Source organism: Mastigoproctus giganteus, chromosome 7 (genome assembly GCF_048544385.1).
Source record: "Mastigoproctus giganteus isolate SK-2022 chromosome 7, ASM4854438v1, whole genome shotgun sequence".
In the NCBI taxonomy this organism is placed as follows: domain Eukaryota; kingdom Metazoa; phylum Arthropoda; class Arachnida; order Uropygi; family Thelyphonidae; genus Mastigoproctus; species Mastigoproctus giganteus.
The window spans coordinates 1,162,128-1,234,216 of NC_143581.1; the positions used below are offsets into that span (position 1 = coordinate 1,162,128).

Sequence of the window (72,089 nt, forward strand, 5' to 3'; positions counted from 1 at the left end):
CCAACTTCATCTGCGGGTTCTTCGTCCGTCCTTAACTCAACAGATTCCTGGAGTTTCAAAGATGGCTGCGACCGTGTGACTTCGAGCAACATTTTAAAGCGTTCCAATCAGTCCAAGGGGGTCCCTTCGACTAACGCAATTCGGCTACTTGCCCGCTCTAACCGAGTGGTCAACACGAGGGTGCTTAAAGTACACGTGTCTTCAATTTAAGCTCGTGACTGTTAATGCGGCGCTGTTTCTCTCTGCGCACTCCTCTGACCGTGCGGTCGTCCCGCAGTATAACAGCGAAAATTTAAACTTATTTTACTCGACCAACTGTTGCCCATCCCTTGGAAACCCCTCCCACACCCCCGAGGATGGCATTCTTCAACCCCGAAAGCGTTTCACAATCCCCACCCACAACGAAACGCCTTCTGCAGGGAACGTCGAAATTGGCGACTGAAATTTCGGTGAATCGTAGAAACGTGGAAGCGAACGATGAGTCCAACAATCTTTGGGTCCTTTTTGCAGGGGCCCTAAGAATAAGGTTGCGAGGCCCCGCCACCAGGGTGTCTTCCTCGCATTAAGTTGCTGAAGTGAATAATTGCGGCCATTTTAAAGTATTCTGCGAAAATTGTCAAAAGATGTAAAACGTGTCTCAGACGAGAAGAGTTTTTATCGAAGCGTCCTCATTTGCATAAATGCCTCGCAGCCAGAGGCGGATTTAACGGCGGGCGTACTCGGCCCCGACTTCTGAAGGGCCCACGCAAAACCCCAACAAATTAGTTGAACTAATATGTTGAACTATTAGTTCCAAACTTTGTGATTATTATTACGCTATTATTAATTATATTATACATATATTATATTCAAATTTTATTGGAAATAAAACATTAATAGTACATAATATTTTTTATTTATTTAAAAAAATGGTTAACGTGTATTTTTATTTTCCCTGTCTCTCTCTTTTTTTTAAGGGGCCGAATATTTTTTTCTGCGCCCGGGGCCTCAACCGACCTTAATTCGCTCCATACGCGCAAAGAAAAAGGCGCCTCCATAGCCAGATGGGCCGAGCAGCAGTGCGTAGCACACGCTTATTATTATTATTATTATTATTATTATCTGTTTATTTCTCTTTCGAGAGAGCACGTGGCCAGAGGGTGTGTTTATATAATTTCAGTATTTACAACAAGCATATTTACACGAACTTATTTACAAAATTTGGAGATGAAAAAACACAGATCATGTGGTTAAGCTTCTTGATTAGACCGGGGTTCGAGTCCGTGACCACCAAATACGGAGGATACGGAAAGGTCAGGGAATGACCACCGCATATCCCCAGAGCAATATGGCCTTAGTTGCTAATGCTCCTAAAAAGCAAATAACAAACAAACAGCACAAAGCAAAGGTACAATCGAAATCGGGCCTTCAAATGGAATATTGATTCGGTTATCGGCCAACAGATGGCACCACGTTCCGGCGAAAAATAAGCCTCGGATTTGTACCGTGCGCTGCCACGTGGCCACGCCAATTCGCTCTTTTATTCGTCCCGTTATTTGTGTCGCAACAGCAGCAGCGAGACGGAGGTCGCACGTGGCGATTGTAAAAACAAACGGGATCCGTCCCGCGAATTATCCGTTTTAGGAAGCGGAAGAATCCCGCGAGATTGTTTACGACATGGCGAACTCTGAAAAGGATCTTCGAGACTTCGTAGAAAAGTGAACGAGACTTTTCTGGCACGAGCGCATTCAACAACGACGCGCTTTATTGTGAGCGGAGTATTGCGGGGCGCACACTACGAAGGACCCTATCCTGAAAGGGCGAGCTCACTGTGGCCGATTCGTACTCTCACTGGGATCGATTCTTCCTTTCTGTTTGCACGGAAACTGGAAGCCCATAACTGAGGTTTTATTTTGAGGAGCACTTACACGCTCGAGCTTGCCATAGAGGCGTCCACTGTTCCTTAAATTTATTTAAAATAAATAAATAAATTTTCTGTTTATACTCCGGGACGACCAAAAGGTCAGAGGAGTTCACAAGATAGACTGAATACAAGAAACAGCACCATATTTAGCAGTCACGGGCTTGAACCCGGTCACTCAAGTACACGTGCCTTGAGTGACCGGGGTTCAAGCCCGTGACTGCTGAATCCTGTGCTGTTTCTTGTATTCAGTCTATCTTGTGAACTCCTCTGACCGTTTAATCGTCCCGGAGTATAAACAGAAAATTTATTTATTTATTTTAAATACATTTAAGGAACAGTGGACGCCTCTATATTGGATCTCAAATCAGCCCATATATGGAACATAATAATGCGACGATGCCCTGTTCGATGGATGCGTCATCCGCTCTTTCACTCCCTGATGTCCAGTGTGCCCTGGGATCCAGCAGAAGAGGATTGGGGATTGTCTAAGAGAACGTTATCGCTATACTACAAAGCAGTGTTACTACCCATTGTAACTTACACACGATGGAACCACACACCATGGTGTGTGGTTCCACCGTGCAGTTATTATAAAAATGAGAAACAAACTGAACTCCATTCAAAGAAGAATGATCCTGGCCACCCACCCACCCACCGTATATGCAGGACTGTCTCCAAGGCAGCTATTCAGGTAATTGCGGGAACTCTCCCGCTTGATTTGTTTACGATCTTCCGTGGGCTCTGCTTTAGAATCAGAAAGAAAATACCAACCTGTATTCTGGGTATTGAGTTTAATCTCACTGCAGATGATAAGTGGGAAAAAACAAGATGTTACAGCGAACTGGTCAACATCTGGCAAACCAGGTGGAATATTTCGCCACAAGGCACAGTAATATATGATGGGGTGCCACAATTCATTCTTCACAGCGTTAGTGTTTTCATCATTGATGCACTCCTAAGTATCTTTAATGGAATCCTCACAACGCAAAGTTTCCCAACAGCCTAGAATCAATATATTGTCCAACCAATCCCCAAAACACAAGGAGCGACATCAATTCAGGCCAATAATGAAAGCCTCATGTCTACTCAAAGTCATGGAGAAGTGCTTTCTTCCCATCCTAACCAACCAGGTTCTGCCAGGTGAATCACCATACATTCACTATGCCTTGAAACGCAGGTCCACCATTACAAACCTATTGAAAACCACCAACACCATTCTGGGGGCTCTACAAGATAGGGTTCAGATGGCAATTGTTTATCTGGATATCCAGTCTGCATTCGACAGCATAGAATCCCGCCCCCACTGCAACTTTGTGAGGTTGGATCCCAGATCAAGGAGAAAACAATAGAATTCTTGAAGTCGTTACTTACGACCAGGGTCCTTCACCTGACTGTGAATAAAAAATCTTTCACAAGGAAAGTTTGTGTAGGTGTTCCCCAGGACAGAGTTCTTTCAGGGCTCCTCTTTATGGCTGCCATCCACCCTTTTCTGTGCCAGCAAACAGAATTTATCAGTTATGCAGACGACTTGAAACTCCTCTATGAGATCAACGGGACAGCCCGACCTGATTCTGTTTCTGGAAACATTATCAACAGCCTCAAGAATCTGATTACATACTTGGCACAGTTTTCTCTTAAGATATATCCAAACAAATGTGCACAAATGGTGTTTTTACTCAAATCAAACCCAACGCAACTAAACTTGGAAATCCACGGAACCCCCATCACCCCAGTCATCAAACACAGAGATCTCGGCGTTATATTCGACCCTAAACTCAGTTTCAAACACCATGTTGCAGACATTCACAACAAGGTCTGCAGAGCAAGATGGCTTGCCAAACAACACCTCCTTCATGTCACAGAGCCCGAGTACACGCTCCAATACATATACCGGTTTCTGCAGCCAGCCATCACCTACGGGTCAGAAATCTGGGCGTCGGCAACGAAAACCAAGCTAAAAACCATTGCAACCGATGAGTACTGGCTTCTTCGGTGGGTCCTCTTCAAGCATAAACTGCCACCACTCGTACATACTTCAGATATCACCCAACTTCTAGATTACAGAAAAGTCTCAGAACGGATATTTGCCCTCCGCTTGCTGGTGTCAGTTAAAATGATAGCGGGTGAAGTCAATACGCCAAATTTTTGGCAGATGTGCAATTGGAGGATCCCCCCAAAACCCTTAAGAGCCCTCCCCTCTCTGCAGTCTGTGGCGTGGAGGCTCAGAATAGGGGATAGATTCCTGCCCATGAACATCCATCTCCTGCCCAACGTCCAAGAGATGGATGTGGCTACAAGGAGTGGATAAGGGACAAATGGTACAGAAGAGGCATCATCAGGGACCAGCTTTCGTCTTCGACCGAGTGACTGCCATCGTCCTTTCATCGCTTTTCATGTGTCTTCATGTGTCAAATGTGTCTTCATTTCACATGTTAATATTAATTTTATATGTAAAATATGTAATTATACGTTTTATGTCCTAATATGTTTTAAGTAATTCTTCTTGTATAAGTTATTTCTTGTTAAATCCCTGTCGTTGTCGCTGTTGTGGGTGTTATTGCGTCAGTCAATCATGTAACCAATCACTGCCTGCAATAAAGTTATTTAAACCAAAAGATTCCTCCCCGAGGTAAAGTTTGCGATGACCAAAACTGCAAGATCCTGGTTCTCTCTCAGCCTTGAAACGTCCTTCTTGGTGACCGGCCACGGCTCCCTCAATGAAAAGCTGTACCAACTGGAGCTTCTCTTTTGTGGAGCCAAGGAAAAGTGGTACCACCTTCTTTTTGACTGTGACTTGTACGAGGATCTCAGAGATCAACTTCGGAGAGACTTTCTGAACTTCTCCCCAACCAATGTGGATCAACTAATCCACACTGCAGACAATCTTTTCTCCCTGCAGGCCTTTGCATCTGGCATTTTTACCAGGCGAAAGACCATGTATGCCAATGCCAACCAAAACCAGACAAACGATTCTACAGCCTACATTTCGCAACTGTGAAGGGGAAGGCTAAATTTAATTTTTTTCATTTTTTTCTTTCTTTCTATATATATATATTTATTTATTTTATTATTAACATAATTATTATCGTTTTTTTTGCTCAATTTGCCACACTATCATTTTTTATTTTATTTTTATTTCTCATAGATAAATATATCACTTTATTGTTATAAAATATTACAATGTATTACCTTTATTATAATATATTACCTGCACGCACCACTACCTTTTTTATTATTACTATTATTTTTTTAATTATATTTTTTATTTATTTATTATTTATTTTATTAAATTTTATTTTATTTTATTGTTATTATTATTATTTTATTGTTATTATTATTATTTTATTTATTTATTATTGTTATTTTATTTATTTATTATTATTATTTTTTTATTTTAATATTTATTTATTTATTTATTATTTATTATTATTATTATTATTATTATTATTATTTATCTTTATTTTACAACCTGCACCACGGGTAGTTTTTTTTTTTTTTTTCTCTCCTCTCTTGCCTCTGGAATGGGCCCCCAGAGGTTCCTGGCTCACCTGCTGACAACACCAGGTAGGTCAGAGTCTCTTTCGAGACGGTAAGTGTTTTACTGGTAGTGGCCCACCTTCCCGTGGTGTGGACGAGTACCCAGAATCATCTGTCCCGGTGACTGATGCTTCTGGGTAACCAAGTGGCTAGAACAGAACAACAGAACACACACAGAATACACACAAACCTACGTCACACACATATCTGGCCCATTTGTAGTGATACTGACTGTTTTTCACAAAATCACGAGGCGGAGTTAAATTTCAAGGAACTCTTCCTAAAGGTAAAGAAGAAGACCCATGCTGCTTTCTGGGCTATTCGCCAGGAGCTCGTAGGCTGTCACAACACCAGACTGATTGGAAAATACATTAATAGATGTCTCACACCCATACCACTATATGCCTCAGAAATCTGGTCCTCTGCATCTACCTCTCGATGTAATAAATTTCTATCAATGGAATATTGGATTCTGCGGTGGCTGAACCGTCTGGGAGGGAACCCCTTCACCATTTCGAAATCCATTCTCCTCGTCAACCTAGGCATGACCTCCTGGAAGCTCATGGTCCTCAAAAAAAAAAATCTGTCAACGCTTACCAAGCTGCTAACTCGCCATATTGATGCCCCATCAGTAGAAGATATCATCGCACTGAAAAGAGGAAGAAATAGAAGCCATCCCCCACTAAGGATGAAGCTATCAAACTTGAGCTCCCTAAAAGGAATGTTCCCATGTAACACCATTGAACACTTCAACACCTTCTCCATTGATCCGGTAAAGTTTGAAGTCAACAAAACCTACAGAAGCCAAATTATAAACAAAATCACCAGGATTGCTGTGAAAATCGAGCAGTTTTTATTAGAAATTTGATGATATGAACAATTAAATGCAATAATGTGTAATGAATTTAAATAAATCTGTTATGTTTAGTTGCTGATAAAGAAGTCAACTTAACTCTTCAATTATCAGAAAGATCTCTGTTATTTCAGAGTGAATACAATTAAGCAAATGTATATATCTATTTAATAGTTTTTATTATACAATAGTTATATTGTGAAGACCTGAAAATTTGTACAAATGTGTATATTTTAAATTTTCTGTACACCCTCCTAGCCCACTTGCTGTACAGGGGGTGAACCTCGGGTTAATAAACTGATAGTAAGTAAGTAAGTAAGAATGTTCCAGGTGCCGCCCTTTACATGTCCACACATGTTTGTCGGTGATCCTGGATTTTCATCAGTTGAGTTTCCATTGTTTTTGTTGAAGGATGCGATGACGAGGAGGAGGAGGAGGAGGAATTTTGCGTGGCTAAAAGTGCACTTTGCTAGTTATTTTCACACTTTTTTAGAAAGACAGATGGAGAGTATTTCGTAGGGCAGGCTTGATCGAGCCTAATTCAGTTTAGGGCCGTGCTGTGGTTGTTGTTGTTGGGTTTAACGACACATAGGCTGCTAGGGCCATATTGTGTCTTTCTAATGGTGAATATGAAGCAATAACCATATTTTATGACATATTCCTATCGGATTTAGGAAAGTAAATAGTTCTTTTTCATTAGGATCATCTCCCAGGATCTGCAATAAATTTATCGATGACGGCGTATTAGAAACTGATTTAAAGGTGTCGAAGCGGATGTTCTGAAAGTGGGGACAGTCCACTAACAAATGGTGAATGGTCAGTTGTACTTGACACATTGTGGAGCGCTGTCATTAGTTAATAGATACGGGTGAGTGAGGTGAGTATGCCCAATACTAAGCGTGGACGAAACTAGAAACAGTCCTCCACAAGGTCAACAGCGAGGCCAAATTAGAGACATACCTGGAATGTAGGGGCACACAAATGCAACAGCGCGCCCCTACCTACGCAAATGCGCTGAGCAACCCACCAACTGTAATAAATATACCAGCTAAGGAACAACCAGAGAAAAAAACGCTACTCCCAAAGCCTAACCTTGTAATATTAAGACCCAAAAACACCGAGGAAATTGGTACAAGTGACGAAATCAGAAACAAACTAATAAGCTCTATGAAGAATGACTTCCAGCAAACAAGAATAAGAGGAATACGCAAACTGAGGAGCGTAGGACTCGTGATCGAAACCGAGAGATGCAAGAGATAATTGAAAACCCCAAGATTGCTGCCCTGGGCCTAACAGCTGAGCCGCCAAAAAGGAAAGGCCCGGCTATAATAATTTATGACGTGGACAAGGATGTCACACCTATCCAACTAGCGTCTGAGCTGTACCACAGGAACTTACAGAGGAAAATCCCGGGAAAGGACCCACAAGAAACAGTAATACCCAAATACTTCATACAAGCGAGAAACGGAATAAATAAAAATTGGGTAGTTGAGTTTACCCCGGAGGCCTTGAAGGTCCTGAAAGACCAAAACAAGGGTTTTCATTGAATGGGGAAGGTACCGCTATCACGAACGAGTAATCACACCGAAATGCTACCGTTGCTGCAAGTTTGGCCACACGACACACACGTGTGCACAAACCACCCCAACATGTGGCCACTGCTCTGAAAAGGGCCACGATTTTAACGCCTGCCCCCACCAAGATAAGGAACCCACCTGCGTTAACTGGAAGACTATGAAATTAGACCAGAAGCACTCACTTAGGGACCCCAAATGCCCTACATACCAACGAACTAAGACCTTATACCGAAGCAGGATCAACTATGGGAACGAGAATAAGAATTATAACACAAATATGCTGAAAATAATCCACATTAACGCAGAACAGAACGGAGCAGTGGCTGACCAGATACGGACCAAAGCCGAAGACGAAAACTTGGATGTCATTATAGTCCAGGAACAGTATACACATCTAAAGTGGGTCGCAGGGTACCCACACAATTACAAGGTGATCCACACGGATGAAGACACCCCGTGGGCTGCCGTTCTGGTAAGAAACCCCAACGTCAGCGCAACTAAAATCGCACAGCTGTTACTCCATGGGCTGCTTGTACACAACTTGGCACAGCATTAGGATCCCTATATTATTATTATTAAATATAAGATGTTGTAGGTGTACACTCTTTTACTCCGTGTGTACTCTATATAATTGTTTAATTAATTTATATATTTTTTTACCACCATCTGTTAATTTGTTATTTCGGTAAGTATATGTCGTTACCCTTGGGCCTCTGACTGCGTATTCTGGTCCAGGGATTTTGGGTTAGCTACAATAGAGCGAGACAAAGGGACAAATACACATATTAGATAATTGTAACACGTTTAATACAAGGGTTCGAACTGGTGTACATACAAATTTTCCCCTAATTGTCCAATATTGTACAGTCAAACTGCACTGGGATGTGCCGTTACAAAAGTTCTTCACTAAATCTCATTTTACCCCGAAGAATAATTTACAGTTCTTTTAAAACATCACTTGGGGTTTATCCTTCCTTCCACTTTACTGGTTAATCATGTCCTTCGCAGGTAGGAGTACGAAATACCTTATATTTCATTCTCTTCTCTCCACCCCCGGGACTCTATCTTGGCTAGGTATAATAATGATAAAGAGTACTTACAATTAATTGTCCCCTTCTCCAGATTGGGCCAGCTCCTTGGTTTTAGGACAACGTTCCATCATCGTCTTCATTTTCTGGATTCCTTTCTTCTGTACTTGACATGTAGACATGTATAGTATCTTATGTAGGACGGCACCCGAACGAAAGTTCAACTCCGTCTTTGTACACTGTGATGGTTACTGAGCACAGTAACAGGCCACAAATGTGTGTGACGTTATGTTCGTGCAGTGTGTGTGTGTTGTCGTGTTGTTTCTGGCCATTTTGTCATCAGGCAGGCGATCACCTGGAAAGCCTGCCCAGTGTCCGTCTACACCACGGGGAGGTGGGCCACAACTGCGCAGGAACCAAGGCCAACCTCAACGTCACGCACTGAATGTTCAAAGAGGGTTTGGACTCATTCAAAAGAACTCCATTCAAAAGACGAAGAAATAAGGATGAGAATAGCATAAAGTAAAAAATAAATAAATAAAAAGAATAAAATAAATAAATAAATTTAAAAATAAAATAAAACTAAATAAAAATAAAATAAAATCTTTATCCATGTCTTTGCCTATGTCTTTATGCAGTGCTACCCAAAGTGGTCCACAAAGAGAAAAGGTGTATTGTCAAACAGAAGTTGTAATGTCATTCAATCATGATCGGCAGGAACAAGTTCTAGATATAATTCTGAATTCTGTTAAACTGGAGTGGTGTCAGAAGTCTCTGGTCGATGACGGTATCACTGAGCAGAGGTTTAGTTGAAGAGAGTCTTGATAAAGGATGAGTCAGAGAATCTCTTAAAATCTTCGTGTGTTCTTGAAAACCACAACAATTTTGTATATGACGTCATCATACAGAGGAGGCAACACACAAAGTGGTATTATGATTTATGATGCGTTTTCAGTTTGATTTCTTGAATTCACATTGAGGTTGAGAGACTTCCTGCGATTAAAAGCGGCATTGCAGAAGGTTTAGAAATTGTTGATAGAAATGAGTATCTTCTCACCTCCGGGACACAAGTTTGGTACTGTTCCCTTAAGAGTCAATCTCAGGTCCTCGCAAGTGGAGCATTCAAAAAGGACATGAGGAGAGGCTTCCGGTAGCCCACATCGACAGGAGACTGTATTGGAAAGTCTGAATTGGTAAAGTTTTGCGTTAAGCGAACCATGCCCAGTTAGTATGTAGGAGGTAAACAGTGAGGGTGGAAACCATTTTCTGGTGGATGATGAGAGTAGTGCAGTTACGTCGGGAACGGAGTTTTTGGTGATAGCTCCTTTTTCGGTAGAATTCCATCTATTCTGCCAGGTGTCCACTAACAAATTCCAGCATCTGGTTCATTCTGTTTTGGGATCAGCCTGAGGGTTAACAATGATTCCCTGAAATTCCGTAGAAATGCCTTTGCGGATGTAAAAGCAAAAAGCCCTCTGAAAACAACATGCAGGTCAAGTGGTATAATGCCTGAAGAGTCTATAGAGCTGCAGTTGATGCTGCACGGCAAACGTGAAGTAGGCTAAGGAGAAAACAATGTTGAAATGTTTTTCACAATCAACCTATGCTGCCAAAGGCTGGCAACATAGGTTGTAATGCTGCCAGCCTTTGGCCTAAAATGATAATTGGGATTATGGCAGCATTATAAAATAGATGTAGGGTTTTAGTGTTCAATCCCCAGTCTTGTCTGGTAATTTGGAGCAGCATTGCGGTAAAACTCTTAACTTTGACGGACGGATGTTGAATATTCTCAGTAAAGGAAAAGCGGTCGTCGATGATGACTCCTAAAAATTTGGTGCTTCGGACAAGTGGAAGTGATTTCTTGTCAAGTTTTACAACTGGTGTTCTGCGATAGTCAAATTTGTGTTTAAAAATCATGATCTTCGATTTTGTTGGGGATAATTTTAATTTGTTCTTAGAGGACCAGGACGATAGTTCAAAGAGTACTTTATTGGCATAGAGTTCTAATTCAGATCTTGAGTTTCCATTCACTAAAATGATAATGTCATCTGCATACGCAAGTTGTTGCACATTTTGAAATTCAGTGGTCTTAAGCAGCCAATTATCGAGAACTAGGTTCCAAATCAAGGGACCCAAAATTGATCCTTGGGGGCAACCACGGGAGACAGATCTGTTAATTTTCGTGCTTTTAGTGATGACGGTGACGGTGCGATCAGCAAAATAGTTTCTAACAAGTTTATAAAGCTGAAGAGAGCAGTGATTGGAACGGAGTCTACTGAGGGCACTTTCCCACCATAAAGTATCAAAAGCGCCCTCAAAATCGATAAAGATTGCCATAACGTACTTGGAAGTGAAGCAGTCAATGAGGTGGTGGAGTTCTAATAAGGCGTCTTCGCATCCAAGCCCTTGCCTAAATTAGCATTGAAGAGAGGATGTCGAGTTTGTGGCTCCCTGCAGTGTGGTTATTTTATTGGCGATTAATCTCTCTAACATCCCAGGTGAGAGAGAACAAGGCCATGGGCAGGTAGGATCTGGCATTATCTAGTGACTTACCAGGTTTATGGAAAATCTTAAGAATGGCGTGTTTCCATGGTTTGGGAAACGTTCCAATATTTAAGCAGTTGTTGAATAATTTAAGTAGAACTTTGGGCCTTAGGTCATAAAAGTGTTTGATAAATATATTGTCAATCAGGTCATCGCCAGGACATTTGTTTGACTGAATTTTATTCAAGATTGAAGTAAGTTCTTCTGCAGTGAATGGACTTGTTTCTTCTAAAGGAAGGTATTTTTGGTTTAAATCACGAATAGATAGATGGTGTGAAGTGTCAATAGTGAGATCATCGTTAGGCAGCAGTTGGTGCAAGATGGCATTTATGGAGTCTGTTAGTGTAATAGTTTCCATACTGTTGGACGTAATGGAGTTAAAAATGTCACCCAAGATCATTTTATTTTTAGCAATTTTATAGATGACGCCCCAAGGATTATTATCCCAGACGTACCGACAAAATTGTGCCAGGATTGCAATTTGCTTTCATAAATCAATTTTACGTATTTTCTTTTGAGAGATTTGTATTCTTCAAGGAATCTGTTTAATTTCTTCTTGAGGCCAAGTACGCCGTTTGCGCCGAAAATTTCTTCTGGCTTTTTGTACAAGTTTCCGAGTAGAGGATAGTTCGTTATTCCACCAAGGTGTGCAGTTAGTTTTAAGTTTCCTTTTATGCGTAGATTTGTGAATTGCAGTGATGGTAATGTTTTGAATCTGCAGTGCTAGTCTAGTTGTTGGTGGTAAGAGAATTAAATTTTTCTGTTCTTACAAAAAAAAAAAAAACAAAACAAAATCTCACCGATCAGCTCACGCTCTAAACAACCAACTCCCTCTCTAAAACGGCCTACTCCCTCTGCTGTTTCCCTCCGAACAAATCCTTATTTATCCCATTTGGTCCCAATTTCTCCCCCACCCCTTATTTTAATATAATCCCCGATTAATTCCCTTCGTCCTTGACCTTCTCCGTATATTTCTCGTGGCTCAGATCTTTTTGGGGAATTCTGACCTCACTTTCTTTCTGCAGGTCGAAGTTCATCGTCCTGAGAAATTTTCCTCGCCCTTAAGCACTTTCATAAACCATTTTTAAACACGTAATCCTATTTTAACCATTCGTTGGCGTGTTTAATTAAATGTCTCCCTTTAATTAAATGTTTAATTAAATGTTTAATTAAATTCCTACAAATCAATCTAATTTGTAGGAATGGATTCCAATGTTATTACCCAGCTTTCAATGATGACTAAATATTTTTAATCCACCCTCATCATTGAAAGCTTATTATTATTTCTTTTGTTACTAGTAAGTCAAAGGTTACAATGACAAGTGGTGCCTCCGTAGCCAAGTGGGCAGGAGCAGCACTGCGTATCACACGCTTCTTGATTAGACCGGGGTTCGAGCCCGTCAAAATACGGAAGATGCGGAAAGGTCAGGGAGTGACCACCGCATATTCCCGGACCTTAGTTGCTAATGCTCCTTAACAATGTCAAATAGTCGTTATTTTTTTTAAATTTAAGTAAAAGTGTTCTCTTCCTTTTAATTGTTAACCCACCGAAGTAATCGGGGGGTTCTGTGGTGCAGTTAAAATTTTTAAACTTAAGAATTAGACACGCGCATTTCTGTTTTATAAAATCTTTTAACAAACAGCAAAGTGTTCTTTTGTCCTCTGTCTTATCCTGCTAACTACAAATGCCTTTCAACGATGTGATACGAAGCTTTCTGAACAGTGTAGACAGGCTGCTAGAACAGCTCCTAGGGTTTTGCCAATGATATTTATGCGAGTCGAGTTTGTAAGCTACAGTGTTTAAGGGAACCAAGCATCTGCGGGGGTGACCAGATCGAGAGTTTAAAGGTCTTAAAAAGCTTCAGTAAAATCAATCCACAGCGAAATTTTAAGCTTAAAAAATGAAATGTTGTTGTTTATACTCCGGCACAACCACCAGGTCAGTGGAGTTTACAATAAATCAATCACAAATTGTTAATCGTGTTTAGTAGTCATGGACTCGAACCCCGGTTCAATTAAGAAGCGTGTGTTACCGCACTTGCGCCCCTGACCACTCGGCTACATCAGGCCTTAGTTAATACACGACGGGGGAGAGGGAGGGGGATTTAAATCGAGAGGAGATTCGTGTAGATTGGATCTCCGAAAACTTTAGCGCAGTGAGAGTACTGAAAGAAGCTCCGCCTATTTTTGGGGAGGACTTTCTACAGTTATGGAAATTAGATAAATCCTTTTGGCAGTTCTTTTCTATTTCTGGCTCGTGCTGCACTCATGATTTTTCCGATTCCATTCCTGACGTAGATTAATTTAAAAAATATAATGCGGATGGGGTTGACCCCGGAGCCCGCAAAACTTTAATAAAAAAAAAAAAAAAATTAACTGTAAAAAATTATCAAAACGTACTCAGTTTTATTTGCATTTAAATACTTACTTTATTAAATTATTTCATTTCTTTAATTAATTGTTTATTTAGTTTTTAAACGTGTAGACAAAACAGAGAAAATAAATAAATAAAAAAAGGAAAAAAACCTATTTGACAGGTTTAAAACAGAGATCGAGCACTGACTGCGTTACAAGCCAATAGATGGCAGCACCGTGCATCTCGACTATCACATCAGCCTTCGTCCTTCAATTAATCTCAAATCTTCTTTTAAGCAGGAAGCGCGCCACAAAGTCGGACACCAACAACATCCCCTGCAATTATTCTTCCCCGCTACTGAAGGACACATCGACGCCACACACGGAACAGACAGCAGCTTCGTCGATCTTTCACGAAGATTTTGATTGGTTATTATGATGTGGTTACGAAGGAACTGGATGCAAAAAGTAATTTTGATATCATATATTTGGATTTCAGGAAAGCTTTTGACACTGTTGCACATGGAAGACTATTGTACAAATTGGAGCAGAATGGTATTAAGGGTAAGTTGCTACAATGGATAAAAGGATGGTTAAGTGGGAGAAGACAGAGGGTGGTAATCAATGGGTGCTGCTCTTCTTGGACTAATGTTATTAGTGGAGTCCCACAGGGTTCGGTGTTAGGTCCACTGTTGTTTTGTACATTTATCAATGATATTGATGAAGGTATATCAGGCTTAATGTCGAAGTTTGCAGATTATACAAAGGTTGGCAGGATTGTTAATGACAGTAATGGCAGTGTGCTACTGCAATAGGAGCTAGATAATTTGGGCAGATGGGCTAAGAAGTGGCAACTGAAGTTTAACCTTGATAAATGCAAAGTACTGCATATGGGTAGAAGTAACCCCAGAGAAACGTACCAACTGTGTGGTACTACACTTAAGGTGGTAGAAAATGAAAAAGACCTGGGAGTAATTGTGCAGTCAGATATGAAGGTTTCTGAGCAATGCAGACAGGCTGCCAGGGCAGGTCATGGGGTATTGTGAATGATATATAGGAATTTGGTGGTAGGGAAAAGAAGGTGATTGTGTCTCTGTATAAGGCAATGGTCAGGCCACGCCTTGAGTACTGCCCAGGTCTGGAGGCCTCATTTTAGGAAGGATGTAGATTTACTTGAGAGTGTACAGAGAAGGGCAACAAGATTGGTGAGGGGAATGAAGGGATCCTCTTACCAAGAGAGGCTTAAGTTCTGCAAATTGCAGTGGCTGGAGACTAGGCACCTGCGCGGTGATCTGATTGAGGTGCATAAGGCCTTGAATGGGTTGAGCACGCTGAATTCTGAAGGGATCCTTCCACTTGTTCAGATTACGAACCTAAGGGTGCATAAATTAGATTAGATGTGCAGAAATTTGCCTTTAGTCAGTGGGTGGTTAATTATCCTGAAAGAGGCCTCTGAGGTCGGGAAACTCATATCTAGGAAATAAACTCATTCACCGACCATTGCATAAAATTTAGTGTAACTAAAATGTTACAAATAGTATGAAAATAATATAAAATCAAAAACAAATTATTTACAATAAACTAATGATTGTATATTGCGAAAACAGTAATAAAAGACCGTTTACATTAAAAGCGCTTAAAAAACCTGGAGCTTTCGAGAAGTACGAATTGCACCTTCTACTGTTGAAGAAGAGAGCTGACGCTTTCGAAAGCTCCAGGTTTTTTTTAGCGCTTTTAATGTAAACGGTCTTTTATTACTGTTTTCGCAATATACAATCATTAGTTTATTGTAAATAATTTGTTTTTGATTTTATATTATTTTCATACTATTTGTAACATTTTAGTTACACTAAATTTTATGCAATGGTCGGTGAATGAGTTTATTTCCCAGATATGGGTGGTTAATTGCTGCAACAAACTTCCATCTGTCGTTGTGGAAATTGATAGGTTGAATAAATTTAAGAAGGAACTGGACAGGCATTTGCAGGGAATGGTGTGATTTTTTTTTTTTTTTTTGTTGGCTGATGCTCATACATTTGCTTTCTTGCATCACACGCCACTACTACTACTACTAATTGTAGTTTGTAGAAAGATCAATATTCCAACAGTTTGAGTCTGTCAATCTGTGGTCCCAAATACCACCCCCAACCCTAAAATTCTCCCCTGGTTGGGAACCCATAAGATAGAGAATCTGTGGGATTCTCTACCAATTTGGATTCTCTACAACCATTTCATCACGAATTGCACCTTCTACCAACGAGTTCAATAAAAAATTTGGGAAGGCTGTTGTTTTTAAGACACAAGGGCATCAAGGCCAAGATGTGTCTTTCTCGGTGTGTGTGTGTGTGTTTTATGTAACTATTTTCAGATTCGTATTTTCCGAATGAAATCAAACAGTTCTTCTAGATTTGCAGAGTTATCTAAGATCTGTTGAAGGGCAGGTGGATTCTGGTTATTACGTAGACTTTGGAAGCAAAGTAGTCTGGAATTCCTGAAGCGCGGGCATACCAAAAGGATGTGTTTGACACTAAGCTGAACTTGGCATTGAAAACACAGAGGGGGATTCTCATTAGCTAGTAGATGATAATGCGTGAGGTGAGTGTGGCCAATTCGTAGTCTCGCAAGCATTACTTCTTCTTTGCGACTTTTTCTGATGCTTGATTTCCATATTTCTGGATTCGGTTTTATTTCCCGCAGTTTATTATTGGCTTCACTTCTCCAAGTCTCGGCCCATTCGTCTTCACTTGCTCTAATAATAATTGGTCTGAAATCAGTGTATGGATGATACTGTCATTATTTTGTTTGGCCGTTCTGTAGCTGACTTTGCTGCACTGTGTGCTTTTTCATTGCCGTCTATTCCAGAGTGTCCCGGAATCCAGCAAAGACTCATTTCAGAGTGTTTGTGCTTTGATATCGGTTGAAAAGAAAGCGAATTTCTTGAAGAAGGGGATGGTGAGAATGTTCTTTACCCTGTATGTGGACATGTGGACATGTGTGTGTATAGGTAGGGTGGCTCCTAGAACGTCCGTTCAAATCCACCTCGTTTCTTTGTACGTTGAACAGACTCTGCAAAACAGGCCAGCGTGTAATATAGTGCAATGTTCGTGTAGTTTAATGCATGTTATGTTGACCTCTTGGCTACCCAGAAGCAGCTATCACCAGGAAGGCTGCTTCTAGATACTCGTCCACACCACGGGAAGGTGGGCCAGTTCCAGTAGATGGGACGCATAAGGTCTCAGGTTATGAGACAACAACACTTTAAAAAAAAAAACAAAAAAAAAAAAAAAAAACCTCTGGGGGCCCAATCCAGAGCTAGAAAAAAAAAAAAAATATATATATATATATATATGCACACATATATATACATATATATAAATAAATAAATAAATAAAAAGAAAAAAAAAATAATAAAAAAAAATAATAATAATAATAAAATAAATAAAATTAAATTAAAAAAAATAATAATAATAAAAAAAATAATAATAAATAAATAAAATTAAAAAAATAATAATAAATAAATAAAATTAAAAAAATAATAATAAATAAATAAATAAATAAAATAAAAAAAAATAAATAAATAAAATAAAATAGTAATAAAAAAAAAAAATAAATAATAATAATAATAAAAAAAAAAATCCTCCTCATCATCACCATTAGTTTCTTGGGCATTCTGGACACATTTCGGTAATGTTTTCAACACATTATTTTGGTTCAACTGTTTAACAGGCGTTTCCTCAGTTCAAAGGCTCCCTTTGCAAACTCCTGGAATAATTGAAATACACTCCTATTAGATAAGAACACCTCTTCCCGACCTAACTCATTTTCAGCAATGATTTCCCTGATTATTTCCCTGACATTATCGTAAATTGTACACACATATAATATATGGTGCCAACTTTCACTCTCACCACAAAAACAGAGATCTGTATCCGAAAGACCCAACTGAAATAATTTCGCTTTCATCGAGCCGTGACCTGTTACTAAAAATGATGTTTGTAAACTTGGTGTAAACCAACTTCGAACTGTTCTGTCACTTAAAAAGGTAACATCCGGAATAAATTTCTTTGTCACTCGACCAGTAGATACAGTGTCCCATCTTGTTTGCCACAAGTTAACAATCTCATTTAAACATCTTCTCTTCTCCCTCTTAATATCAGAATTTATGTCAACTTCTATGCCAACAAGTCTAGTAGATATTTTCTTCTTAATGCCATAGCACAGCCCTCGATAAGCCACGAACAAATCCAAAGGGACTGCCCCAGCCATCACTTGAAGTGCAGTCGTAGCTACAGTTCTACATACCCTTAATATACTGAGAAGCATCGTTCTTTGTAGTGAGTTTAATTTAGCCTGAAATCTAACAAGAGCCACTCTGTGAGACCAAACTCCCGCTGCATATGTAACCATAGGCAGAAACACCACCTTATAATATAAAAATAAAGTTTTATTGGACACACCCCAATCTCCTCTTGATACTCTTATAATATAGCCGGCAAATTTCCTAATCTTGCTATGTAGATGTGTTATATGCGCATAATAAGACAACTTGTGATCAATAATGAGCCCCAAGTATTTAGTTTCAGAAACCATAGTCAACTGTCTCCCATTTAATTTTATTTGCGGCGGTCGTCCCAAATCAAGTTTGGTTTTAAAAAGCATCATTTTGGTCTTTTGGGGGCTAATGGTAAGCTTAAATCCTTGTGCCCAGGTATTAATATCATTTATTACACGGTTTGCATTTTGCTCCAAATCGTGTCGTGATCGACCTGCCACAATTAATGTGACATCATCAGCAAAAGCTATCACGTGACAATTTACTTGTGGTCGAACCAGCCAGTTCTGTAGCACCAAATTCCAAATGGAAGGACCTAATACAGAGCCCTGAGGGCAACCTCGCGTGATTTGTCTTTGAAGGAGAAAATGTTTAGACCTTACAGTCACATATCTCTCAGAAAAATAACTCCTGAACAGACTGTATAACTGCTTAGAACACTCAGCACGACACAGTTGAGAAAGAGCTGCCTCCCACCATACTGAGTCGAACGCACCTTCAAAATCTATATATATAGCGAGTTCATATTTTGAATCAGAGTTTGAAATGTATGTATGAAAGTCCAGAAGAGCATCCTTGCACGATTTCCCCGGTGTAAAACCATACTGATTAGGTGTAATCATGTCATGGCGTTCTAACAATTCTTGTAAACGTATTGCCATTAACCTCTCTAACACTTTCCCCAGATTAGCCAACAAAGCAATTGGACGGTACGACTTAGGCTCAATTAAAGGTTTCCCAGGCTTCCTAATTAGCCTCAATAAAGCAATCTTCCATTTCAATGGAAACAGTCCTTCCTCTAGGCACTTATTATATAACAAAAGTAACATGTTAGGTATTAACTTAAAAAACCTCACTATAAATGACCCTGTGTCTTTACCCTGTATGGCTGATATAGCGCTGAGTGAATCGGAATGTATTAGAACAGAGAGAGACATATTTCGCTTAATGCCAGCTGTATATAATACGCCGCCGTAGCCTAGTGGTCAGGCGCGCGGGTGCATAAGTACACGTGCCTTGAGTGACCGGGGTTCGAGCCCGTGAGTACGGTGCTGTTTCTTGTATTCTGTCCATCTTGTGAACTCCTCTGACCGTTTGGTCGTCTCGGAGTATAAACAGAAAATTTATTTTTTATGGGATACAGTTCTGCAGATAGCATGCTGCACTCAGCTGGAAGGGATTTTGAAATTACACGCGAAGGGAACACGGCTGCTGCACCTACGTGTGATTGGGACTTAGCCATCCGTATATAGATTATGAGTTTCCCAGTGTGTTCCGAAGTATAGTTGGCACGTAACTGTCGGATGTTAAGTGGTGGAATGGTATTTTTTGACCACTGAGCGAAGTAAAGATCAATGTTTAGATCATGTCTATTCCATGGAGATTAAAGCATGTTTGCCTTAATCTCCACGCCTTTCCGCAATTTTATTGAGACCAATTTTCCACTTTTGTATTACTACTTGAAGACGAATCCCAGCAGGTCTGGGTTCACTAGGCTTCGATTCATAAAGTGTTGCCATAGAGGTTGGTTGAGGTATACCCACAGGGGTGAGTTGGAAAGCTTCTTATTTTGGCAGCGTATTGGCAGAGTAGGCGTTGTCTTCTAAGATAAAGTGAAAGGTCGTGTGCTTCTATATACGAGCTCCGTACTGGCGAGGTTCTGTAGGCGCCTACTGCTGATCGAAGGGCACTGTGTTGAATGGTGTTCAGAGACCGTAAGATGCTGTTTTTAGCTGATGCATATACTATAGCTCCATAATGTAATCGTGACCGGATTAGAGTACGATATAAATTCATCAATGACTGTCTGTCAGCCCCCAAGATGTTGAGGATACTGCACGAAGGATGTTTAATTTCCAGAGGCACGTAGTTCGTAGATGGGTTACATATTTACGAAACTTTAATTTGGTGTCTAAATTCAGACCCAATAATCTTATGGAGTCTGTCATCGGTATTTCTCTGCCTTTCAGTTTTAATACTGGTTCCGAATGAAGCGATCGAAATCTACAGAAGTGTACTGCTGCTGTTTTCCCTTCGATTAATTGATAGCCATTGCTTTCTGTCCAAGTTTCGATTTTGTTTATTGCTATCTGTAGATGTCTTTAAATGGTAGCCATGGTCCAAGATTGACAGCAGATAGCAAGATCGTCTGCATACATATAAACTTCTACCCTAGCTACTAGGATGTCTCTTGTAATGCTACTGGTACAGAACGCAAAGAGTGTGGCACTTAAAATCGATCCCTATGGTACTCCTTCTTGCATGTGAATGTTGGTCAGCTCATTCTGGAATCTTACTTGAAAGGTACTGAGGTGAAGAAAATTCTAAATGAATCTAGGCAGGTTACCTAGATTCATTTAGAATTCATTTCTCACTGCAAGTTTGTATAAGTCTTGGAGGATTCCATATCTCCAGGTTGTGTCGAATGCTTTGGTAATATCGAAAGTTATCATTACCACGTGATGTTTTTTAACAAAAGCATTTCGAATGCTAGCTTTGACCTTGATGTCAACATCAGTTTTAGACCTGTTACGGCGGAAACCAAATTGATGGCATGATATAGCATCTTGATCTTCAACAATCCAAGCAAGTCTCCTGTGAACCATCTTTTCTATTATCTTTCCTAAACAGCTGGTCAAAGATATTAGACGAAAACTATTGGGGGGGAAGCATCTTTCCCGGGTTTCGCTACGGCTACCACAACTGACTTTTTTTTTTTTTTTTATTTAGATACATTTTTATTACATATATATACAAACATAGAAACACTTTCCATTTACAACCATCGCATTCTGCGCAAGAAACAATTTTAATTATACAGCTTCACTTGCAAGCAATAAAACACAATAAAAGATATACTATGTGTGTATGTAATTGTTTTGGGTGGCACCTACACGTTTACTCGAACTCCACCTTGCAAAATCTGTGTTGAGAGAGAGAGAGAGAGAGAGAGAGAGAGAGAGAGAGAGAGTAACTGTGTCTGCACTCTACACCGATCAACACCCTGTCAATCACTGCCCATTTCTAAGCATGAGTAGTTGTGCCTGCTTCTATAATTCCAGTGCTGCTGCACCAATTTGTCGTTTATTATCCAAATTTACACAATTTATCCCTCAGTGAACCATGTCCAGTTATTAAATATGACGTTGTCATTGAAGGATAAAACCATCCCTAACCTTTCTTTACGTAATCTTTAGAAATCATGCCTTTCTTTAGAAATCATGCCTCGGTCTGCCACAAAAAGGTCAATCGGGATACAACCTGAGATCACTTGTAAAGCATTGGTTGATGTCGTTCTGCAGCATCTGTGTGTTGGCAATATCATCTTTCTCTGCAATGATAAAAGTTTGGCTTTCACTCTGACGTGAGTAACTCAAAGAAAGCATATGGCATCCGCATATACTGCAATTGGAAAAAATATAGCTTTATAATATAATGCCAAAGTTTTGTGCTTTATACCCCATTCAGCTCTTGAGAGCTTAATCACATTGGCAGTAAACTTGTTAATCTTTTCAGCTGAATTCTTTACGTGGGGGATAAAAGAAAATTTATCATCAATTAAGGGACCAAGATATTTATTTTCAGAAACATAAGGAATTTGGACATTGTTGATATGGAGTTTAGGAGGTCTGTTATAATTCAGTTTGTTGTTGAAGATAATCATTTTTGTTTTCGTCTCAGAAATTTTTAATTTGTTTATTCTAGACCATTCCAGCAAATCATCCAGGATTTCTTTCCCATGTGTTTCTAGCAAAAGTCTTGACCTGCCTGGTATGCACAGCGCTAAATCGTCGGCAAATGCTATTTTATTGCAAATTTGACTTTCTTTTAGTAACCACTGGTCTAAAACAGAATTCCAGAGGAGAAGCCCAAGGACCGAGCCTTGTGGGCATCCTCTGGGAATGAATTTTGAAAATACCAAGTGTGGTGAAATACTTTTAACCTGATATAGTAAATCATCACATTCTGCCTCTCGAAGTGACCTGAGGGCGCCCTCCCACCAGAGTGTATTGAAAGCGCCCTCAAAGTCGATAAAAACAACCACCATGTATTTCTTGTCTGTAGTTTTGGATAGATTCACCAAATTTCTGATGGCATTTTCAGTGGAGGAGCCTTCCTTAAAGCCGAATTGTGAATTAGAAATCATATTACTTGCAGCCAACACCTTCTGCATCCTAGGCGCTAATAATCTCTCATAATAAACTCTGTCACGTCTATGTAGCGTGCACCGTGAAAAGTGTGGGGTATAATCTGATGAAAAATAGGTTTCCTGCAAACAAATGCATGCAGAATCATGTTGGTGCATTAAGCATTTTAATTCGTCAAGATTGCTTCTTAGTCTTCTACAATTCCATTGAATAATTTTCTGCATTACTTGGGTTTAGGTTAGGCGGATTGGTGTGATCGTTCGTTTTTCCCTCGATCCTGTTTATATTTCTCCCGTTTTGAAAGACTGGGCGAGTAATATCCATCTCATCATCAGCATGAAGCAGAAGAACTGCATCTTCATTATCGGACTTCTCATCGATTTCCACATTTCGTTCACTTGGTTTATTTTGTGTCCGATGAGCATCTTTCTCCTTTGATAATGTGCCTGAGTTGGGAACGTCTTGTTGTGGCTTGGATGGCTTTGTATTAGTAAAATTTGATGGTCTCTTGGTCTTTGTTGCTGTCAGTGTCTCACCATCCGCGAGGATGGATCTCGCCCATTGAACAAGATATAATTTAGGAGGAACAGTAATATAAGTCTGTGCTGAAAATTCTTTAGCGTTTTTGACTGCATTGGAACATGTTTTGGCAGGCGTCACATTTAATATCTGTTTACGTGCTTCCTGGTATGTTACATTTTTCTCTACTTGTACTTCATTATTTTCTTTTCCATGATTCGCAAGTTCTAGAATATGCGGGATGAGTACCCTGGCAATTGGGACACTTTGGCGTTGCTACTGTACATTCAGTTTGGGAGTGGACTGATGAGCCACACAGGGACAAATGGACTTATCTTGACACGCTGTTTGAGAATGACCATACTTCTGGCATTTAAAGCATCTAAGTGTATTTGGATCTTACAGGAAAGGTAGCCAGCTTTCACTGATTCTGGGAGATTCGTACTGCTGAAGGTAAGGATAACATTTCTTGTGGGTCTAAGGACACCGTCTTGTTTGGTCATAATTCTCTTAGCACCGACAACACGTTGTGCTTTAAGTTCTTCAGCAATTTCTTCCTCGGGAACATTAAGGAGGTCCCATTCCGAAATAACTCCCTTTGAGGTGTTTAAAGTTCTGTGCGGGGTTACCGAAATTGGAAGGCCTACGAAGGTGGTTTGCTTCAGGAGTGTCTAGAACGACTGGGATTGGAAGTCTCTATAAGAAGATCTTCTGAGCGAAGGCGTCTGACAATTTTGGGAGTACCTGCTACAGCCTCTGTGCTTTCCTGCACAAGAAATGGAGATAAGCTGCGAAGAGGTTTCGTTGACAATGAATGTAGAATTAGGAAAGCAGGTAGTTCAGGTGACGAATCGTCTTTTTTGATTCTCTTTGCTTGAGATGACTCAAGTTCACTTAATCACGTAGGCTCTACAGTTGGTGTTAAGGGATCCATAATTGCTCCTTTTCGCCCTGAGTATAGGATTCATACTTAGGTTACCAGCCCCGCCACGTGGAGGCAGGACCGGTGCCACCAGTGACCAAGCGGAAAGTGATTAGTGTGTGTGTTAGACAAGTTAATTATATATATATATAATAGAATAGAAAGCTGTCTTTCGTTTCTTGGTAGGAAGTTTACTTTATTTATTTAGGAAGAGCCAAAAATAAATAATTTTATAAAAGAAAAGGTTTTAACAATCTGTAATCAGTTGCTTGGACAAAAGACTCTTTCAAATCGTAAATCGCTGTGATCGCACGCTTGGCAGTCGGGGCCAGGGAAGGCTGCGAGAAGCGTGTGTGTGTGTGTGTGTGTGTGTGTGTGTGTGTGTGTGTGTGGTTTTCCGAACTGAGTGCAACAGATAAAAAGAGAGCAGATTTATTGTAGCCGCCTCCAGTGGTTCTTCTACACAACGCGGTGGGCGATCTACTGGACACTGAAACCACCCACAAAAAAGTACAGGCATTTAAACAATATCAACCCCTGGCTTAGTGCCGTAAAGGGTACGTAAAGTTAGCGTACCTGCGTGTACCTATGAACCAACCTTACAATAAAAAAAGATCATATTTAATCTTCGCTGCACTAACTGCGCGGCCTTTCCTCGTGTCTGTGCACACCCCAGTGGAACGCCGCGTCCTTGAGCAGCTGGGCCAGTTCCCCGTTGAAAGAGCAGTAGAAATCCCTCAGCAGTTTTCGGGTTTTGTCCGACATCGACGGTTTCCATCGGTTTTTGTTGAGGGCCGGCTTGGCCATCATCTCGTCCTCTTCCTCGGCACCCACAGCTCCTGAAACGACATTAACACAACTCAAAATGCGTTCTTTATGACTTTGCTCAGTTCTAAAATAGCAGCCTCAATCACTGAATCGTTGAAGAAGAATAATTCAAGCCACGAAAGAAAGATTTGCTTTCTTTTTGTGGAATCAGAAACACGAACATTGGATCAAGAACCAATTTAGGGTAATTTAGGGTAAGCTCGCTTAGGGCAGTGGTTCCCAAAGTACTCATATCTACGGACCCTTTCAAGATCAAAAAAAAGTTTGCCGACCGCCTATATATATGCATAAGTTTCCCTGCGTGTTTATGAACACTGGGTTTCCTGTAAAGAATATTCAAAGTTTTATGTTCAAAACAACCCAACTTTATTCTTATTTCTACATAAACATACAATAATAACTTTATTTATCATCAGTTTGCTATATGAACAAATAACTGGACCAGTTCAAGAGGGTCCTTTTCGGGGACCTCGTGGAACTGGTCTAGTCTGGGAAACGCTGTCTTAGGGTAATACTTGCATCTCAATACTCCAGAGGAATTACGAGAAATAATTTAAAAAAAGAGATCCGCTTTGTTTTCTTGTCCCGCGTTACTTAACTTTACACGGTCCCGTGCACAAAGATTCCACCACGTGTCCCGTTTTGAAAATGTCATCGCGGATTTGCAACTGATCGTCTTTAAGGCGTTCCCACGAATCCATCCAATGTTCCCAAAAGTGAAGTCTTCGCGAAGTAATGGAAAAGTTGAGTGAGTGGTACTTACGCACTTTGAGGAACCTGAATATTTTCCCCAACGCTGTCCTGGTGTCTTTCACGTATTCTTCGAACTGCAGCACGAACACTTGCTTCGGGGAGAACACTCGCAGCCACTGACTAAGGAAGACGGCGTAGAGTCCGAGATGCAGGCGAACCTGGTGTAAAAGAGGATCGACGGTTAGTCGGGCGATATTTCGAACGCTGCAACGGATAACATTTTGAATCCCGAGTGGAATGAACGGTTGGGAAAATCTGATTCCAGTTTGCTTTTGTGATCAACGCTCACTGCGTTAATCCTTTGGCCGAAAGAACATTTATATTTCTCGTGAACACTTCTGGTGTGGTTCGTAACTTTCACGAGGATTATTTGCACCCTCAAATCGAAAATGGCGGATATGACGGAGTCGACTTCTTGACCGCTTTCAGATGGCAGGAATCCATCAAGCACATCTCGGGAACGTGCGCAAAGAGGGCACTTTTTTGTGGGCACGTGAGGAGTTATCGGTTTACAAAAGGCGACCGAATAGCATTCGGCGAGTACCCAACCAGAAACAACGGGTTCCGAACCATAAGTTACAGCAACTTAATGGTCCACTGGAAAAAGTACTCGGGCTGGAATTTTCTCACGATAATTTGCTCCTGCTGCCACGCTCTAATAATCGATATCGCTCTAATAAAAGCGAGCGACTACCCCAAAGAGATAGCTTTGGAGGGTCTGGACCCCTCAGCACGTACTGATGTCGTAATCAGCATTAACTGGAAGTTTCCCAATCCGTTCTTTTCACTCGATAGAAAAGAGCATTTTGAATTTCAAATGTACCCTCACCGACACGTGTACACTACCTTTGTGGCTGCGGTGACAGAAGCGTTGTAGGCACAACCGGCAGGTGGCAACACCTTCAGGCACTGTCGGAAAACGGAAACTGATTGGACGACTTTGGAGTGGAAGTCCTCCTCGGAGCCGTTTCGAGTCAGGAACAGGTAGTCCGAGTAGAGCCTGAAAGAGGTCACGAAAGAAACATCAGACACTTCGAAGCAGGTCTCGATTCTCCTGTTTAGTGACGAGCGCGCGGATTGGCATCGGCCCTCATTGGCCACACGAAAGAGGCGCCTCGTCTCGTTGCAAATGACTCTCCAGTGGACGAGAAGTTTGGGTCCTTTCGTGAGAAGACCACCGTATTTAGATAAGAAAAGGGACTAAGACGTTTACTCTCAACTGACATCGCGCAGCAGTAGAAGCGTCTGCGAGTGTTATGGCGCGCACACACACATACACACACACACACACACACACAAATTTTTAACTTGTCGGCAACAAACATCGCACCATTACATGGCACGTGGGTTACCCGAACTAATTCGGATTGGTCAGTTCGAATGACCCCTCTCTGCGAATAAAAGTGAGGTGGAGAGAGACCCCCAAATTAGACTTCACTCGCAGTGTTCCAACGAACTCTGCTCATAATTTTTCGGTGTAAACAGAAAGTCTGGGCTGTATCACAGTGGTATCGTCACCGTAATGTCTAAGGCCGCAATGTGTCAGCAATTCTGCCCAGACACGATAGGAGGGATTATATGTTAAGAGCCTTGTGGATTAACTGAAGTCTTGAAGGACTCTGCAAGGCTTTAGGGAGGAAATTTCTATCAGCATGGCCCACACTTTGTAGGTAGAAGGAATTTGTTTTGTAGAGACGGGATACACTTAAACAAAGGTGGTGCAAAAGTTTTTGCCAGTATTATTGAGGATACCTTAAAGGTTCAGGGAAACTGCTAGTTAGGGGGGATGTGGGTAATACTGACACGCGTATATCTGATAATATCAGGGAAGAGAGCCTAAAAAACTTCAAGGGTTGTGTTAGGGTTGTTAAATATACAAGAACAGTAAATCTTAATTGTTTATACAGTAACGTTAGAAGTGTCGTCAATAAAATGAGCGAATTCGAACTGCTGGTTAAAACAAGGAACGCGGACATAATAGGGCTTACAGAGACGTGGTGCCACCCGGAAATTGGCGATGATGAGTTCCACTACGGCTTGTATAATGCATTTAGGAAGGATAGGGTAGATAGAAGGGGTGGTGGGGTAATGCTTCTTATCAGAAGCAGCCTGAGTGCGAGGTAGCTTTCCCGGATTCAGACATTTCACATGCTAGTATAGAGTCTGTATGGTGTGAGATAGTTGGAAACAAAGGTATAATGCGAGTAGGAGTAATCTACAGACCAGGTGATTGTGAAGATTATGACAAAAGCCTCTACATGCAAATGGAATGGGCAAGTAAGCGTCAATGCCTTATTATGGGTGATTTCAATTTGCCTCTAATTGATTGGAGTAAATGGGAAGGAAACTCGACATGGGGAACAAAATTTTTAAATCAACTAGATGACTGTTATTTGTATCAACATGTCAGGGAAAGTACTAGAGAAAAGAATATCCTAGACCTCATCATCACACATGAATCAGATGACATAACAGGGCTGACAGTAGAGGAACCAGTAGCAGGAAGCAGGATGATGATGAGAGAGATAACAGTAATTAAAGGCAAAGGAATGGGTTTTAATTTCAGAAAAGGAAATTACGATGCCTTAAGGTACTACATGGCCTCTATTAACTGGGTAGATATCGCGCAGAGAATGAACACAATTGAACTGTGGTACGCTTTTAAAACATTAATCACAGATGCCTTGAATGCGTATATACCATTAAAAAATACTCCACGAGGAGGGTTCCAAGTTGGATGAATAGTGAAGTTGCCACATTATTTGAGCAGAAAAAGGTGACATGGAAAGGTTACAGAGCAATAAAAAGTACTGAAGCCTATAACAGCTACAAGGTGATGTGTAATAGAGCCACAGAAAAGGTTCGACAGGCAAAGGAAGTTTATGAGAAATCACTAGCAAACAGAGCAAACAGGGGGGATAAAGAATTCTTCACATATATAAATGCCAAGAAGAGCAGGACAAACCAGATCGGTCCTTTATGTAAGGGAAAGGGGATAGTAATAAATACACCAGCTGCCGTTGCAGATGAACTCAACAGTTATTTTGCATCGATATTTACAGATGAAAAGACTTTTGTGACATAGTGTGCATAGTATTAGGGTCAGGCGCCACCTGAAGGAATACAGTACTACTGTAAATGCCAGAAAAGTGTTGTGTGTTGTATATGACATATTGCGTTAGGTTCTGTTGTGTGTCCTGGCATTTGGCCGCAGGGCCCCTAGTGGGACTCCACGTTGCCCGCACACACCACTAGGAGGTAGCCAGTCTACCCATTATTCTCTGGCTTGTCTCCGCCAGGGTCGCCAGAGCTTCCTGGCGGGAGACAAAAAAAAAACAAAAAAAAAAAGGTAGAGTCGGGGAAGTGCAGAGTGTACGCAAGAAAGGAGGGTATAGCTAGAAATATGGAGGATGTAGGCGAAGGTATCCTCCAGGTTATCAATGGAGCAATAAGCGCCATCAGTTGAAAGGGGACCCCGGGAAGAACGATAAATAAGACAGCAAGAGAGCCGTGTGCAAGTTGCCAATGAGGAATGAGGTGGTCCATACGCCAGTTGATCCTATCCAGGTTAAGATCGGTTGGCCAGTTAGGTTAGGATCAGATGTTTGGGTTGTTCCTATTTTGTGTTGGCAATAGGGTGCTCCGTCTTGTGAAGAAGGCTTGTGCAAACTTGGTAAACTCATAGTAGTAGTTTTCTTCTGTGATGAATAAGTGTTCATTTCCTTGAGGGTTATCTTGAATACGAGTAAACAGGATGCTGCGGAGGTCCTCGTAGTGTTGACAGGTATATACTAGATGGTTCAAGTCTTCTATTTCACCACATGCACAGTAGGGTTGTCAATGATTCCCATGGATGTTAATTTATGATTAATTGATCCGTGTCCAGTAATGAGGTAGGTGGTATAAAGACCAGGAGAAAACCAAGTTGGAGATTTCGGAAATACGGCATTCACATACGGTATAAATTTCTTGGTGATTGGGCCCTTGTCGGTAGCAGCCCATCTGTCCTGCCAGGTCTGAAGTAGTAGGGTGGCAATTTTTTTCTTTTCCTGCCTGATTTCATTCAGGTTATTGATGGAGTGTCCAAGGATAGTTGCTGGTATACCCCTGGATAGACAGTAGTGGAGGCCCCTTCGAATAACCTCCAGATCAAGCGGAAGGACGCCCGCAAGAACCTGAAGGGCTGGGTTGCTAACTGTGCAGCATGCCCTTGTAATAGTAAGAAGGATGGTGCGCTGGATGGTTCCCAGTTTACGTTTGTTGTTGTAAAGAGTTGCCCTACGAAACCAGACCCCTGATCCATACGTTATGAAGGGAAGGAAGATTGATTTGTACAGAAACTTAAGGGTGCGTCGGTTTAATCCCCAATCGCGACGACTCACCCGTGCGATGAGAGCAGTGTAGTTTCTCACTTTCGCGTGGAAGATGCGGAGAGAAAGTGAGCTTAGGGTCAAGTACTATTCCTAGTAGTTTTAACGTGGAAATTAGCTTGACGGTTTGGCCTTGAAGTTTGATAGTGGGGTTTCTAGTAGGCTGCAGTGATCCCTTCAGGAGAATGGATTGTGTCTTTTGGGGTTGAGAGTCTTAGTTTGTGTAGGGCTGCCCAGTTCTGAAGGATTCGAAGTGCCTGGTTTACCTTTTGTGGCAGTGGGAAATTGTGGGAGCGAAGTTAAAAAATATGTAATTAATGATATTGAAATTTCGCAAGATTATTTAATGAAAAAACTTTCGAGCCTACAGACCAGTAAGGCTCCTGGAGTTGATGGAATATACCCTATAATCTTAAGAGAGGCGGCAAGCGAGTGCATTGAACCATTGAGGCTAATTATGCGAGCATCACTAGACTCTGGGGAGATTCCCTTGGATTGGAAAAGTGCAAATGTATCTCCCATACCTAAGGGTGGCTCTAAAAGTGAAGTTGGAAATTATCGACCTGTCAGTCTGACTTCAGTAGTAGGGAAAATCATGGAGGCAATGATCAAAGGTGGAATTCAGGATCATTTGGAGCGAATTGAAATTCTGAAAGATACTCAGCATGGTTTTGTAAAGGGAAAATCATGTTTAACAAATCTGGTTCGCTATTTCGAAAGGGTCACTCAAGAGCTGGATTTAGGGAATAATTTCGACATTGTTTATTTAGATTTCAGCAAAGCTTTTGACTCAGTCCCACATGAGCGGTTGCTTTATAAGCTGGAACAGGTTGGAATCACTGGGAAAATCCTTAGATGGATAGAAGGATGGCTTCAGGGCAGGAGGCAGAGGATTGTGATAAATGGCTATTCCTCAGATTGGGTTGATGTAAGAAGTGGGGTTCCCCAAGGATCAGTATTAGGACCACTGTTGTTTTTAATTTTCATAAACGACATTGATGAAGGGATAGAGGGCGTGATGTCTAAATTTGCAGATGATGTTAAAATTGGTAGAGTAGTTAATGATCACTGTCAAGCTGAGCTTCTTCAGAGAGACCTAGATAGACTTCAGGAATGGTCGTAAAAATGGCAGCTGTGCTTTAATCCAACAAAGTGTAAGGTATTACACCTGGGAAACAGTAATCCCAAAATAACTTATTCACTTGGTGGAGTTCAACTAAACCCAGTACTGGAGGAAAGGGACTTGGGTGTTACGATACGGTCAGACATGAAATTCTCTGACCATTGTAAACAGGTTGCAAGGAAGGCCCATGATGTCCTATCAATGATCTATCGAACTTTTGCAAGTAGAGATAGGGACGTGATAATCCCATTGTATAAGGCCTATGTTAGACCACACTTGGAATACTGTGTTCAAGTATGGAGACCGCACCTACAGAAAAACATCGAGCTTCTTGAAAGGGTGTTAAAAGAAGGGTAACTCGCCTGGTGAGATCGGCAAAAGGGCGTCCTTATGAAGAAAGACTTCGAATATGTGGGTTGCAGAGTTTGGAAACTAGACACCTTAGAGGAGATTTGATTGAGGTGTTTAAGGCTCTGAGAGGCATCAGTAAAATGAATGAGGACAAAATTTTCAAGATTATAAATGATGGTAGAAATGGGGGACATAAATTCAAGTTACGGGGGGAAATGTTTAGATTGGACTGCAGGAAGTTTTATTTTAGCCAGCGAGTTATAAATTACTGGAATAAGTTGCCTTCATGGGTGGTGGAGGCCGACAGTTTGGGGAAATTCAAAGGTCATCTGGATAGTTCTTTCGGATAAGGGAAGCGCATAGGATGATAGGATTAATTTCCTTTTTATTTATATTTTATTTTATTTTTTATTTATTAATTATTATTATTTAGTTATTTATTTTATTTATTGATTTATTTTTTGTTTTTATCATTGTTTTGTTCTGATTTTTTTTTTTTTTTTTTTTTTTTTTTGGCTGGTGCAGTATAAGCCATAGGCTTTCTTGCACCATGCGGCCGTTACTAATACTAATATTAATACCGTCCTCCCCACACCGGGTGGAAAAGGCCTGGGTTCGAATCCCGTCGATGACGTGGAGAACTTTAATGGGCTTTTTTCACTCCGTGGCCGAGTTAGTCGGTCTCAGGCGTAGGTAAGAAGGCATTTTCTTCCAGAACCTCGGGTTTTTCTTCCAGCAAATAGAGAAATAGACCACAGAACACACGCAATTAACAGACTTATGACAAACAGCGCGGCAGATGAATTTAATTATTCGGGTGGCTTAAAAATAATGTTTTTTTTTTTTTTTTGTACAAACAGAAGGAAGTCGGACCATCTCCATTTACTTCAATTTAGTTTAAATATTTCAACACGAAATACATGGCCTCACGCGCAACGTAATTGGTCAGCGTTATAATCCACGCTCAGTCCAAGAGTTGAAGAATACTCTCTCGAAGAGCTAAAAAATGCCGAACCCGGGTTGCCAGAGGCTCGAACCTTCCTGTACGTGACAAATCCTGTTGGCAGTGTGTGTCCGTCCTTCAAATGAACTTCCTCGCAGGACGGCTCCACCTACAAAATGCGTCGCAGAAAGCGTTTCGGAGCCGGAGCTGTCCAGAATCGACTTATTTATTTCGACGCAATTAGAGATGCCCATCGAGGCATCTTTAATTGCGCGCGAGTAATTGCCAGTTGAGGCAACTTTCTGTTTGCGAGGAGAAAGTCCGAATTTTGAGGCCGCACTTAATCTCTCGCGAAGTATCGGTTCGGAGTCACTTCAGCTTCGAGCTCGGTGCGAACGTCCACTGGCGCACGTGCTTCGAAAGCGCGTCTCACGTTACAGCGTGCTTCGTCGGAATTCCCTTCTCGCGTTTCAAGTGCAATGGAAGATTTTCCCGCTCGCAGTTGTCCCGTACGAGTTCCGGGTTGACCTCGCTGGAAATCCCACAAAATTTCGGTAAACTTTCCTCGTGAACAGATCGACCCCCACTCCCAATATTATCAAAAATGCGCTTCCCTTCCCCCAGGTAAAGGGATTTTAAAAGACTTCGCCTTTTCTAATAAGAAACTGACCTGTCACGAGCGAAGAATGTCTTTATTGCAATCAGTGATAGTTCCACCGATAAGTTCCTGATGCAATAACAGCGACAATACTAGAGGGATTTAACAAAATTTAAGAATTTGCGGCTTCCAAAGTAGTAAGGATATCCTCAAGATCGAAAACCTGGTGGAACTCTAGCCTATCTACATTGTTTAAACTAAAGCAAACTGTGCACAGAAAATGGAAACTGTCTAATGACACGCAAAATAGAATTAACTACTCGAGGGCCATATTTACTATTTAATTTTCCATATTTAATTTTCCCTATTAAATATTTTCCCTATTAAATATTGCTCGAGAGCAATATTTAATAGGGAAAAATCTAGAGCAATCAACCGCTACATGAAAGACACACTTGACAGGGGAAGGCTACCTCGTTGCACACATAAAAGTGACACAAATCAGGGGCTTGACAAAGAACAAAGAATTCGACAACTTTGGCAACAGAGAAAGCTCTGTTGCCAAAGTTGTCGAATCAGATACTGGCTGGGCAGCCTCAACAAATTCATTATTCAATGACTGCAAGATCAACAATAACTAACCTCCTCACAGTTCAGGCCACGATACTAAACGCTTTCCAAGCCAGAAAGGAAATTGCAATAATTTATGCCGATATAAAAGCAGCCTTCGATAGTGTGGATGTACATGCCTTACTTCATCTGCTCCAACACGCCTTCCAAATAAAAGGAAATTTGCTGAAGTTCCTACAGGCCCTACTTACTTGTCGGTCCATTTATTACCGCACAGATAGTCAGATCCTCCAACGCCAACTCCATGCAGGAGTTCCACAGGGTGGAGTTTTATCTGGACTCCTCTTTACCACCATGATGATCCCGTTCTGCAAGGGTAGGGATGATGTATGCACTTATGCACACGCTATTAAGATTCTAACACCCATCCAACCGTCTATGATCAAAAGTGCATTGTGTGACCAGATTAATTATAAGCTTCTGAACTTATTCGTGTACTTAGACAAATTTGGCTTGGCCCTAAATCCACAGAAGACTAATCATGGTGTACTCTCTCAAAAAATCGCATACGCTCGTACACCCGAAACTTAATGGCAAACCTATCCCAGTTGTTGAGACGCATAGAGATCTGGGAGTAACATTTGATAAGAAACTTACGTTCAAGTCTCATACTAACCCGATTGTAAAGAAAATGAACTACTTACGTTGGACAACAAAACAACACCTGTTGCACGTGAAACAGATTACAACACCGCACGATATTTAAGAACCACAGTGTATTCGGCCATTCTGTATGGCGCCGAACTGTGGGCGTCAGCCACCCCTACTCAAATTAGGAGAATATATGCGAGTGAATTCTGGCTGCTGAAGTGGGCAAACCATAAGCACTATCTCCCTCAACAGGACCACGCAGCTCTCTGCAGCGTTTACCAGACATCATTGCCTGGATACGATTAATAACCACAATCAAAATGATGACTGGCAGGCACGATATCATCACCATGCTTCTGTGAGCTTTGTGAGTGGCACATCCCTCCATCTGCATTAAGAGGCACAAAATCTGCATTAAGAATGAAGACCAGCAGACTGAAGATGGCCGACAGGTTCATACCCGCCAGTGCGTTCGAATCAATTCAGTTCCTAACACGTATCGGGATTGACCTACTAAGGACCCTCATAGAAGATTCGAAAAAAAGGAAACAAACCGCAGCGTGGCTCGCCGAGGCTACTGTTGCCTAGTAGTTGTGTGAATTTCTGTCAACAACTGTGTGTACGCAATTGAATATCTCGCACAAGTTGATTCTTTTTTTTTTTTTTTTTTTTTTTTTCGGTAGTTGTTGGCGCATAGGCTTCTGTGGCCATAATGCACCTCCCAAGGTTTTTGCAGTACTTTGATCCAAGCCCGAGGCGGGAATCGAATCCGCGACCTTCGGGTTGCCAGGCAGGCACTTCAAAGTTGATTGAGTGGATGTGATGTAAAGATGAACTTTTGTATTACAATTGCCAGGACTCTACAGAGAAATGCAGTGATGAGTAATGTTCATCTGTTCGTGTATATTCCACCTTTCTTGTATATTTTAGACTTCTTTTATTCACATTTTATGGTGATCCCCTGGCATTTTCTGCCGTGAAGGGAATTTGTCACTTACCAATGTACACCTATAGTTTATATTTGGTAGAACAAATAAAGATTTATTATTATTAAAAAAAAGAAAACTGGAAAAATGATGGCAGTCACTGAGCTGAAGACGAAAGCTGTTCCCTCATGATGCGTCTTCTGTAGGATTTGTCCCCTTTCCACTTCTTGTAGTCTACATCCATTTCCTGAACGTTGTGGTTGTGGAGTATCTCCATTGGCAGGAATCTGTCGTCTATCCTCAGCCTCTGCATACAGAGTACCCTACAGATTACAAGGGGGACTGAAGGGTTTTAGGAGGAGATTCTCCAATAGCCCATCCGCCATTTTAATTGAGACGACCAAGCGGAGGGTGAATATCCGTTCTGAGACTTTTCTGTAATTTAGAAGTTGGGTGATATCTGAAGTATGTATGAGTGGTGGCAGTTTATGCTTGAAGAGGACCCACCGAAGAAGCCAGTACTCGTCAGATGCAATGGATTTTAGCGTCGTTTTCGTTTCCGACGCCCAGATTTCTGACCCGTAGGTGATGGCTGGCTGCAGAAACCGGTATATGTATTGGAGCGTGTACTCGGTCTCTGTGTCATGAACGAGGTGTTGTTTGACAAGCCATCTTGATCTGCAGACCTTGTTGTGAATGTCTTCAACATGGTGTTTGAAACCGAGTTTACGGTCGAATATAACGCCGAGATCTCTCTGCTCGGTGACTATGGTGATGGGGTTTCCATGGATTTCCAGGTTTAGTTGCGTTGGGTTTCATTTGAGTGAGAACACCATTTGTACAGATTTGTGCAGATTTATCTTTAGAGAAAACTGTGCCAAGTATGTACTCAGATTCTTGAGGCTGTTGATAATGGTTTCAGAAACAGAATCAAGTCGGGCTGTTCCGTTGATCCGATAGAGGAGTTTCAAGTCGTCTGCATAACTGATAAATTCTGTTTGCTGGCACAGGAAGGGGAGGATGGCAGCTGTAAAGAGGAGCTGTGAAAGAACTCCGCCCAAGGAAACACCTACACAGACTTTCCTTGTGAATGATTTTTTATTCGCAATCAGATGAAGGACCGTAGTCGTTAGTAACGATTTCAAGAATTCTATTGTTTTGCCCTTGATCTGGGATCCCTCCTCACAAAATTGCAGGATGGGCCGGATGTCTATGCTGTTGAATACATACTGGATATCCAGATAAACAGTTGCCATCTCAGCCGTATCTTACGGAGCCCCCAGAATGGTGTTGGTGGTTGGCAGCAGGTCGGTAATGGTGGACTTGCGTTTCAAGGCATAGTGAATGAATGGTGAATCACATGGCAGAACCTGGTTGGTCAGGATGGGAAGAAGGCACTTCTCCATGACTTTAAGGAGATATGGGGTGTTCATTATTGGACTGAATTGTGAAACTGAGGTCGCTCCTTGTGTTTTGCGAATTGGTCGGACAATGTATTGGTTACAGGCTGTTGGGAAGCTTTGAGTTTCGAGGATTCCATTAAGGATTTCTACGAGTGCATCTATGATGAAAAGACTAACGCTCTTAAGGATAAATTGTGGGACTCCATCATATCCGGTGCAAGATTTTGGGGTGATATCACTCATGGCGTGGATAAGCTGCCCTTTTTGGAATGATGATAGAAGGGCATCTCGCTGACAACTGTTGTGAATGCTTTTGTAGTCTGATGCTGGATTTGGTTTAAATTTTGTGGTTTAGTCTAGCCATTCGATCGGATTAAGTTGTTGAGGGAATTCATCATGCCTTCACTTAAACGGTGCCGTCCCGATCTTGATTGTTTTGTCGATGTAGGCTTTCATGGCTTCAGATTTGCTTCTATTGAACTGGGCACGGGCTCTTCAGTATGCAATCCTGTCTAGTGGGTCCGATGTTGCTTTCTATTTGACATGTAGCCTTTGCTTATTCTGAAATTCAAAGATGAGCTGTTGGTTCCACCGTGCCTTGCTCCGACAAGAGATCGAAACTGTTTTTGACATTACAGTTCCAGCAATGGACTTCAGCCAGCAGGTAAGCAGGTATATTTTGGGACATCCCATGGTTATAAAAACCTCCTTAGATCGGCGAAGTGAACTTGGTTTCGATGAAAGGAATTTAACCTCGCGATATTGGACATCGATACAGTATTTTGCGTGGGAAAAAAAAAAGAAACGCCAGTTGCAGAGGGGAATTTTGCATTCATCAGACATTTTGAGTCGCATTCGAGGTGTGATGAAAAAGTTCGAGAACTATTTGGGAAATCGCGAGGGTCACCCGGCATTTGATGGATCTGTTTGCAACGCCACCTTCTGTAACAGCGCCATCTTGCGTGACTGGTTTGCAGCAGACGTAAAATCCAGATTCGGAAGAGGTCAACACGCAGCTCTCGACCGCAAACCAGTAATCGACATTGTAAAACATCACGTATATCTCCGTATCCCACCACGTTCATTGACAAAGTATCGAATTTTGCTGGTTGTCCTATGGTTGATATTGAGCGGGGGGGGAGGGACCATCCAGTAATATTGCCCACTACATGTCAATATGATCATGGTTAGCTCTGTTGGAATTGTTCCTTTAATCCATCTCAAGGTCACAAAATATAAATAATAAAAATTGAAAATAAAATTTTTCTTTCTTCTTCCTTTAGATTTGGAGGCAAATTAAGAGACATCGTTCACCACACATCGTGCAAGTTGCGTGACGAGTCTGAAGGCATTGAGAAAGAGGGAATTAAAAGCGAAAGAAATCGGGCAATGCTTGAAACGCAGAGAAAAGACTTCGGAGGCACCTACCTGGTGGTGGGATCCCTGAGAAGGACGATCAGTCTCACGTTGGGGAGAATCCTCTTAATGTCCCTCGGAACTACGAGCCACGGGTCGGCATCTGGCACGGGATGATCCTTCGGGACAAATGAAATGTCCCAGAGAGTGGAAGGACTCGCCTCACCTGAAAAAAAAAAAACAAAACAAAAAAAAACGAATGATGTCAAGCAGTAAGTTACACTTTGAAACCCGTTTGGGCTCGTGTTCGTTGTTTCATAATCCATCACGAAAGGTTCCGGAGAAAACCGAATATTTTATCGTAATCGAGAAAACGAAAACAGAAATTTCCACCCACCTGTGATGACTGGGTGCAGGGGTTGTCCATCGGGATCGTACGTCACAGCTGACAGAATCTCCTCCGCCGCCAAAGTAAAAAGATCTGCGTAGGACGCGAAAGGCACGGAACGGCCACACGACAGGTACGAACCTAAACACAGAAAAGGGCGATCTTTTACTCCCCTAATGGAGATGCTGTTGGGGATGGGGAATAAGGAAACTACCCAAAGGAACTTTACGAAACTAGGGACAATACGAAGCCTCTGAAATGCGACAGTCACCCAAGCTATAGTAGGGAGCGCTTCCATAGGCGGATCAAGGTCATCCACTAGCTACTCCGGACGCATGGAAGCTCCACCCCGTTCTCATCCAGCAAAAGTTGGCGTAAGTATACGTACGCAGTCAGTGTCACGAATTGCGCGGATGAAAGGTGGGCGGAATGGGAGGTGCGAGGTCAGAGCTTACGAATGACCTTCAATCGCCTGTGGAATTTGTGTCGCTAAGAAATCCCGCTGTACAGTTTGCCACTGAACAGCGGAACAACGTCGCAAAAGCAGAATTCCTTTTGAATCATTTCGGGAACTCTCTGAGCAGAATAATCCGAGACTGCAACGCCGACAATCTCGGCACGAATGTGCGCTTATCCCTTTTGGTCACCCCGCTGTTGTGACGCCGACGTCTTTGAGGCAGCCGTAAAGAAAATAAGTCCCGTTCTTAAAAAGTGCACCAACGAAGCCCTCATTCCTCCGTGTACCAAAACATCTTTTAAGCTACCAAAGCTGTTCTCGTTTACATTTATTTACTCGTTTACGTGTTGGTCCTAAGTTGGTAGTAATAATGTCGCGTGAACTGCAGATTACGCGTTTATTTTTATCTCAAAAGGGTTGTACACGAACGAGGAAGTGTTTTTCTTCGTCTGTTCCTTTCTATAATGGAAGCGCTCCGAGCCCTTTCCAACCAAACTTTTCCTCTTCCACCTTAAGGGACATGTTTCGATTCAAAATGTTTGCATCCTCCGCAGGCCATCCCCACTGCCGGATGGCTCTATTTTTCCACGGAATTTAATTCCGCCACCGTTCCGGAACCTGCAACTTTGATAACCCCTAGTCCCACCTCGTATCTAAAGAGGTCGAGAGTGTCCCAAGAAAGTCCTTCAAGCATTTGCACTCCAAGAATAGCTCGATTATCGCGCGGCACACTTTGATCTTGTTTCGACTTAGGTGGCGCTCTAAATTCATGGCTGAAGCATTCCTTCCTTCCTTCGAGTGCACTGCAGTCCCCGAACGAACACGCTGATGCAACGCCAGTAAAATTGCGAAAGACCTCCACTGCGCACAGGAGAATGTACCGGATAACGTGACCAAAGGCAAATTACTCTGAGAATTAATGAGGAGAAAAAAAGACAAGCAGCAGACACCCTCCAATAATTCGGCGAAGTTTCAAAAATATTAAAAATAACAATAAAAAAAAAGCCGAATCCCGTTTCTGTGTTTTTTCCAAAAAATCCCGCGAAGGAGGGTGTCAATTTTCAGTTCGAATGTTTGCGTGAATTTCGCTTCACTTTTGGTAAAACGGTTTCCGAAGTAGTTGACCTTTAACGAACAGCCATTGCAGAAGATGGTGCACGGAACGCCCAAACATTCCGACTGTTTTTGTGCTCGAAAAGAAACGTCTTTTTTCAATTACAAAAGGAACTGAAAGCGGTTGCCTCTTCGAGAAGAGAACAGAGTTCGAAATGGAAAACACAGAGTGGTCAATTTTGAACGAAACCCACGAAAATTCGAATAACTTCGTGTAAAATAGTGCTAGAGACACGAAATTTACAAATGACAGGCTTTATCGGTGTATTTCCCTTTCACTCCTTGCCTCCTTGTATTTCTCTTCCACTCCTCGAAGTCAAAGGAAAGAAACTTAATGACTCTGAGGTTCAACCAAAATCACGGGACACGCTCGATATTTCGGGTGGCGGCAGGATCGTTGGGGTAGGTGCGACTCAATCAAAAAATCGAGACTCGCTGTTAGGGTTGAAACTGACAGGAGGATCAGAAATTCGTTTTCCAATAAGCGACATTCTCGCACGTGACGCTTACGATAAACGTTTCGTGTCGGGGCAGCTTTGAAAGCGAGAAAATAAACATCGACCACACGTGCATTACAATCCTCCGCAGCCAGCAGAAACAACCGCACTTCCCCAAGAATGAAACGCTATTCGAAAGATGTTTGAAAGCGAGGGGGGGGGCTCTGTGAATGTGGCGAGTACAAGGACACGGACACGGAGTGTTTTCAGTTCGAAATTAGCGCAGGTGGCGATCTCACAGCTGAGGTCGCGTGCGAAGATATCACCGAGCGGTTTTCCTCATACGGGTCGCGCGCACCTGTTGGCGCAGCCACCATCTTCCCGCGGACAATCGATGGCATAAACGGGTCAGTGAACTTCCTTCGTGATCACGCGCGATTCCAAATAGATAAGTTTACGTTTTGGTCGAACGATGTACATTCGAGAGGTGACCCAATGACGATGCACGCGATCATACCGCGCAAGAAAAAGAAACGATGTTTATTTGTACAACAAAATGAAAGGCAAATCTAAACTGCTAAGTTGAACTTTCTGCACTGAGAATGAACGAATGAAATTTATAAACGAGTTTAGTGAGGTTGCTACTTCTACCCAATTACACGCAGATAAACACCTTCCGTACTGGAGATGCATTGCCTGTGTCATCTGCTCTGCTTTGCTCCCCCCCCCCACCCCTCTGGGAGCTGAAAATGACCAGGGATTTCAATTTCTTACGGGAAGTTCAGACGAGTCAAAGTTCCGATCCAGTCCATACTGGCTTGTAACTGCAGACGCGGATCCGAGAGATATACAACGGCTCTTCTGAGGGAGGGGCCCGAAACTGAGTCGGGGTTCTAGAAGAGGAAACAACTTCCTCTTTACGATCCCTGCGCTGACTAGATTTGGTGCCAATTCGCGCAGTAAGAGTTATAGTAGACCCAGGTTGGAAAATGTGCCTGGGACTGGCGCCAGAAGATAGCTGCCCGGGTTTTGGCTGCTTCCTGGTGGTGAAGCGGTCTGAATATAACATTCAGGCCTTTATACAGAGTGTATGTTAGACAATAATACTAAGTGGATTTGGGCGAGGGTCTTGGGACCACCATAAAACAGAAACACAGATGAGATGGGATGATGCGCAGACTACACTGCCATGGTTGATTACATTACAGGTGATTGAAGTGTCATTTCCATGAATCCTGCCATTGGGACTGCATCTTGTTGTGTATTACTTCTCTAAGCTTTTTACAGGGTCCCAAAAGGCGATGATTATTGACATGGCTCATTTGGTGATTGCGCAATCTTGTCTACCGTGATGTTAAGTTGCTCTTGGACACGAATACGGAATGATTTGATTTGATTTGATTTTTGATTTTTTGTGGCGCAAAAACACGAATACGGAAGGGACGATTGGCAGGCTCACGGGTGTTGTACAAATTTCCCTATCGTGGCTCAAAGACGGATGTCCACATAGGATGGTCTGGCAGAGATTCTAGTTTTGAGCGTACTCGCTTCAAAACTAGAATCCCGTTATCGCTCAGGAGACATTCTGAGCGATGACGGTAGTCTATTTTTGTTCTAATACTTCGAAGCTCTGCACAGCAGATGTTCGAAATGCTCCAGTAGCGATTCAAATATCCTGATGACGGACAGGGTTCAGCCATCGAAGGACACTGGGCTAAACTGGGAAGTTTAGATCTCACAAGTGCACGGTGAATGCGTAATAAGGTACTCCGTCCCCCCATCCCACCCCCCAAGATGTAGAAGAGATTGCACGGAGAATGTTCAAACTTCTCGTGCACCTTGTACAGAGTTATTGGCGTGTTCCAGAAAGTTTTTCTCTTTTTTATTTTGTATTATTATTTTTTTTATTATTTTTTTTATTTATTTATTTTATTTATTTATTTTTTTTAATTTTATTATTATTTTTTTTGTTGTTTCGCGTTCTACCGGGATATCACTTTTTTTTTCTTTTTTTTTCTTTTTTTTTTGCACCATTGGAAAATTAATTTTTTTCCCTCCTCTGGAGTTCGCCCCCCTAGAGGAATCTGGCCCAACTTTTGGCAGCACTAGGTGGGTCAGAGTCTCATTTTGAAACAGTACGCTTTCCATTGGGACTGGCCCACCTTCCCGTGGTGTGTACGAGTACACAGAATCATTTGTCCAGGTGACTGATGCTTCTGGGTAGCCAAGCGGCCAGAACAGAAAACAGAACACACACACAAACCGACGTCACACACACATCTGGCCCATTTGTAGTGATTCTGTTCTTCACAGAGATACGAGGCGGAGTTGAACTGACGTTCTAGGAGCCGCCCTTTACAAAAAAAAAATCATGTCCACATGTTTTAAGTGTGATTAAACAACGTTTTTTTTTTTTTTTTTTTTTTTTATTATTATCATCAGCTATATGGTGCAAGGAAGCCTGAGGCTTATGCTGCACCAGCGAAAAAAAAAAATTCCCGAGTTACCCTAAGAGAGAGAGAGAGAGAGAGAGAGATAAAAGGGAATCACCAAGAAAGAGAAGAATGATGATATTCAGCTCAGGACCCTGGGTGTGCCAAGCCCATACTCACCAGATGTGAGCCCCTGGGGTTTTATAATGATTGTGGACAATGTAATATTGATGTCACTGAAGTGAACCATGGTATGGCTCAAAAGTGTTGTGGTTGGATGTTCAAATCCTCATACACAACTAGTGACCACAGATCTCTTGTGTTTAAAATGAGACTAGATAATTATCGCAGTAAGTTTCCCAACTATCTGTCAGAACCATCTAGATGCAGCCTTCTTAGGAATGCTTTATCAAAATCAGCTGAAAAGAAAAAAATCAGATCCAAAATTGTTCCTTTTGGTGGTCAACTGAATTGTATACTTTAAAAAAAGAAGTATTTCCTGCCAGAAAAATTTTTCAGAAACATAGATTTAGGAAAACAGGGGATATAGATTTTTTTAGGGAGGTGTATAAAAAAAAGAGGAATTTATATAAAAAATTAATTTTGAATCAAAAAATTAAATCCTGGCAGAATTTCGTAAATGAAACTGGCAATTCAGATCCTCGTGGTCTTGTTTACAAAACACATACCATTCTTTTTTTATAAGTTATTGTCATCGTAGTTATTAGTGAGCAGGTGGAATCTAGTGATTGGAATTGTACAGTTTTCAGATTTTGTTTGCAGAAGATGATGAAAGCACAGTGTATTGTACAAATGCAGATTAGACAAGACAATTGTAATTACTCTTGTCCTGTTCAGTTTGAGCTAAATATGACAGAATTAAAAGATATTCGTGGGAAATTAAATGTGAATAAGACTCCTGGGATTGATCTCATTCAGAACAATGCAAAAATTAAAATGGTCGAAATATTTCCTCAATAGAAATTAAACGTGTTTACTAGATGTTATATTGACAGCACATTTCCAGGATTTTGGAAAACAGCCTCGTTGAAGTAGCTTCATAAACCTGGCCAACAGGTAACTTTCCCAGAGGGTAAACACCAATCTCATTACGTCCGAATTTGGGAAAGCTTTTTGTTCAAATGAAACTTAATGAATGCATGATTGAACAAAATATTACTTTACAGTGTCAATATGGTTTTGTTAAAGGTCTATCTGCTGAAGATGCTGCTGGTGAATTGTTAAATATTATACAGACAGCTCAATCCAAATATGTACTACTTTTGTGTATCGATTTTGAAGGTGCTTTTCACACTGCATGGCCTCAAAGTATTCCCTAAGAAAATTACATTGCCTCGAACATCTCTAATTAGAAGTTATTTAATAAATAGACAGGTAATTGTACGTTCACACCATATTACATATGGTAAGCGAGTTTCGAGAGGATGTCCCCAAGGGCTCTTCTTTGGAATCTTGTCCTAAATTTATGGCTACAGGAAAAGTTTGATTTTTGCAAAAGGACAGCGTATGCAGATGATCTGGTTATCTGTTTGCCAGGTAGGTCCAGATTGATGTTAGAATTACATGCTAAGATTGTAATGGAGAGTTTAGTCTCATGGCTAGACTGCGTAAGTTCAAAGAAAACTGTTACGATGGTTTTTAAAGGCAGATTGGATCCAGGTAGACTCCCCCAAGCGTCTTATTGGAGGGTAAACAAATTCCAACGGTGGAGGTGACTAAGCACTTAGGAATAATTTTTGACAGGTAGTTATTTTTTTTGCCACATTTGACATTTATGAGTGTTAAGGTCAAGGGATTTGCATGTGCAGTGATAAGAATAAGTAGATGTGAGTGGGGCCTTAAAAAGAAGGTTTTAACATTGTATTATAAAGCAGGTTTCTGCCTATAGTGCTGCGAATGTGTGGTATAAAAGAGTAATTAATGTTAGATTTAGGCAAAATCTTTTGTCTGTACAGAGGAAGACGACGTTAGCCTTATTCAAATTGTGTAGAACAGTTTCAACAAATGCTGTACAGGTCTTAGCTGGGGTGATATATTGCCCTGGACTTGTATATTGCCCTGGACTTGTATATTGCCTACAGAGCTTCTTCTTGTTATTTGAGGAAAGGCACAACCCTGACATTCGTGGATATTACTAGTGATACGTCTGTAGGTATACCACGGGCCAAAAAGATTATTACGAACCTTTTAATTGAAAGGTAGAACTGCAACTAGATTGTTTGTCCCTGAAGTGAGATATGTGTGGAATCAAAGTTACGAAGTGTCTTTTTTTTCTTGAGAACGGATGAAACCTCTTTTTTATTATTTTTTTTTTTACTGAGCAAAAAGCTGTTTAGTTTTGGATTAGTAGCCAACCCATCTTGCTTTCGTAGACTGTAGTTGTTTGGAATCGTGGACCCACATTCTTTATGACCGTCCCTTTTATGAAAACTATTGGGGGGGATTAAAAAAGGAGATATCTGACTAGATAAAGGAGATAATGAATCTGAATATCTTGTGGTTGTTAGCAGGTATAATGCATTGCAAAGGTTTGCTAAATCTGTATTTAAAAGGAGAACAGAATTATTAATTATGATAAGTACTGATTGATTGATTGATTGATTGTAAGTGTACCCCATATTTTTTTCTTTTTTGCTGGCACTCAGGCAGTTTATATATATATATATATTTTTTTTTTTTTTTTTAATTTATATATATATTTTTTATTTATTTTAATTTTTTACTGCTCGAGTGCGGGATAATTTATTATTCTTTTATATTTTTTTATGCGGGCAACCTACGAGCAGGATTCTGTTGGCAGCCACCGGTCTTGCACCACTACCGGTGGGTGCGGGATTTTTAGTACGTTTTTGTACAGACAATGTTAGTAATACAGGCCCGGCTCTTGGTGTCAGGGACGGGTGCTAAGGTGCATCTGCCCAGCTGGTGGCTGCCCCCGGTGACAGAGATGCCTGATTTTACACACACACACACACACACACACAATTACATTTCAGTCCATAATATGGGATTTTGTGCCTACAGATTATATAGGTGGAAATAGCCGCAAGGCTTGGTGCCACCCTTGTCATTAGTATGCACATGAGTACAGGTCCAAGACTCAATTCAGGTTCACGATGAAGATTATCCTTACTACAAAAATGTACGCAGATGGTACGCAGATAATACCTCTGCTGGGGCGAGAACCCGAATCCATTAGCAAGCGACCAGGAATTGAGGCGATTCATGGCTTGTTGCAGTTGTCTTTCAATAACCCTCATGTTGCATGACTGAGAAATTATGCTAAAGTCATCAACAAAGCATCCTGGAAGCATCCCGGATGGATGTTTCCAGTCTAATTAAATGATGTGCGCTTGTTTTTTCGAAAGGCGTCCTGCATGTTGCAGAGAAGGTCATTTGATTCGAAATTTTGCTCAAACAGCTAGTCAGGGTGATAGGCGGATAGTTGGTAGGAAGTTTAGGAGCCATTCGAACAAACAAACAGCTCATAAAAATTACAAAAAATCAAAACAATTTTTGATGAATGCACACTGCCGAGGAAAAAAGTAAAAGGACTGTAATTATTCGATCCCAAACTAAGTTTAATTCTAACTTAATAAACTCAAGTGAGGACGGTGACCAAATATTACTCCGAAATTTCGTAAGCACATTTAAAGGTAAGGAGCCTCTTCCTGTAAATCATTCTCCCCATCAGTTGTCCGAGATGTTTGCAGATTACTGTCAAAACCTCACCTCATACCCATTGCGCAATATAATTTCTGTAAGCTCGTCAGACCAATTACTCGACTTCACTATTAATGAACGCGACATCTGAAACGTATTATTTAATTGGAAAAATGACCGTTCTATGGATCCATACCAAAAACCTTTGATCTTCCAGAACATCTTCCCTTAGCTCATCATTGGTTTGTATTTTCGACAGATCATTAAAGGAAGCTAAATGTGGCAGTTATCTTTAGCGAGCATTGGTTTCCCCATCTATAAAAAGCGGTTCGAGTTCGAAGTTTGAAATTACGCTCTTAAACAGAATGGCTGACATATTTGACTCTATCATTCAAAGCAAATTATCGCCGTAATTAACCCCATTCTATCATCTGATTTGAATGGTTTTCGTCAAAGGGGGGAGGGGAATCGGCGGTGACCATCTTGGTTTCTTTCTGGCAATTCGTTACCACAGAGCTAGACCAGGGGAACTGGGTTGATGCCATTTACATCGATCTTTCAGGGGCAATCGATTGTATTGATCATACGTTGCTAACGCACAAATTAGAATTTTATGGTATTAGAATCTTATTGCATGCCGACGATATAAGGATATTTACTTCCTGTCGTAACCAGGATCGATGTCGCGTGCTTCAAAATTCTTCTCGCCTTTTTAGTACGTGGATGGTCAGAAACAATGTTGTTGACCCTACACAAGCCATCAGTTGCCTTGATTATACCGTAAATCATATCCCATTAAATCGAGCAAGGCAAATTAAAGATTTGGGTGCAACCTTCCTTCAATTGCTCTTTCGCGACATCACGTTTCTAGCATACAGAAAGAGAGGATTCATCAAGCGGCTCCATCTTCTGTAAACAACTCCTCCTTGACTAACACTTGCCTTATTTTCTAACGAAATTCTTCGTACACCAGAATCCATTAACTTAATCCGGATTCCTTCACTAGATTTTCTGATTTTTTTCTTCTCAACCGAAACGGCTTAAGCTGGGTCTTCAAGCCATTGTTTGTTGATTGTTTGCACTGCTCATAACGAGCCAGGGTGAGAATATCTCTTGCAGCCATCTGATATCTCCAGCTTAGTATTTCCTGATCTATCCTCCAAGCAAACCAGAATTGCATGGAGTATATAGATCTGGAAATAGTAAGAGGCTTTGCCAACCATCCTTTTTATCCATTTTAGTGTAATCCAATATTCCAATCGGAGGTATTTGTTTACTCAAGAGATTGGAGCAGAGGACCAAATTTAAAAAGCAGCATTGGGGTTAAGCACTTTTGGATGTACTGTCAATGCAGCGCTGGATTACGCACTTCAACGAGTGCCTGTCGTACATCACACATTGCTGTGTATGTCTTCTTTCACTTTCTTTCCTGCTGAATGGTGAGCCTTTCTTCCTAAGTGAGGTCTAGATCTGTTTGTGGCCTCGCCCTCTGCATCTGTCCGCCGCTTAAAAAGATTTGAATATCGTTTTTAACTCTCTTATTTGGTTATCGCGATCTGAGCTGATTCTCAAGGGTTCAAATGAACAGGGCGGGCGCCAGGCTGGGCGTCGCCCGCCTGCAAAGCTGAAATGGGCGCCCCTGCATTGCAAGGCGAATGCCCCCAAGCATACTAAACTTCATACTAATAGTTCGAAACGGCGCCACCTTGTAGTGGCGCTCGCCTGCAATGCAGGCTCGCCTCCGCCGGCCGTGCAAGTGAAGCCCGATTGCTTAAAGGTACTCCTCTGTTCTCACCATCTGACATGAGGATTATTTGATCTGATATAGAATTTCAGGTCGTACGCATAAGAATTGCTCAGGAACAGCTGCAAAAAAGGACTGTTGATAGCAAATTCCTTTGTGATGTCGAAGGTTACGCGGAAGTTATGGCGAGAAACTAACAGATCTCTAAAGTAAGATTGACTTCAAACTTTGCACTATGGTATTCGAAAGACTGAACAAGTGTTTCTGTATGGTGAAAAGAAGAATAGCAACTTGCAATAATACCACCCTGAGAGTTTACCCGTGTGTATTATGTCTTTAAATTGCACGTATTCTGTCGTCGGTTTGCCTGTTTTGCTGGACGACAAAAAAAAAAAAAGTTTCGGGTGGAGGTGGATCCCGAGAAACTCGGTTTTTACTGTCCACCTATGGACCAACTTACTCACCCTCTGGATGTCTGCACAGTTGGTATAATCACCGCCCTCCCCACAGAGGATGGAAGCGACGTCAGTTCGAATGCAGTAAACGACGCGAAGAATTTTGATGTGTTTCTCAGAACGTGGATTAGTTATTGGTCTAAAGCGATGGTAGTACGGGTTCCCATCCGGAAAACGAGGGTTTTTCGAACTGAAAACAGCAAATCCCCCACAGAACATCCGATTTACACACATATTTTGAGTTCTTTCGCGGGATCAAATCAAATTAGCTTATTATATTAGGGTCACCCATTATTTCTAAATATATGTACTTTGTCTGTAAATTGCGTGTGTGTTCTCTGGTCGATTTGTCTTTGCTGGACGAAAAAACTCCAGTTTCTGGGGGGGGGGGGGAACCATGCTATCTTTTTTTTTTTTTTTTTTTTTTTTTTTTATGAAAACCCCAAACACGAAAGGTATCAAAACCTATAGTACTTAGTACCGTGCAAGGGTTGAAGGAGAAGTATGGGGGAGGGGGATGCCGGAAACTTTGCTCTAGAGACTAAACATGGGTTTCACCACTTCAAGCCTCCAATAAGCAAAGTGGTGGTATTTCACCGGTTGATGAAAAAGTCATCTACCACACGCCTGAGATCGACTAACTCAGCCACGGAGTGAAAAAAGCCCATTAAAGTTCCTCGCGTCATGGAGCGGATTCAAACCCGGGCCTTTTCCACGCGTTGTGGGGAGGACGGTGACGATACCACTGTGCTACACGCGCAGATTCATTCACGGGATGGGATTCCAACCGTCGATGGACGAGCAATTTTCCCCGAGTGAAGTGGACAACGCTGTTCGTAATCCCTGCACTAAACAGTTTATTACAGCAGATGTAAAACAGATTCTCCTTCCCCATCGTTTACACACACTCTCCAGCTCCTAGCTACTGGGGGAGACATTCAGAGTGGGGGTATGTTCGTGTGTTGACGCGGATCCCAGGGTTCCCCCCCATTAGCCGCTGTTGTACACCTTGTGTGGACAAAACCGGGCATTTGTGTGCGCAGCTTCCAATAACAGAAACCACTTACCGTAGCGTCGTCTTGACCACCAGTGAGGACCCTTGAGCAGGGCCGGAGCGATGTCGGGGTGACTGGTCATCCGCTGGTAGAGATCCGTGGTGGCGCACTTCGGTTGTCCGATCACCATGAAGTACGGCAAGCAGCGAAGGCGGAAGGGGTGGCTTCGGTTCCTCACTCGCTGCCGGTACGCGCGGTTCATTTTCTCGTAAGTGCGACGGACGGGTTTTCCCGGGCGCACAGACGCTATGTAGGGGTTGGCTGCGAACGAAACGAGGGTCCTTTCATTAAGACTCTCGAACCAGCAGGGGTTGCGGAAATTGCTCAAGAACATCGACGAAAACTGAAAGAAAAAGAAGAAGAAATTAAAGCACGTGATTGGGATCTTCACGCTCGACAAACGTATCCTTTAAATAGAAGGACACGCGCATTTCAAAAATACCTCGGTGGGAAGGGAGTGGATCGCGATTTTCGACAACTTACCTCGCTGTACGGGGCAGGAGGGAGATTCTCCACAGGGGGCCACACTCGGATTCTTCCTTCTTCCGTCTCCACGAGAGCGCCTTGAGACCCCGGGTCCGTTTGTTTTCGCTCGCACGCCGGTCCTTGGCTAGCGGTGACATTGAACGACGACTGCTGTGGAAAAATCCCGAATCTGGAGAAGAAGACGAGGGCCCCGCAACATCCGAACACCGCCAGCAGTACCAGAAGCCGACGAACTCTCCGAGCGGAAGCAGGAGCGGCACCGAGTGTTGCCCCCGTGACCCGGGATGTTAGCATTAAAGTCCGAACAGACCCGCGGAGCATCCTCCGCCCATCCCTGAGTCCGCAAATCCTGGCCGTTGTTTTCCGGCTCTTTCTCGCGCAACAGGTAAACGCCGCCGATATTCATTTGGGTGACGTCATCGAGTGACGTCGGAGTTCACCAGCTGGCCTCGGAACGCGGCCTGCATTTCTGGAGGAGGTCGAAATCGGGCCACTTGACTCGTCAGCGCGCGACACTCGAACATGTAACAGGTAGCAGCGCCGCGCGCTTCTTCAACGGCCGACAGATTTATGGTTCGACAGACTTCTTCTTTCTTTCTTTCCCCGAAATCCCCCGGATACGAAATGGGTCGTTTTAATAATTCGCTTCGTCGCGGCACTCAAGGACGCCTCTTTTGCCATTTTGCTTTGTTTGCTTCCTCTTCAGTTGCACAGATCACCACCCGTGGATTGAGGCGAGCAAGAGAGAGAGAGAGAGAGAGAGAGAGAGAGAGAGAGAGAGAGGGGGGGGGGAACACGTGACAGCCGCGTGCTTTGAGGTAAAAGGTGTTTCTGTTTCGAACAATTTGGTTTTGCGTCAGCAATTGAGGAAAGAAAGAGAAAGGAACGTATGCTGGGTGGAAGAGGGCCCAATCGGTACAAACCACGTGCGATTATAATCACTCTCTCTCTCTCTCGTCGCAAGGAAACTTGAAGTTCATAATTGCACGCAACATCAGTGCAGCGCGATGTTGCGCGCAATTATGAACAAAAATTTAAAAGTGTGCAAATGTGGATTAAAAAAGAGCAAAAATCACTTTTGTGGTACTCCAGAAATGAAGGGAAATTATTATTATTATTATTATTATTATTAAATCCGTTTATTAAAGTAGCAAAAAGTGTTTGTTTCACCCCTTATACACAGCCGACCGGCTAGAAGGGTGTACAAAATGCAAGAATTGCAATTATTAACAATATAAGAAGGGCGTACAAAAATGCACGATTACAATTATTTACACAAGTGTGATATTTACAATATTGGATACAAAATTCAGTTAATGACAAAATTATAAATGAAATAAGCTATGTGCTTCTCTTCACTCTCTACTGCTTACTTACTTTCGGACTATTTCACAGGCCAATGAATTGAAAAGGTTGTTTGGAAAGAAATTCTTCCGACAACACAGGTTGCACAGTATAGAATGCAACGGTAGGTACGGACTATCAATACTGCGTCCAGCACGTGGAGTACAGATAAGACCTCGAAGACTGGGAGCGTCAATCACACCGGTAAGCATCTGAGAAAGAAGAAGAATATTCCTGGATGCAATGTGCACTCTCCAGGGAGTGATATTTAAGTTGTTTGGCATATAAAACAGCCCTGGGGTCAGATGGTGAATGCGCTGCCCGTGACTCTGTTCATCCATCGCATTACCCACTACTCTAAGGCGCCTCCGTAGCCAGGTGGGAAGGAGCAGCAGTGCGTAGCACACGCTTCTTGATTAGACCGGGGTTCGAGCCCGTCACCACCAAATACGAAGGACGTGGAAAGGTCAGGGAATGACCACCGCATATCCCGGAGCAATATGGCCTTAGTTGCTAATGCTCCTAAAAACCAAATAACAACAACAACAACAACAACCACTACTCTACTGCCAGGAAACTGTTTATGTACGAGGTCGGTGCAGAAGACCAGATTGGTGATGCCCACACGTGAACACAATAGGTTGGGGGCACTGCTGGACGTATCCTCCGACTACATTGACGTGTAGTAACCCCGTCAGCTCTTGTCGAATTGCCCACATCGCCAAGAAAGTCTTCGTTTTCATGGTCGAGAAATGGTTTTGAAAAGTAAGGCCGGCCCTCGTCCCAAGTCAAGTCGAGGTCGGTGTGAGACTTCACTTTCCTTATCTCTAATCCGTTGTGATGTCATTTTTGATTCTCTTTTTTGTAAATGTGATTTGGGCTGATTCAGATATGTTTAGCTCCAGACCTATCTGCAGTAGGTAGGTCACAAGGCTGTCGATCAGGACGGAGACTCGCTGATGAGTCAGGTGAGTTTGTTCAGCTTCTTTAGATGTTATATAATTTGAGGTCGTCTGCATACGATGAGAAATCCTTGCGAGGAAAGGTTCAAGGGCCGCAGCGAACAGCACATCGAACAGGACACCTCCCTGCGGTACTCCCCGCGTTATAACGCGCTCCTGTTTGAAGGATTTATGGCTGATAATGAGTTGTTTTGATGTAAGGATGCAGCTGATGGTTTTTTTAAATCAGTGCGCTCTTTCAACTCTTCCGAAATTAAAGATTTGAGAAGAGCGGAGTGGTGGCGCTTGAAAATGATCTTCTTAAGGCCGGCAGTCGCTGTTTTTTCGAACTTTGTGTTTGAAGGAAGTTGAAAAGTGGTCTGGCTTTCTCTTCACCACAGCTTTAACAGTGAACTAGTAATAACAACTATCTCAAGTGAATGTTCTGCTACCACAGTTTGTATCCTGTTTCCTCCAGGGACCAGTCGTTTTATCTGGTTTCCCAGTATTTTCCTCCCTCGGAAGATATTCAGCCAGCCTTACACAGACTTGACAGGGTATGTAGCAGATTTTCAGCTAAAAACTTACTAATTACAGCAGATTTCAACGCTAAGTCTACACTTTGGAACAGCGGCTTTTCTGATGCTCGAGGCGAGCAGTTGGTTGATCTGATCTTGGATCATAATCTCTGTGTAAAGAACTTGCCAAATAAACCATATACATTCTCGACGACAAATGGTGAATCTAATATAGATGCTACTTTAACCTCCATTAATCTGGTGGATAGGGTGCAAAATTGAGACGTCAATCCGTATCTAATTAATAGTGACCATCGAGCAATCACCTTCTCGATTTTACCGGAGGATAGGCAAGTGAATATAACAATAAGGGATTTAAGGCGTTTTCGGATGGACAGGGTGAACTGGACCAAGTTTCGTGAATATCTGAATAAAATTTTTAATGGAGATGACAAAGTAATCATTAACACCTTAACAGCAAAAGAATATGTTTTTCTGGTTCAATATCATTTATATCAAGCGATGGCCTACTCGACGAAAAGAAAACAGACAGGAAGAACTTCTGTCCCATGGTGGTCTTCGGCACTAGCTGAATTGAGACAACAAACTCAACAAGCACGAAAAGCATACCAAAGGAATAGGCATCTATCGGACGCAGACACTCAGGCTTTGAAAAATGATTACAGAGACTTGAGGAAGAGGTACCATAAAGCAATTGCTGATAGCAGGCAAAATTGTTGGCAACGTCTGGTGAAGGAAACAGGAAATGCTGACCCTTGGGGTATAATCTATAAGCTTTCAAGAAATAAACTTTTGTGTGGTGAAATTTACAACACGATAATTAGAGAGAATCAAGAAACTTCAGACTGGGAATCTACAGTCGAAGGGATAGTGAGTAGCCTATTTCCGGAAGATTTGCCGTTTATGGACAGCCCTGATCAAGCGGAAATTAGACGCATTAATCGTGAATATAAGGGGACAACCGAAATTGCCATTTTTAATATGCTTGAGCTAGGTGCTGCAGTAGCTAAATTGAACCATAAAAAATGTCCTGGCATTGACCTCATTGAGAATCAAGTAATTGGAAAATTTTATGAATTCTTCCCTGAGATTTTATTAAACTTATTTAATAAATGCCTGCTAGAAGGGCTTTTCCCTCTCGAATGGAAGCTTGCGCTCTTAAAAATCTTGCATAAACCGGGAAAGCCAAAAACAAACCCCAGAGCATACAGGCTAATCTCTTTATTGGCAAATTTTGGCAAATTATTTGAAAGGATGATTGCCCCAAGGATTTTTAAATTATTTACAGAACATAAACTCTCCTCTGATTGCCAGTTTGGATTGCCAGTAATACTGACACGCGTTTATCTGATAATATTGGTAAATGTAACTCTTGCACATACCTTAAGAGTTCTTATCTGTTACCCCAACTGGACGTATTATCTAGATGTTCTGGGGGCAAAGACGTTTCATGTGAGCAGGTAGCTAATATCAGGGAAGAGAGCCTAAAAAACTTCAAGGGTTGTGTTAGGGTTGTTAAATATACAAGAACAGTAAATCTTAATTGTTTATACAGTAACGTTAGAGGTGTCATCAATAAAATGAGCGAATTCGAACTTCTGGTTAAAACAAGTAACGCTGACATAATAGGGCTTACAGAGACGTGGTGCCACCCGGAAATTGGGGATGATGAGTTTCAGTACGGCTTGTATAATGTATTTAGGAAGGACAGGGTGGATTGAAGCGGTGGTGGGGTAATGCTTCTTATCAGAAGCAGCCTGAGTGCGACGATAGCTTTCCCAGATTCAGACATTTCACATGCTAGTATAGAGTCTGTATGGTGTGAGATAGTTGGAAACAAAGGTACAATGCGAGTAGGCGTAATCTACAGACCTGGTGATTGTGAAGACTATGACAAAAGCCTCTACATGCAAATGGAATGGGCAAGTAAGCGTCAATGCCTTATTATGGGTGATTTCAATTTGCCTCTAATTGATTGGAGTAAATGGGAAGGAAACTCGACATGGGGAACAAAATTTTTAAATCAACTAGATGACTGTTATTTGTATCAACATGTCAGGGAAAGTACTAGAGAAAAATAAAAGAATATCCTAGACCTCATCATCACACATGAATCAGATGACATAACAGGGCTGACAGTGGAGGAACCAGTAGCAGGAAGTGATCACGGAGTTCTACGGTGGATGATGAAGACAAGGAGAGGTAGTAGAAGGCAAAGGAATGGGTTTTAATTTCAGAAAAGGAAATTACGATGCCTTAAGGTACTACATGGCCTCTATTAACTGGGTAGATATCGCGCAGAGAATGAATACAATTGAACTGTGGTACGCTTTTAAAACATTAATCTCAGATGCCTTGAATGCGTATATAACATTAAAAACATACTCCACGAGAGAAGGGTTCCAAGTTGGATGAATAGTGAAGTTGCCACATTACTTGAGCAGAAAAAGGTGGCATGGAAACGTTACAGAGCAATAAAAAGTACTGAAGCCTATAACAGCTACAAGGTGATGTGTAATAGAGCCACAGAAAAGGTTCGACAGGCAAAGGCAGTTTATGAGACATCACTAGCAAACAGAGCAAAGAGGGGGGATAAAGAATTCTTCACATATATAAATGCCAAGAAGAGCAGGACAAACCAGATCGGACCTTTACGTAAGGGAAAGGGGATAGTAATAAATACACCAGCTGCCGTTGCAGATGAACTCAACAGTTATTTTGCATCGATATTTACAAATGAAAAGCCTTTTGTGGCAATGGGAAATTGTGGGAGCGAAGTTAAAAAATATGTAATTAATGATATTGAAATTTCGCAAGATTATTTAATGAAAAAACTTTCAAGCCTACAGACTAGTAAGGCTCCTGGAGTTGATGGAATATACCCTATAATCTTGAGAGAGGCGGCAAGCGAGTGCATTGAACCACTGAGGCTGGTTATGCGAGCATCACTAGACTCTGGGGAGATTCCCTTGGATTGGAAAAGTGCAAATGTATCTCCCATACATAAGGGTGGCTCTAAAAGTGAAGTGGGAAATTATCGACCTGTCAGTCTGACTTCAGTAGTAGGGAAAATCATGGAGGCATTGATCAAGGGTGGAATTCAGGATCATTTGGATCGAATTGAAATTCTCAAGGATACTCAGCATGGTTTTGTAAAGGGAAAATCATGTTTAACAAATCTGGTTCGCTATTTCGAAAGGGTCACTCACGAGCTGGATTTAGGGAATAATTTCGACATTGTTTATTTAGATTTCAGCAAAGCTTTTGACTCAGTCCCACATGAGCGGTTGCTTTATAAGCTGGAAGGTTGGAATCGCTTGGAAAATCCTTAGATGGATAGAAGGATGGCTTCAGGGCAGGAAGCAGAGGATTGTGATAAATGGCTATTCCTCAGATTGGGTTGATGTAAGAAGTGGGGTTCCCCAAGGATCAGTATTAGGACCACTGTTGTTTTTAATTTTCATAAACGACATTGATGAAGGGATAGAGGGCGTGATGTCTAAATTTGCAGATGATGTTAAAATTGGTAGAGTAGTTAATGATCACTGTCAAGCTGAGCTTCTTCAGAGAGACCTAGATAGACTTCAAGAATGGTCAGAAAAATGGCAGCTGTGCTTTAATCCAACAAAGTGTAAGGTATTACACCTGGGAAACAGTAATCACAAAATAACGTATTCACTTCGTGGAGTTCAACTAAACCCAGTACTGGAGGAAAGGGACTTGGGTGTTACGATACGGTCAGACATGAAATTCTCTGAGCATTGTAAACAGGTTGCAAGGAAGGCCCATGGTGTCCTATCGATGATCTATCGAACTTTTGCAAGTAGAGATAGGGACGTGATAATGCCATTATATAAGGCTTATGTTAGACCACACTTGGAATACTGTGTTCAAGTATGGAGACCGCACCTAAAGAAAGACATCGAGCTTCGCTTCTTGAAAGGGTGCAAAGAAGGGTAACTCGCCTGGTGAGATCGGCAAAAGGGCGTCCTTATGAAGAAAGACTTCGAATATGTGGGTTGCAGAGTTTGGAAACTAGACACCTTAGAGGAGATTTGATTGAGGTGTTTAAGGCTCTGAGAGGCATCAGTAAAATGAATGAGGACAAAATTTTCAAGATTATAAATGATGCTAGAACTAGGGGAGATAAGTTCAAGTTACGCGGGGAAATGTTTAGATTGGACTGCAGGAAGTTTTATTTTAGCCAGCGAGTTATAAATTACTGGAATAAGTTGCCTTCATGGGTGGTAGAGGCCGACAGTTTGGGGAAATTCAAAGGTCATCTGGATAGTACTTTCGGGTAAGGGAAGCGCATATGATGATAGGATTAATTTCCTTTTTATTTAATTTTTAATTTCATTTTATTATTTTTATTTATTTATTAATTATTATTATTTATTTATTTATTTAATTTTTGTTTTTATCATTGTTTTGTTCGGATTTTTTTTTTTTTTTTTGGCTGGTGCAGCATAAGCCATAGGCTTTCTTGCACCATACGGCCGTTACTAATACTAATACTGATTCAAAAAAGGACGTTCCACTGAGGACGCAATCTCAACCCTGCTGACTTACATTCAGGAGGCAAACAGCAAATATGTTCTTGCTGTTTTTATTGACTTTGAGGGCGCTTTCGATTCCCTTTGGTGGGAGAGTGCTCTCAGGTCACTGCAACTGGCAAAGTGTGATGACTACCTGTTCAGAGTCCTCAGATCTTACTTTAAGGATCGACAAGTTAGAGTATGTGCAAAGCATTTATCATACACGACTACCGTTTCAAGAGGATGTCCTCAGGGTTCAGTCTTGGGACCTCTCTTTTGGAATGCAGTGGTAGACCAGTGGCTCACGAAGGATAGCGATGAGTTCATCAAAGTTGCATATGCGGATGACTTGGTGGTGGCGGTGCAGGGAGGATCAAGACAAATTCTCGAACAAAAAATTCAGTCAGTTTTGAATAATTTAGTGGCATGGGCGGGTTTGAATAAACTAAAGATTTCTGTCACCAAGACCAATTTCATGGTGTTTAAACACCACTTCGATTATGGAAGGCCGCCAAAGGTAACCCTATATGGTACTCAAATTCCATATGTACAGAACACCAAATATCTGGGTTTAACTTTAGATGATCGTCTCAGGTTTCATGTACATGTCACTAAAATCAATGAAAAAATCAAAAAGTTGCTAGCTGCAGTTGTTAGAATTTCTCGCAAGGAATGGGGTTTATCCAAAAAAACTCTGGTATTGTACTACAAGACGATATTTCTTCCCATTGTAGATTATGGTGCTGGTATTTGGTTTGCGGCTGCTACCAAGGTTACAACTAAAGCCAAGCTTCTGTCCCTGCAACGTACAATGCTGCTTACAGTTATACGCGATCCCAGGACAGTGTCGACAAATGCCTTATAGGTTATTGCAGGTACCATCCCCTTGGATTTACACATTATTTTCCGAGGTATTGTATATAACTTAAAGAAGGGAAGGGCGTTACAAATATTGAATATCACCTCTAATCCAAATAACAACATAAAGGAGGAAAAACGTAGAATTTGGGGCGAGCTTGTGAATTGCTGGCAGCAACGTTGGGATTTGAGTGAGTATGGAACCATTACAAGAGGCTTCATTCCAGCCGTAAGCTTTGCAATGGACAGGAGGGTGTCGTCTTGGTTTGCTCCCACCATGACCACGAGTTACTTAATCACTGGACATGGCTTAAGGGCCAAACTATTTGAAAGAGGATTAGAACCTGACCCCTACTGTTCGTGCGGTGAGGTGGAATCTTGGAGACATGTCATCCTTGAATGCGGACTGTATACTTCAGACAGGCAGGAATTACTAAATAGGTTGCCAAACCTCACGGAGAATAATTTACCTCTCTTGGTTCAGAGGTGGGACATCTTTGCTTTGCTTCAGGAATTCTCGGAAGTCCGCTGTAGACAAGAAACATCCTATAAAGATGACATTACACGAAGTGTTCTGTCGTCAAATGTGCAGCGAGATGATCTTCTGCTCCTGGACACCCAATTGCAGGCTTGCATTTGTGGATGGACTCTAAAGTGGAGATAATGTTAATGTTAATGTTTCTAAGTGTTAAGTTAATGTCATTCTAAGTGTATGTATTTGCTATTTACATGTAGATAATCGTATAATGTTGCTTTTGTTCAACAAGTGTACATTGTTCTTAGTTGGAAAATTTTTATTTTTTTTATTTTTTATTTTTATTTTTATTTTTTTCGCTGGCCTCCAAGTTTGGGCAGCCTTGGGGGCGGGATTGCTGGCACCTACCAGTATAGCACTACTTCCGGTAGGTGCAGGATTTGTGCATTACAGCACACATAGAGAACGGTGGATCCAGGTGTTAGTTAATCCCTGGTGGCGAAATGGCCTGACATAATGCTCTTTTTTTCAGGCCTGTCTTGCAGACGTTCTGAGCTTTCTCAGGAGTAAAAGGTGGAGATGGGCTTGTGTCTAGGAGCCACCCTTCATATCAGGACACACACAATCAATCAAAAAAAAATCTTCACCACAGCATTTTATTTTATTTTATTTTATTTATTTATCTCTTCTTTATTTTCTAAATCAAATTATTCTTTTCTTTATTCTTATTAAATTATTATTTTTCTTATTTATTTAATTTGTTCTTCACGCGCTCTGCTTCGAGTTCCCACTCTAGTGCAGCCAATTTATTTATTATTTTATTATTTTTAGTTCTATTTTTATTTTTTATTTTATTATTTCTATTCCTATTTTTTTTTTCTTTTTTTTTCTTTTTTTTATTATTATTATATATTTTTTTAATTAATTTTTTTTTCTTTTCACGCGCTCTGCCTTGAGTTCCCACTCTAGTGCAGCCAATTTATTTAAATTGTTTTTTTTTCTTCTTCTTCTTCTTCTTCTTCTTCTTATATCCCTATTTTTTTTATTATTTTTTATCATTATTATTTAATATATATATATATTTTTATTAATTAATTTATTATTATTATTTTACTCTTTTTTTTTCCCTAACTGCACCACGGGTGCCTTTTTTTTTTTTTTTTTTTTTTGGCTCTTCTGTCTTTATCTCCTCCCTCTGGAATGGGCCCCCAGAGGAATCTGATCCACCTTCTAGCAACACTAGGTGGGTCAGAGTCTCTCTTGAGACAATACGTGTTTTTCTGGGACTAGCCCACCTTCCCGTGGTGTGGACGAGTACCCAGAATCATCTGTCCAGGGGCGCCTCCGTAGCCAGGTGGGAAGGAGCAGCAGTGCGTAGCACACGCTTCTTTATTAGACCGGGGTTCGAGCCCGTCACCACCAAATACGGAGGGTGCGGAAAGGTCAGGGAATGATCACCGCATATCCCAGAGCAATATGGCCTTAGTTGCTAATGCTCCTAAAAACCAAACAACAAACAAACATCTGTCCAGGTGACTGATGCTTGTGGGTAGCCAAGTGGCCAGAACATAACAACAGAACACACACAATACACACAAACGTACGTCACACACATATCTGGCCCATTTGTAGTGATACTGCACTTCACAGAGATACGAGGCGGAGTTGAACAAACGTTCTAGGTGCCGCCCTTACATATACACATGTCCACATGTCTTCCCCACAGCACAGAGCACAACGAACACCCCAAACAGATTCATTTGCACTTTTGTTTGATAATTGCAACATCACTCCGAAGTGCAGCTGAAGGTTTTCTTGCCCACACAGTGACGTATAAAACTGAGCTGAATAATTATTCCACTCCCAATCCACAACTCGGACTGACTGTTTTCTGTTGGGTTCGCAGGAGGGATGGCAACGTGCGCACTCAAATCTGCGCACGACAGAAGAGAAGGAAGGAAGGAGAACGTGGCTTCATCTTTTTATCCACTGAGAATCGGCTCTTGGGGAACTCGTGAGCGTACTTCCGCACTACGAATGGTGGTACGTCCACTTGGAGATTGGAAACGAGTTCCTGCAGATTGAGTCGATGCAAAAACAAGATGGAAAATCTGTTTTGTTGAAAGTTTCGGAACATTTGTTTGTCCTGAAGAGAAACGTTCGAATTAAACTCTGAAAAGCGAAGCGAATCCCACAGATTGTATTCTTAATCCTCGCAGCTGCGATGAAACGGAACTCTTTCATTTCCTTTTCAAGAATCCGTTGAACTTTTGAACGTTAAGTTCACCTAAATTTCGATAACTTTTCAAATAGGACGAAGAATTGGAAAATTAAAACCGCATTTCGGACTACGAGATCTTCTCGAAGGTGCCTTTTCCGAGTAATCATCGCAAATATTTCCGAGAACACCCTCATTACTCAGTCGGTTTCTCGGACCACAATAAGACGAAAGGGAACTTCGGGCAATATTTTCAAGGTCAAACGTCAGTCGTAAGGTTCCGAAAGTACGGCATTTATTCTTTCTTAACTTACGGTACAAAATAGATGGATGGGTAGATTGACAGAGAGAGAGAGAGAGAGAGAGAGAGAGAGAGAGAGAGAGAGAGAGAGAGAGAACTAAAATGTAACGACCACATTTCATTCAATTCACAGCCATTTATTTCATTTCTTTATTATTCATTTTTAACACAGTGGAATGGCAAGTGTCAAGGAGAAAAAGGTGGCGCGTTTGAGCACCCTCTTGAGGTTAACTCGGGGTTCTCAAACACCTGGCGTCACCTACGATCGAACTACACAAATAGAAATTTCGCACTTACAACTCACGCGATAGAAAAAAAAAAAAAAAGCTGACGAAGCACACGACGATTAATGGAGGAGGGGTACGGGAGAGGGTAGAGGGGAGGGGAGGGGTGGGATGGTATGGATTGACTGGGGAAGGCGGACGTATCTCGTCTTACTCGAAATACCGTTTAGTTGGGTTTGTGTGTCCGTCCGGTGAGGAAATTCTCGTGCGGCCCAGTCACCGGTAACAGCACGCGCATGCGGGACGATAAATTACCGTCGCGATTAAATAACAACCCCTTCGTGTCCCGGGAATGCAAATTGGCATGCCGAAGCGGAAATCACGTTCGAACTCATTCGGAAACCGGTTTCTAGCGAGGACCGGACCGCGTAGTGTGTCGTGCGTTTCAAGGGCGACTCTCTTCGCACGAGTGCCAGTGCCATGGGGGACATTCGCAATTACGCCAGTTGCGTTTGAGTGATCGCCCACAGAAAACGAACTCGGAAGGAAGAAAAGCTCCTGTCACGTGACAGATCACGTTAAACCAACAAGGGCTTGGGGTTCAGAGCAGGCGCGATTCTTTTCCTGGTTTAGAGGATCTTCGAGAAGATGAGAATTTCGCAAACTTCGTCGGTTGCGTACGCGGTCCTACCAAAAGTAATAGGACACTCGTAGTTAACGAACAAACACGCATTTATTCAAATGAGCGGACCCACTCGGCTGCTTGAACGTACCGGAAAAGAATTCAATAATTTCTGGTGTAGATCTCATTCAACCGAGCAGTGTTCAATTGGCGTCTTTGTTCTTTGGCAGGCCACACAAAAATGTAGGCCTTCATCCGCAAGAAAATCGTCCCTTTACTGGGCAACCGTCTTCGTGTGGGCACTGCTGTACCTCAGAGCACGAACCGATTGTCTGCACACGAGAGAGTATGTATGTGGAATTTGTACGTGGAGGAATCGCATCGACACGATTCGCGAAGCCACCGATGACAGAAAGAAAATGGAGTTGAGTGCCTGCAACGCTCTGACACTGTAATGGAGTGTTTTATTCGGCATGGTAAACAGAAAAAGTCTGGAGATATCATTCAGTTACCTCTGGTGCCCATGACAGTCGCTTCGTTGATAACGTAGTGGAGAAAATTATTATTATTATTATCTTTATTTTCTCGTAAGAGACACCCGCTTACAGTTATTAACCGGGGGGTGCACATTCAGATATACAAATATAAGTTATATACAGAATTATCCACTTATAATTTATACATGTGGTTGTCTTAATGAATGATACAAATTATAAATAAGATCTTTATTGTAAAGTTCATCGGTTCAGGCAGGAACCACGACCCTACAATACCCTTCACGGCATCGTGCCAGGGGTTATACATTGTCTAATTAATTACATCATTCGTATCATTCCCTTATTTTACATGACAGAGAGAGCGAGAGAATAATTTGTAGTTTTACAAGCAATAAGAGAACTTTAAAGAACGTTCCCATCTATTTACAGCGAGATAACAGAAAGATAATGAACAGGAACAAAAACAATCCGACTTCAGTACACTCTTCATTTCCTGCATTCTCTTTTGTTTCCATCTGTGGGCTTCTCTTCCTCGCACCATTTATACGTGGAGTAATGCATTCTGAAACATTTCACTCCTGGACCTCTTCTCTACCCAAAGCTTTTCTGGGTCTGCTTGAAGATCGTTGTACACTGTGTGTATGTGTGTGGGAGGGGGGGAAATGAAGGTCCTTTAATTTATATACATATGTCTTTACTCTTCTTTAAATTTTATTTTGAATATGTATAATATGTATAATCCTTTTTTAAATATTCCTTATTTGTTCTGTTGTTCCCTTATAACTATATAGACCTCTATTGCTTACGCCCCCACGTACACATCTGACTTTACTTCCTAGGAGAATTCCAGATTCGAGGGAACTTCTCAATTGTGTATAATTCCCTTCGGAAAGACTGAGTGTTCAGAAATAACAAACTCACAATTTAATAAACAACAAAGTTTATTTACATATGTATATACAACTGAATATACAATTGAATAAAAAAACATGTAATATGCATACAAGGTTAAGTCGAGGATACTTTGCATAAATTATTCTTATTCTTGTTTCCCTTCACTAGCTAATCTGAATTGACACTATATGAAAACACTGATTCATTCTTCTTGCCCCAACTAACTAACTCCTAAGACTTATACACCTTCACCATACCTATTTCACTTACTTCTGGATACAATTGTGTTCCTTATATTAACGGCGCCTCCGTAGCCAGGTGGGAAGGAGCAGCAGTGCGTAGCACACGCTTCTTGATTAGACCGGGGTTCGAGCCCGTGACCACCAAATACGGAGGATGCGGAAAGGTCAGGGAATGACCACCGCATATCCCCGGAGCAATATAGTCTTAGTTGCTAATGCTCCTAAAAAAAAAAAAAAAAAACAAACCAAACCTTATATTAACAATCAATATGCTACTTTCATCATTATACTCTGTGTTCTCTCCATTCTGTTACAATACACTGAAGACCAATCTTCACTTTCCTAAAGTCTTTATTTGTTATTAGTCTTTCAGTTGGACCAACAATTCTTAATTAATACAAACACTATATTCAATTATCTATCCTTAAAACATAGTCCAAACTTCTCATATAAACTTTTTATCCTTCAAACATATTATAATCATTCGAACAACAATTTAATCTATTACTCATCCTTCGTTTTTCTTGAATTTTACAATAACCCTTTTTTTAATTAATTAAACTCTGTTAGTATATATATAATTTAATTCAGAGATAATTTATCTATCATTTTACTTCTAGTGCTACCCCCTTTTTTTTAATTAGCATTAGCATTAGCATTAGCATTAGTAGAGGCATTTGATGCAAGAAAGCAAGCTTATGCAGCATCAGCCAAAAAAAAAAAAAAAAAAAACCCACTTCCACTTCACCTCTCTGTTCGTTCAAAATACCTGTCCAGCTGAGCCTTAAACTTATTTAGGCTATCAACCTCCACCACAAGGGATGGAAGTCTGTTCCACCAACCAACCACCCGCTGGCTAAAGGCAAATTTCCGCACGTCTATCCTACATCTGTCTTTCCTCAATTTGAATTTATGCCCTCTCAGGTAATTATTCTGAGCTAGAGGAAGAATCCCATCAGCATTGAGCATGCTCAAACCATTCAAAGCTTTATACACCTCTATCAGATCACTTAGTTGGTGCCTAGTCTCCAGACACTGTAATTTGCAAAACTTAAGCCTTTCTTCGTAAGAGCACCCCTTTGTTCCATTCACTAATCTTGTTGCCCTTCTCTGTACTCGTTCCAGCAGCTCTACATCCTTCTTGAAATGAGGCCTCCAGACCTGTATACAGTACTCTAGGTGTGGCCTGACCATTGCCTTATACAATGGAATAATCACCTCCTTATCCCTGCTGGAAAAATTCCTGTATATCATTGACAATACTCCATGAGCTACTCTTGCAGCCCGTCTGCACTGCTCAGAGAACTTCATATCTGCCTGCACAATCACCCCCAAGTCCCTTTCATTCTCTACCACTGTCAGTGTAGTACCACAGAGTTGATACGTTGCTCTGGGGTTGCTTTTTCCCATGTGTAGTACTTTACATTTGTCAATGTTAAACTTCATTTGCCACCTCTCAGCCCATCTGCTCAACCTTTCCAGATCCTGTTGCAGCAGCATAGTGTCAGTAGTGTCCTTGACAACCCTGCCAACCTTTGTATCATCTGCAAACTTGGACATTAAGCTTGATATACCATCATCAATATCATTTATAAATACAGAAAACAATAATGGACCCAACACTGAGCCCTGAGGGACTCCACTAATAACATTAGTCCACGATGAGCAGTGTCCATTGATTACCACTCTCTGTCGTCTCCCCCTCAACCACCCCTTTATCCATAGCAGCAATTTGCCTCCAATGTCACACTGCTCCAATTTGTGTAGCAGTCTTCCATGTGCAACAGTATCAAAAGCCTTTCTAAGATCCACGTATATAATATCAAAGTTATTCCCTGCATCCAGTTCTTTTATGACTACATCATAGTATCCAATCAGGTTGGTCAGGCAAGACTTCCCCTTAACAAAACCATGCTGTGTCTGAGCTATAACTGAAGTCTTGTCTAAATGATCCTGCAGTGCTTCTTTAACCAGTGCCTCCATTAATTTTCCTGGAACAGAAGTTAAGCTCACAGGTCTATAATTACTTGTGTCAGCCTTTGATCCTCCTTTGTGAATTGGGGTCACATTTGCACATTTCCAGTCTATGGGTACCTCCCTTGAGTCCAAGGAAGCTCTCATAATTATGGCTAAGGGTTTGCTTACTTCCTTTGCTGCCTCCTTTAATATAACTGGATAGATCCCATCCACCCCAGGTGCCTTTCTTGTGTTTATCTTCAACAGTTTCTCCTCCACTTTACTCCCAGTTATTTCAAGATTCTGTAGCTTACTGCTAGAGTTGAATACACCTCTGGCATTCCCCTTGCTGAATAACTTCTCATGTGTGAATGTCGATGCAAAATATTCATTTAGTTTGTTAGCTACCTGAGCAGGATCATCAACAGTTGACCCATCAATATCAAGTGGACCAATCTGATTCACCCCCTTCCTTCTAGAGTTTACATAAGTAAAGAACTCTTTGCTGTTTTTCTTTGCATCCCTTGCCAAGGATTTCTCGTAATCTGCCTTCGCCTGCCTAACCTCCTTTGTAACTTGGTTGCATATCAACTTGTATCTATCATAGGCTTCTGTGTCATGTGTTAATTTATATGTATCCCATGCATTTTTCTTCTCTGCCATATGCCTCATAGTTCATCTGACATCCATTTTGGCCTAAACCTTGAACAATATTTCTTAGTTGGTATGTAAAGCCTAGTAGCTTCCAAGATAAGTTCTTTGAATGCTTCCCATTTTGAATTTGCTGTTGGTAACATCATCAGTTGGTCCCACTGTATAGAATTTAAATACTGTCTCAGTCCATCGTAGTCGCCTTTACGGAAGCAATAACCCTTCCCTTTACCCCTAATGGTAGTTACCTCTTTGAGTAAGTCCCACTTCAGCACACTGTGATCACTGCCACCTAGTGGTTCATTTATCTGCAGATTCTTAATGGATGAAGAATCACTACTGATAATCAAATCAAGAGTATTACTCCCTCTAGTTGCCTCCCGAACATGCTGATGTAGAAAACAATAATCTAATAAATCCTCAAAAGCCTTCCTAATGTGTGGGTAACCAGCCCCCAAATTCCAGTCAATATTTGGGAAATTAAAATCTCCCATTATAAGACTCTCTGATTTACTGGCCCACTCTATTTCCCTGTACAGTTCCTTATTATACTCATTAGAGTCATTAGGCCTATAGCATACTCCTACTCTCAATTTTGATCTCCCAATGCTTATGTCACACCAAACTGACTCGACACTCCACTGTCCAGCGATGTCCACTGGCTTCACTTCCTTGGTTTTTATGTGTTTCTTAACTAATAGCATAACCCCTCCCCCCTTCCTATCCTGTCTATCCTTTCTGTAGACGTTGTACTCCCCAAATTGCATTTCTGCATCCCTTATATCTGTGTGACACCACGTCTCTGATATCCCAACAATATCCGCCTTTGATGTTTTGAGCAATGTCTCAAATTCATCAAATTTATTTACTAAACTCCTAGCATTGGTGTACACGCAAGTATACCTGCACCTGTTTCTATTCTTAGCTACCCTAACACAACCCATGTGTTGACTTGTACCGCAATGGCTCCCAGCAGTCTCTGAAATATCATGCATCTTGTTTTTCAGGCTTCTGCTCATTCTAATAGAAGCAGTGCAAGAATCTCTTTCACCTCTGCCAGTGGCTACTGTCAATCTATTGGTCTTTGTCTCCCCCCAAGCTAGCAGTTTTCCGACCCACCTAACACTGCCTCGATAGCATCAGCAAATATTCTTGCACCCTTTCTATTTAAGTGTATCCCATCCCTGTAGAAGCAATCTCAATTAATTACAATACTGTTTCACTAACAGTCCTTGTTAACTTACAGTACTACATTCTCACCTACTTTTATCTTTTTTTCTTTCTCTTCCGGGGAGGTTTGAACCTTCCATTTTAGGCTCTCAGGGTACTTTCTGGGGATGTCTTTCATCAGCTACACCTGAATTTCCTACAGATAATTTTTTTTAGGAACTCTTGGCTGCATGGGACTGGCGTTCTTTCTCCACCTTATTCGGGCTACTTCTATCTTTTCCATTCGCTGCTTCCTTCCTTCCTTCTCCTCGAGCTACTAATTACGCATTTTCCCTCCTTCTCTCGAGCTACTGATTCTGCGGATTGCGCTCCCTTTCTCTCCACCTTATTAAAACCTATCACAAGGAAAACTCATAGGGCATCTCACATATCTCCTTCTCCACTCCACTTTATTAAAACTCATCACAAGGAAAAACTCATACGGTGCTACCCTCGTTTTTGCGCTCCACCTATTAAGAACTCTTTCAAGAAGAAAGCTTCCCAGGGCGCTACCCTGCTCTTTCCCACCACGACCAAACACTCCACTGTTAACTGACGCATATTTCCTACCACAACAGAACCCTCAACTGTCCATGTTACTAACTCATTTTACTTATCTCGACGAAAATCTCGACTGCTGTGTCCGCTGACTATTTCATTTTCCCTAGCACCAACAAAAAACTCAACTTAGAATCCCAGTAATCCATTTTCCTAAACACCCACATGAATCTCAACTCGGGGTTCTGACTGCTCTCTCTCCCTGTTCACTCGCTTTTTTTCATCTCAATTACGTACCGCTCCTTTGTGTCAGGTTCACCCTTGTTCTGAGTCTTAACCAGTCTTTCTCATTTTATCAACTTTCTCTTTCTTCTTATTTGCCCGTTTTATTTTCTCAAGCTGATTCCTTATTGCTCGATCTAACTTCTTATTTTAAGAAATTTGTAAACTTTCTCAGGCTGTCTGTACCTTTGAAGTCAGCCGCTTATAGTTATACTTTGGCAGACTAATTTCCCACGATCTATAAAACTTGCCATCACTGCCAGTCTTAAATCTAATTCCCAGCATTTGTCCCGTATTTACTTCCTCTCTCTTCTCCAGGTGTCACCGATTAAAGATATGTCCCGAAAGCACCTGGACCACCGCGCCATTGTTTTCCAGAGTTAACACATTCTACTAATAGCAGTTGGTACCGTTTCTATTGTTTTGGTTTGCCTGTGTGAGCTGGGAGTCGAAGTGTTTGTTTGTTGTTTGTTATTTGGTGTTTAGGAGCATTTGCAACTAAGGCCATATTGCTCCGGGATATGCGGTGGTCATTCCCTGAATGAACTTTCCGCATCCTCCGTATTTGGTGGTGACGGGCTCGAACCGCGGTCTAATCAAGAAGCGTGTGCTCCACAGTGCTGCTCCTTCCCACCTGGCTACGGATACGCCGAGTCGAAGTGTACCCAGGTTGCTAATAGCCTTTCAGCTTACTGCTCCCCTTGTATAGACGTTGTCTAATTTAATCCCTCGCGACTGATCTTAGTAATATTCTTGACTTGTAGTTTCGCTCCCCCATATTGCTATATTATAAGTTTTACTTTAAATTAATCTCACTTTTCTATAAAATATTATATTTGTAAGATTTTACGTCTTACAACATCTTAATGGTGTTAGAAGGAAAAAATCGCCGAAGGCTTCCCAGCTGCGTGAGCGCGCTACTGAGTGGAGGGGATGGTGTTCTATTCTCCCACCTTTGAGTCATGCAGGGCCGAGTCAGCAGTTTTGCAAGCGTGAGGATGTTCTTGGTGACAATTATGTGAGATCAAGGAGTGACATTTAAGTTGCCATATAAAATAGCTCTTGAGATTGTAAATGGCTGCTCAGTGATCCTGTTTAACCATCTCAGCATCCAGTACTCGAAACCCAGGAAAGCCTCGATGGTAGCATCTGGGGCAGAAGACCAAATCTCAGATGCGTAGAGAGGGATGGGGATGACGCATCTTAAAATATATTGTTTTACAAGGTCAGGGTTCATGATACCTACCAACTCCTGTCAGGAGGTCCATAGCACTGCTTAATATCGCTGTGTCCCATTTCAGACCAAGATCAATGTGTCCTGACTTTTTTTGACCACGCTGCCATTCACTCGTATTCATATGTGGTTCTTTATTACCTTGTTGGTGAAAACCACTTGTGTTCATTTAGTGGGAGCCCCATGCAATTAAGGTATTTTTGCAACTCGGCGATTTTAAAGTTTGCTTCTTGGTAAGGATGTGTTTTGGTCGCTAGAGGAGGATGAAAAATTTCAAGTCGTCTGCGTATACGACAAATTGTTTTTGATTTTGGGTCAGGAAAGGATGCAGTGCTGTTGCAAAGAGCGTAGCAGAGAGGACAACACCTTGTGGGACTCCCCTATTGACTTGGAAGGTCTCTTTGGAAATTCCATTTATGGCAGTGATGTGTCTTTGTGTCTGAAAGGACTCGTTATTATAGCTAATACGTGCCCAGTTATATGGAAATATTCCTCCAAGATGGTAGTAATAGCCGAGATGGATATACTGTCGAAAGCGGATGCAACGTCTAAGAAGACAATGTCTCATTGTTGTCTGAAGTTAAGGGCGTGTTGGATTCGAAACAGAGTCTCCATGAGATTGGTGGTAGTCGATCTTTATGTCCTAAGTCTCCTCAGAAGAGCTAACGGAGTTCTTCCCTTCGTCGACATTAATGTCAGCGAGTATAAAAATAATTTTTAACATCTGTCTAAACACATAATTTCAGCGTCAAAGGTTACAGCTACTGGATCACAGAGCGCAGGATGAGCAATCGTTTCCTCCCATATTTAGGAAATTTCAAAAAGATACTGGAGGCACGTTTTCTCTGTTGACTGGAAATACCGTCACATTGATTAACGTTTACAAATAATGTCTTCAACCAGGTCAAAATATTGGCAACCTGCAGACAAGAGTGTATTCAGGGGTGGGTGGAGGGGGAATATGTCCTCCTCCCTTAACCAAAAATTTTAAATTAAAGAAAACGAACGCAGAAAGCGTTCTACAAAAAAGTCTCAAAAACCTAGTCGCCATCTGCCCCCCTTACGATGATACCTGAATACGCCACTGCAGGCTCCAGACGTTTGTGTGTGGTACGTAAAAGGTATGTGTGCAGTTTCTTGGTTAGGATTGGAACTAGTCCCACAGACGTACCCATTCTCCGGAGAAAAAAAAGAACACTTTGGTATCTCACAGTACCAAGAATAACAAACTCAGTTACTGGAACACTTGGATATCCGAAATCATAGCGCAACAGATAAAAGAGAAACGTCTTGGTTGGATGAACCCCACCTCAACCCTGCCGCATGATACACGTCAGAACATGATGGCAAAGCCGAAACCTTTTCCAGAGAAGGGAGGGAGGGATCATGATGAAGGGACATGGAATCTTAACCAGATGCACTGTCCCATAATTCGAATACTTCTTACAGTAGCTGGAAGGAAGGAAAGAAAGTGAAGAACGCCATTTGGACTACTTCCTGTCGCTTATCAAAGAAGTCTCTGCCAGAAATTGCTCACAGATTGTAAAGAAACAACCGTAGAGGTGGCTTCGAAAAATCTAGACTTTGTTGAAGAAACAAAGCCGAAGAAAGGAGCCAAAAAATGAAGACACAGAATGAAGGCATGAGGCATGATATATAACGAGTACAGCAGATCTCAACTAACGTCCCAGTCTCATTGCAAGTGCAACAACCGCTAGGCCATGTCAGCCCGGACAAAATCTCAGTGGTGTAACAGCCAGCTACTAGACGAGGCATCCCCTACCATTCTGTTCAATGCAGCCTGCGCTTTCTTAAAGATTTCACGTTAAACATGTGGGTATTCTGACCAATGTGGCAAAAGCTTTTGACTCTCTCACACACACACACATCTGTGAGTGCACCTTAGGATCCAAGTGGGGGGGAGGCCATTTTAATAGTTTATACGGGGACTCCAGCACAACGCTACTTACCAAGATACATCTCAGACTGGGTTCTCTAAGCAGAGTGTTCGTCAGGGCTGCCCATTTAGTCCGGCTTTGCTTTTAATTGCTTTCGGACCACTTTTCAGAAAAACGTTTTTGGACCAACCTGGAGGTCGAATGAATCTGTTTGATGGAAATGTGTGTCGTGTCGTCGAGACAGAGTTACGATGCCATTAGCAGTTAGTTTTTCGGCTAAAGTGTACGTGCGTGAAGGTCCACCCGGGTACACCTTCACGCACGTGCGCACTTTACAGACGCTGATAAGAGATACTCTCAGCTAATCTTTCTGTGCCCTTTTCTAACAGTTCCACGTCCTTCTTAAAATGATTTCCTATTCTCGCGCGCCTATGGGGAACAAAGGTTGAATTTTTTTTTTTAGAATTGCAATAAAGCGTCAGTAGAGGAAACGAGTAATGCGGAAATGAATAATCATAGCGTAAATTGCGCGAGTGGGCACCAATTACAAAGTCATTAAAATGTCCACCGGTCGTCCCTCTGGCGATCTCAGCTAAGTCGGGGCCTC

At 41.7% G+C, this 72,089-nt stretch overlaps 1 protein-coding gene across 1 annotated transcript; it reads right to left on the reverse strand.

Annotated features, from left to right (window-relative positions):
* Window positions 1-24,574: 24,574 nt before the first annotated feature.
* On the reverse strand, window positions 24,575-50,382 carry LOC150082425 (carbohydrate sulfotransferase 15-like). Its single transcript, XM_090377733.1, has 7 exons — window positions 50,059-50,382; window positions 49,588-49,918; window positions 38,208-38,339; window positions 37,883-38,036; window positions 26,366-26,519; window positions 25,530-25,677; window positions 24,575-24,777 (listed from the first exon to the last, which is right to left on the reverse strand). Exons 1-7 carry the CDS (start codon window positions 50,380-50,382, stop codon window positions 24,575-24,577), a joined length of 1,446 nt encoding a protein of 481 aa, XP_090233859.1.
* Between the last annotated feature and the right edge of the window lie 21,707 nt (window positions 50,383-72,089).

Excerpts from the sequence above, each read along its gene's own strand:
- LOC150082425 (XM_090377733.1), bottom strand. The coding sequence starts at position 50,382 with ATGCTCCGCGGGTCTGTTCGGACTTTAATGCTAACATCCCGGGTCACG. Across the intron at positions 49,919-50,058 it reads CTCCTGCCCCGTACAGCGAG|TTTTCGTCGATGTTCTTGAG; the intron begins GTAAGTTGTCGA and ends TTTTTCTTTCAG. Across the intron at positions 25,678-26,365 it reads CTGTCACCGCAGCCACAAAG|GTTCGCCTGCATCTCGGACT; the intron begins GTAGTGTACACG and ends CTTTTACACCAG.